The 72089-nt window shown below is 38.8% G+C and overlaps 1 protein-coding gene across 1 annotated transcript; it reads right to left on the bottom strand.

The window, feature by feature from the left end:
* Positions 1–52827: 52827 nt before the first annotated feature.
* Positions 52828–67917, bottom strand: LOC309401293 (vomeronasal type-2 receptor 26-like; the record flags this gene model as incomplete). The annotated part of the gene is made up of 7 exons (XM_081970361.1): positions 52828–53729; positions 55226–55244; positions 58050–58901; positions 60027–60296; positions 63441–63682; positions 66534–66830; positions 67758–67917. 7 exons carry the CDS (start codon positions 67915–67917, stop codon positions 52828–52830), a joined length of 2742 nt encoding a protein of 913 aa, XP_081826487.1.
* Between the last annotated feature and the right edge of the window lie 4172 nt (positions 67918–72089).

Genomic DNA, 72089 nt, shown 5'->3' with positions numbered 1-72089 from the left:
CCCTTACCGCTAGTTCTTGACTTGCTTACAGTTCATTTAGTGACCATTTAAAAACACAACAGCACTGAAAAGGATGATTTGATAACATTTTTTCACACTTATGACCATTGCAGCATCCCCATGGTCATATGGTTTACATTTGGATGCTTGACAACTGACTCACATTTATGATGGTTGCAGTGTCATGTGATAGCAAAAGCTGTTGTGGCTCATCAGTAGCCAGGAGAGTTGGCAGCAGATTCGGAAAGTGAGGAGGTTGGGGAGGAACATAATCATAACAGCAGAATTTTCTCCCTTCATCCTTCCTTTTCTGATAACCAGGATGACAATATTCATTGCACAGAGAGATGGGAAGCACCTAGTTATCAGAAAGTAAAGATTTATTGTTTTGAAGAAATTTCAGTTCTTACACTACGAATGAAATGTGCATCACATTTCCCATAAAAAGGTCCTATCAAAATAGGCCTCGAAGGATCATGAGCTAAATGGGATTTGAGAATTTTCAGTTCACTCTTGGAAGAAGTGTAATAAATATTGTTCACAATACAGTTTGTTTTCAACAATTAAAGTGGAAAAATGTCATTTCTTTTTAATCTGTTTAATTCTCTTGAGTTGCCTAGAAGAAGAGCAGTAAAATTCCAAGCCAAATGAATCCATATGAGAACAGTCACACAAACTCTCCTGGAAACCATACCTGGTTAAATGATCTGTGCAAAACAATCATGTTCTTATTAATGACTAATTCCTTTCCATTTGGAGCATCTAGTTCCACTTTCCCAACCTTTCATCTCTGGAAAGTAGAATTGGGAAAAGTGACTATGTTTATGATATCAAATCTACCTTCAATGTTCATATGCTCATAAAAAGACAATGTCTCTCCAAGTGAATTATTGAACATCATGCCTTTAAGAAATTGGTGGCAGTAACAGAAGCCAGAAGCCACTCATTAATCTGGACCACATGGGGTGATGAAGCTGCCCTGCCCACATCACCTCACCTACCCACCAGCCCCCACCCACCTTCTGGAGACCAAGAATGGGACCATTTGGGGGGGGTGCAGAATGCTACTGAAGGCTTGGGAGATCAAAAACATGAGGTGTGGAGGCCTCAGGAGGCCAAAAATTGGCCCATTTTTGGCATCCCTGGCCAAGCGATAAAGGGGAGAAGGAGAGAGGGAAGGACACACACACACACACACACAAACAAACAGAAGTCCCTCATATGCACCCCAAGGCAGCCACATCCCTTCACTAACCTGCTTTCCACCACACAAATTTAATTTGTGTGCATTGTTTGGACTGTTAAATTGGCCATGCCCACCCAGTCACATGACCACCTAACCATGCCCACCAAGCCAGTCCACCCCCCAAAAAAAAGTCTGAGGGACCATGAATTGGTCCCCTGTTTAAAAAGTTTGAGGATAGCTATTTAGATTAAATAGGATTCACATATTATTTTCAATAATAGGTGAAATGTCTAAAAACTATAGGAATTTAAAAATTAGGACCTGAATCTTAGTTAACACTTGGTTCCTGAAGATGTTCAAGGAGTAAAATGGAAAACATATTATATTGATAGAAATAAAGTGATAAAGATTAGGCATTTTTTTGAAAAGACAAGATATTTTATTCCGTTTTCATGCTTCTATCCTATTTAATTCGTACAGCATAACTTTGTATTCACTGTTACCCTGCACAAAATATTTCTGTCAAACAAATTATCTGTCATGGTTTTGCATTTTCATATTTTGGTGATTTATGCCTCAATAAACCCCTGTGATTAGATTGAAGTAAGAAGAGAGTATGTAAAGCTTGAGCAAATACATAGCATTATAGATACTAAAGCTGTGCCCAGTCAACTGCACCTCAAAAATAGACCCAGGAATGTCTTCCAGCTTTTCCTCTCCTGTACAAATGTTGTTATCCACTACAGTTGAATGAGAAGATGGCAATGAACAATCAAACACTTGTTTCCAGAAAAGTGGGGGAAAACCATCTTCTTGAATCCAAGGAGGTTTTATAAACTTTAGGATTTCATTGTATGCTGAAATTTGCTTTGAGGGAATTGTAAAGAAAATGGCACCATCAAAGAACTGTTGATCCCATTTTCTTTGTATTCCTGTTAATAAATAATCAACCTGGGCAGTCATGATCCATACCTTTGCCAAGGAACTCTGCTCAAATCCAGGGCAAAATAAAAATATGATACTAGTTACCCAGGCAATTGTCAAAGAGTCTCCAGAGACAATAAATGTATTGATCTTCTCATCAGCTATACTGTTATAAAATATGTTTATATTTTTCCTATCATTTGCAATAACATCTCATAAGGAGATTAAACATTTCAGTTTACTTGTAGGCCTGATGTTATATAAGAGCCCATGATATTTCTTTCTAGTATATATTGGTAGAATTTGGTTAGTACCCTGTACATAAAATGATTTCACTCTTTCAGAAGTTAACTTTAAAGAAGATTTTACATCTGAACTATTGTAATTGCTATAACTGAATTAAATATACCAATAATCTCCTGTGTGTGTGTGTGTGTGTGTGTGTGTGTGTGTGTGTGTGTGTGTGTAAGATAGAGCTATTCTATTTCAGTTGAGAACTCTGCCAGAATGAAATATTTTTTTGTGACTGACATGGTCGTAAAATGAGTCAAAATATTGCCACTTCACACAAACAAAAATGTCCTGCCCTGTTTCCCCAAAAATAAAACCTCCCTGGATAATAAGCCCAATTAGACTTTTGAACACATGCACTAAAATATGCCTCGCTGAAAAATAAGCCCTCCCCAAAAATATTGGAACACAGCAGCAGCCACGACGTGACCACGCTCGCCGCCTCCTGCACTTCAAAAATAATGAGACCTCCCTGAAAATAAGGCCAAGTGCCATGTTTGGGAAAACATGAGTACTATTTCAAAAAATAAAATTTATCTTCATTCTTTCCTTTTCAACTTACAGTAAGATTGTATAATGAAACCATGAGTTGCACTTTTCTTGTAGGTTTGATGTTATAGAACAGTCCATGATATTTCTCACTAGCATCCCTATAAATTGGGTTTACCTGGTTTAATTTTGCACATCTAGCAGACAGAATTTACATCCAGAGATATAAAAAGAACCTCAGAGAGAAAGAGAGTTATCATGATGCAAGAAAGCAATCCACCTTTCCCTCTTTCCCTGCATCCATGAAATTTTCCTAACTGCTACAGAGGAGCAAGATAGAAAATCCATACTCTGGAAATTCAAATAACTCTTGAGAAGGATGTTTCTGAAATGAACCTTCATTAAAATGGTAACTTATCGTAGAAAATATCTCACCGAGAATGATTTCTCCGACCCGATGCCACTCATATTGAGTAGTTATGGGATCCCCCGTATACATGCTAGTCTATTCACTCTGGCTATTGGGATTACAAAAAGAAGAAGAAACATCTGGGCAGCAGAAAGTCTTCCTAAATATGGATGAGTCTGATTTCACTTTAATCAGATTTCTGCATTAACAAATATTAGCCAGGCTAAATACACCGCTTGAGAGCTTTGCTATTACTCCTTAGGTATAACAATAATATAGATCCAGCCATGACATTTATTCAGACTGCCAAAATCCAACTAACATTGTGCTCAAATGATGGCACCTTGGTACTATGACAAATCACAGTTTGAAATGAAAAAAAAAAGTAGACTCTGCTCTTTCTGATTGTTACTCTTATTTCCAACTCTCTATGGGACAAAACTTTTAGATGTTTTTTCTCCCTTCTCACTAATAGTTTTGATGTTTCTGCTTCAGATGTTTACATCTTAAACCAAGTGAACAAATTAGTCACTAGAATAATTCTAGCAGAGAGATCATCAATTTTGCTCTGCATGTTGTTAGATATTAGCAACTGTCATAATGGTTTCCATCAAGGTCCTCTGTTCTCGCCTTTCAATCTCATTGGTCGATGAGTCTGACAGCTCCCTATAAAAGGGCTACTGTCAGACTGAACCTTCGCTGGATTGTACATAGTTGTTCTGTTACAATAAAGAGCTGCTGTTGCCTAAGCCTGAGTGTGCCTTTCCTTTACCCAATGTAAGACTGGTGACGAAGGTGGGATTGGAAGGAAACTAGGCTAATCAAAAAGAGGGTAGCAATCCAGCAAATAAATCCAGCCCGGAGCCAGTGGCATAGCGTGGGGGGTGCAGGGGGGGCCGGCCGCACCGGGCACAACATCTGGGGGGGCGCGCTCGCACTCGCAGCTCTCTGCTGTTGACTTGCATGTATTTCAAGGCTGAATTTGAATTGAATGAAGCCGAGGAACGCTTCCCACGTTTAATACAAAAGAGACGCGAGCAGGTCTTCCCCGGGGTCGAGAGCACGAAAGAGGGCCAAAGTTTTCTTCTGCAGATCTGGGTCTCTTGAAGACTGCTGGGCAGGGTGAGGGACGTTAATAACGTGATACGTTTAAATTAGAGCAAGTGAAGACCTCGGGCGGCTTTCCTTTTCCTATTTTTCCAGAACCGAGGGAAGAAAATGATTCTGCTTCGGGCCTATAGAGGGCGCTGCGAGCTTTGCTAAGGAGGATGGCTGCTTCAGAGCTCCCTTCATGTCCCGAGTCCAGTGGCGTAGCGTGGATTGCCACGGGTTAGGGGGCGCAAATTACTTGCCTTGCCCCGGGTGCTGACAACCCACGCTACGCCACTGCCCGGAGCTCAGCGTGGCTTCGAACAGCCATTTTTGAGCGGCAAAGTCAAAACGCCCTCAGAACACAAAATGGCCATGCACGCCCCACCGACTCTGTATGACCCAGTCACCGAGCTCTGGGAATCATGTATGATGAGGTTCAATTATTTCCTTGAAGCCAACGACCTCATGGGCCTTTCTGAAGACTGCAAGAAGAACATGTTCCTGGGTTACTGTGGACGGGAAGTGTTCAAAACAGCCAAAGACCTATCTGAGGCAATGCTGCTCCAATTGGTCGCTTGGTTGGTGCTCCAACAGAGGTTGAGGACACACTTCATTCCCAAGTCATCTAAGCACATCCGCTGGCATGAATTCAATATTCGCAATCAAAAGGAAAGCAAATTGATCAATGATTACATTGCGGCGATAAGAAAGGCCGCAGCACACTGTGAGTTCAGAGACCTAGATGAACTTATACTTGACCACATCATATGCAGTGTGTGGGACATTAATTTAAAGAGGAGGTTACATGCCAAATCTAATCTCACTCCACAAATTGCCTTAGATGATGCCAGGGCATCCGAATCTGCTGTCAGGTCTACAGAAACCCTGCAGCGCCAAAGCACTCCACAAGACGTGTGAAAGAGCGCACACATACATAGTGAGGCTACAGAGGCTGAGGGCTCAGAAAGTGAAGATGATAGCTGCCGCATGCACAGTAGCCGCACTAAGCAAGCGCGAAAATTTGAACTGCGTTTCACGCCTTGTGCAAGCTGCAGAGGAGACCATGCCAGATCGTCTTACCATTTCTGCAATGCCACATGCCAACGTTGCGAGTGAAAGCAGCACATTGCCAAGGTTTGCAGAAGCGAGCACCCCACAATGACCTGGAAGCCCAGAAGCTGATGTAACCACCAGCAGAGGACCAACCAAGGGGCATGGCAGCTGCCACCACTGCGCTCAGAGGGCAACACCAGAATCACCTATCACACCTTAATCGGCCAAGTCCACACAAGGCAGCCAAAAAAACTGAAGGTCACAGTCCTCTTTGAGGGCTCTCCATGTGAGATGGAGATTGACACGGGGTCATCATTGACCATCATGCATGGTCTACACTCAAGCAATCTATCCCTAGCCTGAAGAAGCAGCATCTACGCATTCCTGACATCTGCCTTCACGATTACCAAGGGAACCGAGTCCCCATTGTGGGCTAGGGCACCTTCCAGGTACAATTCAAAAACTTCAGTGGCCAGCTTCAATTGACTGTGGTTAGTGGTGACCTGCAGAGGCTCTGGTGGCTTGACTGGTTTGAAGCCCTGGGCCTAGAAGTAACTGGTATCAATGCCTTGAAAGACGGGAGCACTGAATAATTATTTAAGGAGTTTGAGGACATCTTTGGCACCGGTCTAGGTAAGTATGTGGGGACCCCAATCTCTTTTAATTTGGAACCCCACATAGCCCCCATCAGACTAAAACCCAGGAGAGTATCTTTCACTCTCCACCCTAAAATTGATCTGGAAATCGACAAGCTCAAAGGCCAGGGAATCCTAGAACCGTTTGATCACGTATGCTGGGAGACCCCTATAGTGACACCTGTCAAATCTGATGGGTCTATCTGCATCTGTGCGGACTACAAGTGCACAATCAACAAAGCCCTTACCCTGTACCCATTGTACAGCATTTATTACATTCCTTAGGCCCTGGCAAAGTGTTCGCTAAATTAAACATGGCACAGGCATACCAACAATTGCCTGTAGATGGCGCTATGGCAGAGGCCCAAACCATTGTGATGCACAGGGGTGCATTCAAATGTAACTGTCTGCAATTTGGTGTTAGTATCGCCTCTGGACTGTTCCAAAGCATCATGGAATCGCTTTTGCAGGGGATTCCAGGAGCTGTCCCCTATTTTGACGACATATTGGTATCACCTGCAAATGAGGAACAAATTTTAAAATGTTTAAGAACTGTTTTGACCAGAATTAGAGACAAGGGCCTCCATCTCAAAAAATTAGAAAGACAAATTAACGTGCCAAGTGTTGAATTATTAGGGTACCTCATTGACGACCACTAAAGGAATTAAAGCAATCCAGGACAACTCTACACCTTGCAATCACATTGAGCTGCAGGCATTCCTTGGGATCCTTAACTTCTACAGCATCTTTCTTAAACAGAAAGCCACCGTTTTTGAGCCCTTACATCATCTCCTGCCAAAGAACGCAAAGTGGTCCTGGGGCCAAAGCAGCCGCATTTGTCGTCGTGAAGAGACTACTGTCTACTGACTACTGTCAGCAGCCACGTTCCTGGTTCAGTAAAGCCAGACCCTGCCACTTGTTTTAACTTGCAACGCTTCTCCATTTGGCATCGGAGCTGTCCTCAGTCACTGCATGCCCAATGGAACCGAGGCACTCATAGCCTATTACTCAAGGACCTTGTCCACTGCCGAATGGTGATACAGCCAGCTGGACTGTGAGGCTTTGGATGCAGTGGCCAGTGTAAAAAGGTTCCTTGAGTACCTCTACGGCCATGATTTTGAACTCATCACAGATCACAAACCACTACTGGGCTTGCTGGCTGGGGACCGGCCTACTCCTGTGTCATTGTCACCGCAAATGACCAGATGAACTATTTTCCTCGTGCCTACACATATCGCCTCATCCATGAACCAGGCTCAACCTTGGGGCATGCCAACGCTTTGAGTCGCTGCCCGCTTCCAGAGCTACTTGCAAACCCTATCCCTGAGATGCCAGTCCTTCTCATTGACTGCTTAGAGACTGGTCCTGTCTCATCAAGTGACGTTGCCTGCCACTCTGCAAGAGACTCCACAATCAAATGTATTATTGTAAAAGAGATGAATTATCTGTTATTAATGGCTGTTTGCTGTGGGAGGACTGAGTCGTTGTTCCACCCAAACTGCGCATTCCAGTGTTAAAGGCTTTACATGTAGGGCATCCTGGAATTGTCAGGATCTTTGGCTAGGAGTTAGGTGTGGTGACCTAACATGGACAGGGAGATTGAAGAATGGGTGGCTACCTGCACACGTTGCCAGGAGTCCACACCAGATCCCTGAGAGGTGCCCACTAAGGAGTGGGAGCAACCTCAAGTACCATGGTCTTGGGTGCACATAGACTTTGCTGGCTCAGTTCATGGCCAGACACTCTTAGTAGTTGTGGACGCCTACTCGAAATGGCTAGAGTTAGTCCTCATGACCTCTACCATGGCAGAAGTGGTCATCTAGGTACTATGGACACTTTTCTCCACACACGGCCCTCCTGAGGTCCTGGTCTCTGACAACGAGCCCCAATTCACGGCCATGCAATTCAAGACCTCCTTAGCAGCACAGGGAATCAGACATGCCCTGGTCGCACCATTCAATACAGACTCCAATGGTCAGGCAGAGAGAATGGTGAGATCTGCAAAAGAGGAACTATCAAGGATGGCCCTGGGAGATTGGCAAACATGGGTTGATCACTATCTCCTAATTCAACACATCACGCCAAGTACTACCATAGGGAGAATCCCTTCTGAGCTTCTCATGGGTCGCCGGCTAAGGTCCCACTTAGACCAGCTATACCCAAACTATTCTACCTCATCGCCCCCAAACTCAACAAGCAAAATTTGGAATTTTAGTGTAGGAGATTCAGTTTTCACCCACAACTACGCCAGAGGAACTCTGTGGATTCCTGTCACATTGATAGGCATCACCGGGCCTCGTTCTTATCTCATAGAGCTCGAGGATGATCGGAATTAGAGAAGGCACGTTAACCAACTCCGTGGCCACCTCTCCAACTTTACTCTTAGGAAGCCAGAGGTAACTCCTGCATGAGTTAGTCAAAACCCTACCAAAAAGGAGCACGAAGTTCCACAGCCAACTCAAACCCGAAGACACTGGGATACTCATCTATTTGTGTTGCAGGCCTGCAGTGAGCTCTGAGCGAACCGGCTCTAGAAGCTCCAGCTGCAGCCTGTGCAGGAGGCTTCCAGGAGCTTCCACCAGGCGAAGCTGCAGAGCCAACAGGTCCATCCGACCTGTCTGAAGAACACCCTCCAACTGAACTGCACAGGTCTGGCAGAGCCACCAAAAAACTCTCCTACCTGTGAGACTTGTCACAAGTCGGTTGATTCTATCTAAGAGGGAAGGGATGTTAGATATTAGCAACTGTCATAATGGTTTCCACCAAGGTCCTCTGTTCCGGCGGGAACAGAGGTTCAATCTCATTGGTCAAAGGGTCTGACAGCTCTCTATAAAAGGGCTGCTGTAAGACTGAACCTTCTCTGGATTGTACATAGCTGTTCTGTTACAATAAAGAGCTGTTTTTGCCTAAGCCTGAGTGTGCCTTTACTTTACCCAATCTAACACCTTCAGTCTCTCTCCCTCTTTCTTCTTCTTGGATTCACTCCGAAGTTTTTAAAATCCCCACACCTGTTCACACACACTCCTTCAGTCTCTCTCCCACTCCCCTCTTCCTGGATTCACTATGAAGTTTTTAAAATTCCCCACCTGTGAATGCACACACCCTGGTTCCTCCTTCTCTTCACTAAACTAGCCATGCCCAGTTCCTGTAATCATTCATCATCTGTTTTAGTCTCCAGTCCCCTAATCATCCTGGTTGCTCTGCTCTGCACTTTTTCTACAGTCTCAACATCTTTTTTATAATGTGGTCACCAAAACCAGGTGCAGTACTTTAGATGTGGTGTTACTAATGCTTTATAGAATGGCATTAGTACCTCACTTGATCTTGATTGTATCCCCCTGTTAATGCAATTTAGGATTGCATTGGCCACCGTACACTGTTGCCTCATATTTAGCTGGTTTTCCACTGAGACTACAAGATCCCTCTCACAGTCATTGCTATTAGGCTTGGCTTCACCCAGCCTATATGTGTACTTTTGGGGTTTTCTTGCCTAAGTGAAGGACTTTACATTGAATTTTATTTTGTTAGGTAGAACCTAGTGTTCAATCAGATGGATCTTGAGCCAATCTTTTACACATCATCTTTCTGTCAATTGTCAGAATGGAAATTTTTGCATATTATTGTAAAAAAAATCACCTGACTTTTAAAATTATTGGTTTTTTTTCAGAAAGAGGGGAAACACTTTGTCAAATTGACAAGTAACAAGTAAACACTTTTTTAAAGGCCAGCTAGGGGAAATATTTTAATAGATAATTAAGTCTTCCTGGGATTGGTGTATATTATGTCATGTGCCATATTATATCAAAGCTCCAGAGATTTTTTGTAAAGCAGTGAAAAGTAGAAAGCAAATTTGAAACAGGTTATAAACTAATCCCAGTTCCATGGAGATCTTGGGGTGGAGGGAAGAATCCAACAGGGCTATTGGGTTCATTTCCTCCAGCATTTGTTCTTTCTTTGATCAGACCAATTTCAAATCTGAGTTGTAGAAATCTCGGTCATTATTCAAGCACATGTCTGTATAGCCATCAAAATGGAAAGTTTAGATTGATGCTTTGGTCTTTCGACGTGTGTTGTGAAGATCCAATATGCTAGGTCAGATCCATTGGTGTGGATTGATATTTTGGAGACCTCTTTGGGATGATGTTTTGGCTGCTGATGTATTATTCATTCTGATGTTACCAGTGATCAAAGTGAATGCACTCAAGTGCCCAGAGGTTGATCCTGTCCCAATTCCACATGAATGGTACCAACCAGGTGATCTCCTCATTGGAGGGATGGCTTCACAGAACCTCTATGCCTTCAGCGAGCATTCATTTTATGAAGATCCACTTCAGGACCTATTTCAATTTTCAGAGTAAGGAAATTCCACTCTTTTCTTCATGTAATGATTCCTTGGTTTTTTTTCCCCTCAGTTATTCATGTCTTTATTTTTTTTTTTAAAGGTCCATAAAGTAAACAGGTGTAAGCTTTATCTGATCCAGTAAATGCTTCAGTTTCTGAGAGTTTCTGACTGTAGGTTAAATGAGACTTTGCCATTAATTTTATTTTAAATAAAATGTTATGTAGGCTAAACATGAAAGGGGATTTAATAAAATGAATTTTTTAAAAAAAAATATTGTCCCATTATTATTATTAAATAAAAGAATAGAATTAATTTATTTTTTTCCAGAAAGAGAAATCTATCCATAAGAAGGACTATTAACATCCAATTTAGATAGACTTATTTGAAAGATAGGCAGGTGATGACTCACTGGCTAAGATGCTGAGCTTGTCAATCAGAATTCCTAGTGCCACGTAACGGAGTGAGCTCCCGTTACTTGTCCCAGATTCTGACAACCTAGCAGTTCGAAAACACGTAAAGTAGAAAAATAGGGACCACGTTTGGTGGGAAGGTAACAGCCTTCCATGCGCCTTTGGCATTTAGTCATGCCGACCACAGAGATTTCTTCAGATAGGGCTGGCTCTTCATCCTTGAAATGGAGATGAGCAGCACGCACACACACACCCCAGAGTGGGGAATGACTAGCACATACGGTATGTGCAAGAGGAACCTTTACTTTCACCTTATTTGAAAGATAAAATTAGAAATTTATCCTAAGAAAAGATTGTAACTGAGGAAATTTAGAAAACAAATCTGCATAAAACATGGTGCTAAAAAAAAATGTTATCTGAATCTGATTTTTTTTCTTAAAGTGTTTGAAGCAATGAAAAAAGACAGAATTTTTTTGTCCACCTGAGTAGAAATAATTAAAAATTCTTAAGCAATTCATCATTGCCTTAAATGTTTTAGGAATAACTTCCCAGGTGTTATATAAATTATGATAGAATTTCCTGTCTTAAGTAATAGATCAATTTTAGCTGAATGAAATGAAAAGAATGAAAGATTATTATAGCAGTATCAAGAAATATTAATCTGTCCTTTACAGCCTAGGGAGAAAATTGGGATTTTTCATTCTTAGCTAAGTCACCCACTGAAGAATAATTTTCTCAAAGATTCTGGAGAATTTCCCACTGCATTCTAAAATGTTGGTCTCCCTCACAGATTCCTGTTCTTTCCCAAGCCAACTTCAGAAACCATATGTTCTCTATGTTCCACTGATTAATTGTTCTCACTGTCAGGAAATTCCTCCTTAGTTTTAGGTTGGAAGTCTCATTGATTAGTTTCCATCCATTGCATCTTGTCCTGCTTTCAGGTACTTTGGAGACTAGGTTGGCCCATTAACCCATTTCTTTCATGAATTTTCTGAAAACTTTTCACTTCATACTAAATGTGAAAGCTGTTATTCCACTAAGATATCATAATATTTGGAAGGGGAAGAAATGATGAGATTTTGGATTGTTACAGAATAGCAAGACACCTAGGAAATGATGGATGAAGATTCATACAATGAAAAAAAAACTTTTTTTGGTGAAAGACTGAAAATGAATCAAAAATAGGACAAGCATCTAAATTTAGTCTACCTTTCTTTGAAATATAGAATTGCAAATATATTTAGGGAGTTCAAGGCAGAGTTAGCTCATGGTAAGATGGATAGCCAATAAATGTGATAAATTTAAATAAATGAATGAATGTACAAATGAATGAATGAATGAATGAATGAATGAATGAATGAATGAATATACTTCTCAATACTGTTCTATGAATTGTACAATTGTATCATGAAATACTTTTTTTTATTTGCAGTGTGATTACAAAATTCTACCAGCATGTCCTTTCCTTGGCCTTTGCTGTCAAGGAGATCAACGAGAACCCACAAATCTTGCCCAATGTTACCCTAGGATTCCACATCTATGACAGCTACAACAATCTTAAGATGACCTATCGGACCACTCTGGACTTACTTTTCAAATCAGATAGATTTCTCCCCAACTACAAATGTGGACTTCAGAAAATTCTTCTGGCCATCATTGGAGGACTTGGATCAGATACTTCATCCCACATGGCAGAAATTCTAGAGTTCTACAAAATTCCACAGGTGGGTCCAGGGATGAGGGGATTTATCTTGTTTCTGTTAATCGATTTAAAGAATTAATAAATTAAGTGTGCTCAATAGCATCCTTAAGTCTCCTTTCTCATACATCTCATCTAAGATTAAACAAGTGTTTCAAGAGAAAATATTTCTTGGTGCAGAATGGAACTACTCACTGTGGCCAACTCATCATGGTCAAGTCGCAGTGGGACAGCTCGCCACAGGACAATTCAAGAATTCAATTCCATTATTTTAAATAATTAAACATAATATCTTTTGTCATTCACATTTCATTTTGTGCCTCCTTTGTCATCCTTTCTTTAATGATTCTATTCCATCATTTTTTCCATAAGAATCTTTTCCTGAGATGAGTTAACCATGGTGAGTTGGCCTAAACTCTTCTTGGTGAATGCTGATGATATTTTAACACATTTGTTGGAAAAAAAACATCAATGATCAGGAATTTAACCATATTCTCAAAGTTTGTGAAATTATGGATCAGGTGTAAATTCTAATCTACCAAACCAATTTCTGAAGAGATCCATATAAATGCATGACCAAAACAAAAACCTCTCTTTAATTCCTCTATATCATGTCTTGATGTTTTCTTTTAGCTCACATATGGATCATTTCCCCTGGAAGAAATTGATAGCTGTCAATCATCTTCACTTTACTTTATGGCCCCCAATGAGGTTCCCCAATATATTGGTATTATCCGATTGCTTCAGCATTTTGGATGGAATTGGATTGGGCTCTTTGCTGCAGACACTGAGAGTGGAGAACATTTTTTGGAGAAATTGGAACCCTTGTTTTTCCAGCAAGGAATCTGCTCTGCTTTCATACAAAGGTTTCCAAAACTAATGCGTTTGGATGACTTGGGCAAATTAAGCGATATAATGTTTCATTTTCATACACATTTCGCAGACATTAAAACAAATACATACATCATCTATGGGGAATCTTTGACATTAGCTTGGCTGACAGCTCTCAAATTTTTATGGGATGCTGCAAATCGGGGAAAAGCATCATTAAGCAAAGTGTGGATCACCACCAGCCAAATTGATTTCATGCTACCAGGATCTCAGAGGGAATGGAACCTCCAATTTTATGATGGGGCCCTTGCCTTTCAAATCCATTCAAGTGAAAATCTGGAATTTGAGGAATTTTTTCAGTCCATAAGGCCATATTCAAACCATGGAGATGGATTTCGAAACCATTTTTGGGAACACGCATTTGACTGTTTCTTCCCTAATTCGGGATTGTCTTCGTTGGGAGGTCAAGAATGCACTGGGGAAGAAGGACTGGGAAATCTTCCCGAATCTCTGTTTCAGTTGCAGGTAACAGGTCACAGCTACAGCATCTATAATGGGGTTTATGCTGTGGCTCATTCTTTGCATAGCATGCTATCCAAGAGATCCAATCTGAGAAACATCTTGGCAGGTAAAATGACTAAATCTCCAGAACTGCAACCTTTTAAGGTAACATATCCTAGCAAACATTTTTCTTTTTTTAAATGAATAACATATGTATGTATGTATGTATGTATGTATGTATGTATGTATGTATGTATATAAGTATTGTGTCATATATATATGCATTGTAACTGAGAAAGGAGGAGAGCCTGTGGATTAGTGGCAAATCTGCCTAATGTGTAATACAGCCCAGGTTCAAATCCCAGTAAGGTTATGGCTAGCTGATAAGAGCTAAATAGCTTGAAATAGATCTATACTAGTCTCCCTTTATTTATTTATCAGCATAAATACAACACACACACACACAAACACACAGACGTCTCTGTGTTTGTGTGTTACAACCTTGGTATGCCCAAATATGGGAGGGAACTCACTGCTCCCCCTTTCTGATTTTCGGCTCACTGCAGGAGACCATCCAGGCAGAAAACCATATTGTTAATGTTGCCTTTGTTATATTTGTGTTGTATTTGTGCATACCAGAGGTTGTAACACAAATACATACCTATTTCCCTAGCTCAGCTGATAAGGAGAAGAGCCTGTGGCTTAGTGGCTAATACATCTGCCTCATATGTAATGCAGCCCAGGTTTCCCAGTAAGGATATGGCTAGCTAAGGAGAGCTAAATACCTTGAAAAAGATCTATACTAGTCTCCCTTTATTTATTTATCAGCACAAATACAACATACACAAACGCGCACACACACACAAACATACATATAACACCCATAAATGGTCAATGAACAAAGTATTTCCTGGGTCAATATATTTTACACAGAGTAGTAATAATAATAATATTGTTTAGATATACTTAATCATAATTTTTCAAAGTCTATGAGTACACATAGTAATTATAATGTATTCTATTCTATATTAATATACATCATACTATTTCCCCAATTTCTACCTTCTATCTCTGTTTTCTAACTTAATAAAATAACCCTATTTTGAAGTATTCTATATCTGTCCATCATCTCTCGCCCTTTTTAAAATGTCACCTCTTTTTGAGTTTTTGGTAAATCTTTCATGTTTCTCCCTTGGGATCTTCTAGCTCCTTATATCAGATTTATTAAATCTAAGTATTTCATCTCTTGTTCTTGGATCTCTAGAGTTCACATCCATGGTTCTTTCTTCATTTTTAAGAGAATTTTCTCTTTATTCTCTCCTATATTTTGAAGTCTTAGAGGATAGCTCCATTGTGGCTGCTGATGTATTCTGTATTCTGTCTTAAGGAATTCTCTATACGTTATTCACTGATAATACTTTGTAGGTTGACTTCTTGCTCTGTTGAGGAAAACTGGAAATATGAAATTCTTTGCAATCTATAGTCTTTGTTTTGTATTGGTATTTTGTCCAATGAAACTTCATAATGAGTTTGGGAACTAAAACATAGAACTTCTAAAGTGCTGAGCTCTCTTATCATTGTTAATTCAACTTCACTGTTTTTTTCTTCTCTCTCAAGTAGCTGCATCCATTTCTTCAAGGCATTTCTTTCAACAACTCAGCAGGAGAAGTAGTGTCATTTAATGAGAAAAGGGAAGTTGCAGGTGGATTTAGCATCGTCAATATGATTGCTTTTCCAAACAGGTCCATCCAAAGTGTGAAAATTGGAACTTTAGATCCTGATGCTTCTTATGGAAATGAATTGGACATTAATGAAAATCTGATAAAATGGCACAAAGGTTTTAATCGGGTATGGAATGTAAAGTGTTTTTTTTTTACAACTTCTTTAAATAATGGAACAGATTTCAATTAAAATGTCTCCAGATGATCTCTGCTGGTCATGCATTTCTTTATACTTGACTGTATTTTCAGCTGATGAAAAAGATGAATAACCTGGCAATTACCTGTGCAAACTTTTTCATGTTATGAGCAGGTTCTTCCAGTTTCTCTGTGCAATGAATACTGTCGCCCTGGATATTGGAAGAGAAAATCTGAAGACAAAATCTTCTGCTGCTATGATTGTGTTCCATGTCCACAAGGGAAGATCTCAAGCAAGAGAGGTCAGTTTTGAAACTACAAAAAATTTGAGAACATTGGGCAGTTAAGGAATTGTTTCATCAAATGTTACAATAAATTCATTTTTAATTAAAATTTGAAGTTTTCTAGCTCATAAAGCAAGGAATATGAGTAATGCCTACAAATCTCAGTTATTATTAATCTCAATTAGCAATAATCACCAAGGTTTTAAAATAATATATCCTCCATAATCCTGTAAACCACACAATGTCTCTGTCAATGTCTAAAGCGTTTCCATGACTACTATTAACTTTAGAAGGGAAAAGAATTCCATGCATCCCTTCCGTCTCATATTTCTACAATCTAGTTGGAGAATATGATTTATGATGCAGGACAGAAGAGGGGAGTTTGGAGGGTAAAGTTCAAATGCAATTAAGCAAAAGTCAGTTTAGGCTCCACAGAAGTAATGTTAAAATGTTGATCCTAATAAATGAAGGTGTTTTGTTTGAACTCTGTCTTGAGGCTCATAAACTAATTAGGTCATCTCTTGGGAATTTCACATGTTACAGCATTTTTGTGCCAGATATAAGAATATAAAAAGGAATAAAAACATGATTAATTTTTGGGAGATCCTACAGATGTCCTCTGTAGACCATGATTGCATCATATACCAACAATACCATATATTTTGGTCATCCAAATCTTCCAGTTTGCTTATAGGGTCATTTTTTGCCCTCCGGAATCTTCAGGGAAGCCTCCTGAAGCCTCCTATATGCTCTGGAGGACAAAACCGCCCCTATGAGCAAACCGGAAGTCCATTCTCGAACTTCTGATTTGTCGGTAGGGCCAGTTTTTCATGCTCCAGAGGCTTCAGGGAAGCTCCTGAAACCTCTAGAGGGCCTCTGGGGGAGGGCGGGAGGGGCTATTTTCGCCCTTCCCAGACTCATAGAAAGCCTTTGGAGTCTGGGAAGGGTGAAAATAGCACACTAAAAATGGGGGGAGCGCTGGACATGTGTGCATGCACGCTGGGGTCAAACACATAGCATTATGGGTGTGGCACACCTGTGCACAATCCCCCTGCGCTTCCCCCGCTTTTGGCACGTGACCAAAAAAGGTTTGCCATCAATGTATTATATTATATAATCAGTGTATATTAAATGAAATCCTTAAATATTTTTTTGATACTGTATACAAAAATGGTTTCATCAAAATTATTTATTATTAAGGGTGATTCTGTGGTGTGGGAAGTGCTGCTAAATAGTGCTAATCTTATTTACTAGTATTCGCCAAAATCTGAAAATATTATAGTAGCTTTTAAAATCTTGAGAGCACCATGTGAAATCTTGGATGTTTCAAATATTTCCTCCAAATTTCAGTAAACTACAAACTGGGATATTAAAATAAAGGACAGAAAATAATTATTTTTAAAACATTTTAGACAGGATTTTAATTTGAAACTTTATATGCATATATCCCACAGGAACGGGGGACTTTTTTGTTTATTTAGTTGTCTGTTTGTTAAATTTGTTTGCCACCCATGTTGCCATATGGTGACCCATGTTATATGGTAGTTATGGACAGAATTATGTGAAAATGTAAACTAGGACATTTAAGGAAGCATTTGAAATGCAGTTATGTTCCTTGTAGAAGTAAATGAAAAATAACACAGCAATCAATGTTATCTATAGATCACAGTCTATTAACTAATTAATTAAATAAACATATTTCTAGACTACACAACCCCCCAAAACTCTGGATAGTTTGATAAATATGAAATTATAATAGCAATAAAAATAGATAATCAGCAGAAAACAGCAACCAAAATTCTCCACCATTTAAATTTAAATTACTCATTGCAATGATTTTTTTTATAACTTCATATATTTTCATACCACACCTGAGCAAAAAATTGATTTTTGAAATAGTTGGTAAATAGTTTGGGATAACCTTGGAATATAGCTACACAGGGAAAAGATCACAAAATGAATTATAATTATTTAAACAGTACCATAAAACATTTGTTAAAAAGTGGTAAATAGGAAATAGGTGAGTTTTCTTTTATTCCATTATCCAGGTGCAGAAGATTGTTCCAAGTGTCCTAAAGATCAGTATCCAAGCAAGGAACAAGATCGATGCCTCAACAAAACAATGAGTTTCCTTTCCCTTAAAGAACCTCTAGGGATCAGTCTGGCCTCAGCTGCTTTTATCTTCTCCCTCATGACAACAAGCGTGCTTGGAATTTTCCTTAAGCGTAGAGATACCGCCATCGTTAAGGCTAACAACCGGGACCTCACTTACACACTACTCATTACCCTTCTGCTCTGTTTTTTCTGTTCCTTGTTATTCCTTAGTCAACCAGGGAAAATAATCTGCCTTTTCCGTCAACCAGCATTTGGCATCATCTTCTCAACTGCTGTTTCTTGTGTGTTAGCTAAAACTATTACTGTGGTTGTAGCTTTCATGGCTACTAAGCCAGGTTCTTCAGTGAGAAAATGGGTGGGGGAAAAATTGGCCCTTGCCATTATCATTTCTTGTTCTCTTCTTCAAGCAGGCCTTTGCATTCTGTGGTTGGCAACTTCTCCTCCATTCCCTGAGTTAGACATGAATTCCCTTACTGAAACCATGATTTTGCAATGTAATGAAGGCTCCATCTTCATGTTCTATTGTGTCCTGGGCTATCTGGGCTTCTTGGCTATTGCCAGCTTCATTGTGGCTTTTCTTGCCCGTAATTTACCTGATACCTTTAATGAAGCCAAATTCATCACTTTCAGCATGTTGGTCTTCTGCAGTGTATGGATCTCCTTTGTTCCAACTTATCTGAGCACCAAAGGAAAAGCCATGGTGGCTGTGGAGATCTTCTCCATCTTGTCTTCCAGTGTTGGCTTATTGGGATGTATCTTTTTCCCCAAATGTTTTATCATTGTGTTCAGGCCAGAACTTAATAGCAGGCACCAATTAATCAAACAGAAGAATTAAATTAGGTCTACATTTCTTATTACTTACAAGGAAAGAATATTAGCAAAGAAAAATAAATAATTGGTCTTTTCAATTTTCCTTCGTATCCTCCATTAAATATCGACATTTCTATTCTGTACTTATAATCTCTCCTCTGTTTCCTAAATTAGTTGTGCCCCTAGTTACGGAACCAACAAAAAAAGGAGAGAAGGAAGTTAAGGAAGGAAGGAAGGAAGGAAGGAAGGAAGGAAGGAAGGAAGGAAGGAAAGAAAATTTCTGAAATGTTTTTGTATCTGAAACCTAAGCCTTTTTGCTATTCTATTCTATTTCCATTCTATAAAATCAGATTCTATTACAAATAATAAAATGAAATACAACATTATTTTCTTTGTTTGTTTATTATTCTCGGATCTTTTTTGATGCCAATATTAATGTCTGCTAAAAAGGACAAAGTCTAGACATAGACTTTGAATTGGTAATGTTCCCTTGGTTTAAAATAAGTTACAAGGTGTGATTTATTTTTATTGTTTGCTTAAATTACTGGATTAAAAGAAATGGAAGCACTTGGAAATTTAGCAGGCTATGAAAAAAATGATAGACTATTCAGCCACTGCAGCCAAGAGTTTGAAACTAGTGGTAGTTAAGGGAAGAATAGTGGACATTAATGAAAACAAGGGATTTGATAGATCATCTCAATTTTATTTTCATTCATTCATTCATTCATTCATTCATTCATTCATTCATTCAAAAACAATTAATTTTTTAAAATGTTAAAATAATAAAAGCATCCATAAAATAAGTACACATTCCAGCGATGATGGTTAATCATCCACTAGTAGAGCTATGTCATGGGTTTCTTAACACCCCATTAAACTACTACCAGACCCTATCCCATGCTCCTTTCCACACAACTTTTATAACCCAGGAGAGGAATGGATCTAATACACAAGTGGCCGAACTAACAGCTTAGAGGATCTTGTCCTCCTCCTCAAGTTCCATTGGTTCCAGGTCACCTTGCAAGCCCTCACACCACAAAGATCTTGCTTTACAGTTGGAGTCCAAAATGTAGTTTATTTGAGTGGTATTGTCCAGCAGATGTGCAATGACCCTTTACGTATTACTCCCTCCAGGAAGGGACCAAGTCACCTAAAATATGTATTACTTGGACAAGGCTGAATCCAGAAAGATGGATGAAATTTTAGGATGAAACCAGTTTCAGGTGTGACATCAGTGTAAAACGTAAGACACAGGTGGCAGTATAGGAAAACGTTAAAATTTCCCCTAATGAAGATTTCAGAGCTACAAGTACATCAGAATGGTATAAAACAGGGGTCAGCTCTGTAGCCACATGTGGCTTTTTCATCCCTCTGCTGTGGCTCCCTGTCACTGGTCAGCTCCACAATTGATAGGGCTTTCTGTTAGGACAGAAAAAGGATGCCGCACTAGGAGTTGACTGTATGGTGAGGGAAGTGGACTTCCGGTCAGCTGCAGAATTGAATGGGGGGCTTCTGTTTAGGACCTTTGTGCCTCTTTCTGGGTTTAAGATTGCTGACCATTGGTATAAACCCTTTCAAATGGATAACTTAAAACTATTTTCTAATTTTGATGAATCTTACTCTTATTAAAAACATAACCAAAACAAAGAAGAACATAGTTAAACATGTCTTTTTATCAATTGTTCCTTGTTGTTTAAATCCGGTCTCAGAACAATAATGTAACATTTAGGGAAAAAGATGCATTCCAGGAGGACAGCAGTAGAGCACAAGATAGAGAAGATCTCCACAGCCACCATGGCTTTTCCCCTTGGGTGCACATAGACTTTGCTGGCCCAGTTCATGGCCAGACACTCTTAGTAGTTGTGGACGCCTACTCGAAATGGCTAGAGGTAGTCCTCATGGCCTCCACCATGGCAGAAGTGGTCATCAAGTTACTACGGAGACTTTTCTCCCCACATGGCCTGCCCGATGTCCTGGTCTCTGACAACGGGTCCCAATTCATGGCCATGCAACTCAAGACCTCCTTAGCAGCACAGGGAATTAGACATTCCCTGATCGCACCATTCCATACAGACCCTAATGGTCAGGCAGAGAGAATGGTGAGATCTGCAAAAGAGGCCCTATCAAGGATGGCCCTGGGAGATTGGCAAACATGAGTTGATCACTATCTCCTAATTCAACACATCACGCCAAGTACTACCACAGGGAGAAGCCCCTCTGAGCTTCTCATGGGTCGCCGGCAAATATCCCACTTAGATCAGCTAAACCCAAACTATTCTACCTCATTGCCCCCAGACTCAACAAGCAAAATTTTGAATTTTAGTGTAGGATATTCAGTTTATGCCCACAAGTATGCCAAAGGAACTCTGTGGATTCCTGCCACATTGATAGGCATCACCGGGCCTTGTTCTTATCTCATAGAACTTGAGGATGGTCGGAATTGGAGAAGGCATGTTAACCAACTCCATGGCTGCCTTTCCAACTCTACTCTTAGGCAGCCAGAGGTAACTCCTGCACAAGTTAGCCAAAGCCCTACCAAAAAGGAGCACAAAGTCACTCTTTCCACAGCCAACTCAAACCCGAAGACACTGGGATACTCATCTATTTGTGTTGCAGGCCTGCAGTGAGCTCTGAGCGAACCGGCTCTAGAAGCTCCAGCTGCAGCCTGTGAAAGGTTACAGGAGCTTCCACCAGGCAAAGCTGCAGAGCCAACAGGTCCATCCGACCTGTCCAAAGAACACCCTCCGACTGAACTGCGCAGGTCTGGCAGAGCCACCAAAACACCCTCTACCTGAGTGACTACGTCACAAATAAGTTGATTCCATCTAAGAGGGGAAGGATGTTAGATATTAGCAACTGTCATAATGGTTTCCAACAAGGTCTTCTGTTCTGACGGGAACAGAGGTTCAATCTCATTGGTTGAAGGGTCTGACAGCTCCCTATAAAAGGGCTGCTGTCAGACTGAACCTTCTCTAGATTGTACATAGCTGTTCTGTTACAATAAAGAGATGTTTTTGCCTAAGCCTGAGTGTGCCTTTACTTTACCCAATCTAACACCTTCAATCTCTCTCCCTCTTTCCTCTCCCTGGATTCACTCCGAAGTTTTTAAAATCCCCACACCTGTTCACACACACTCCTTCAGTCTCTCTCCCACTCCCCTCTTCCTGGATTCACTATGAAGTTTTTAAAATTCCCCACCTGTGAATGCACACACCCTGGTTCCTCCTTCTCTTCACTAAACTAGCCATGCCCAGTTCCTGTAATCATTCATCATCTGTTTTAGTCTCCAGTCCCCTAATCATCCTGGTTGCTCTGCTCGGCACTTTTTCTAGAGTCTCAACATCTTTTTTATAATGTGGTCACCAAAACCAGGTGCAGTACTTTAGATGTGGTGTTACTAATGCTTTATAGAATGGTATTAGTACCTCACTTGATCTTGATTGTATCCCTCTGTTAATGCAATTTAGGATTGCATTGGCCACCATACACTGTTGCCTCATATTTAGCTGGTTTTCCACTGAGACAACAAGATCCCTCTCACAGTCATTGTTATTAAGTTTGGTTTCACTAAGTCTATATGTGTACTTTTTGGGTTTTCTTGCCTAAGTGAAGGACTTTACATTGAATTTTATTTTGTTAGGTAGAACCTAGTGTTCAATCAGATGGATCTTGAGCCAATCTTTTACACATCATCTTTCTGTCAATTGTCAGAATGGAAATGTTTCCATATTATTGTAAAAAAATCATCTGACTTTTAAAATTATTATTTTTATTTCAGAAAGAGGGGAAACACTTTGTCAAATTGACAATTAACAAGTAGACGCTTTTTTAAAGGCCAGCTAGGGGAAATATTTTAATAGATAATTAAGTCTTCCTGGGATTGTTCCATATTATGTCATGTGCTTATTTACTCAAAGCTCCAGAGATTTTCTGTAAAGCAGTGAAAAGTAGAAAGCAAATTTGAAACAGGTTATAAACTAATCCCAGTTCCACGGAGATCTTGGGGTGGAGGCAAGAATCCAACAGGGCTATTGGGTTCATTTCCTCCAGCATTTGTTCTTTCTTTGATCAGACCAATTTCAAATCCGAGTTGTAGAAATCTCCGTCATTATTCAAGCACATGTCTGTATAGCCATCAAAATGAAAAGTTCAGATTGATGCTTTGGTCTTTCGACGTGTGTTGTGAAGATCCAATATGCTAGGTCAGATCCATTGGTGTGGATTGATATTTTGGAGACCTCTTTGGGATGATGTTTTGGCTGCTGATGTATTATTCATTCTGATGTTACCAGTGATCAAAGTGAATGCACTCAAGTGCCCTGAAGTTGATCCTGTCCCAATTCCACATGAATGGTACCAACCGGGTGATCTCCTCATTGGAGGGATGGCTTCACAGAACCTCTATGCCTTCAGCGAGCATTCATTTTATGAAGATCCACTTCAGGACCTATTTCAATTTTCAGAGTAAGGAAATTCCACTCTTTTCTTCATGTAATGATTCCTTAGTTATTTTTTTTTCTCAGTTATTCATGTCTTTATTAAAAAAAGGTCCATAAAGTAAGCAGGTGTAAGCTTTATCTGATCCATAAATGCTTCAGTTTCAGAGAGTTTCTGACTGTTGGTTAAATGAGATTTTGCCTTCCCATTAATTTTATTTTAAATAAAATGTTATGTAGGCTAAACATGAAAGGGGATTTAATAAAATGAATTTTTTTTTAAAAAAAAAATTGTCCCATTATTATTATTAAATAAAAGAATAGAATTAATTTATTTTTTCCAGAAAGAGAAATCTATCCATAAGAAGGACTATTAACATCCAATTTAGATAGGCTTATTTGAAAGATAGGCAGGTGATGACTCACTGGCTAAGATGCTGAGCTTGTCAATCAGAATTCCTAGTGCCACGTAACGGAGTGAGCTCCCGTTACTTGTCCCAGCTTCTGACAACCTAGCAGTTCGAAAACACGTAAAGTAGAAAAATAGGGACCACGTTTGGTGGGAAGGTAACAGCCTTCCATGCGCCTTTGGCATTTAGTCATGCCGACCACAGAGATTTCTTCAGATAGGGCTGGCTCTTCATCCTTGAAATGGAGATGAGCAGCACGCACACACACACCCCAGAGTGGGGAATGACTAGCACATACGGTATGTGCAAGAGGAACCTTTACTTTCACCTTATTTGAAAGATAAAATTAGAAATTTATCCTAAGAAAAGATTGTAACTGAGGAAATTTAGAAAACAAATCTGCATAAAACATGGTGCTAAAAAAAAATGTTATCTGAATCTGATTTTTTTTCTTAAAGTGTTTGAAGCAATGAAAAAAGACAGAATTTTTTTGTCCACCTGAGTAGAAATAATTAAAAATTCTTAAGCAATTCATCATTGCCTTAAATGTTTTAGGAATAACTTCCCAGGTGTTATATAAATTATGATAGAATTTCCTGTCTTAAGTAATAGATCAATTTTAGCTGAATGAAATGAAAAGAATGAAAGATTATTATAGCAGTATCAAGAAATATTAATCTGTCCTTTACAGCCTAGGGAGAAAATTGGGATTTTTCATTCTTAGCTAAGTCACCCACTGAAGAATAATTTTCTCAAAGATTCTGGAGAATTTCCCACTGCATTCTAAAATGTTGGTCTCCCTCACAGATTCCTGTTCTTTCCCAAGCCAACTTCAGAAACCATATGTTCTCTATGTTCCACTGATTAATTGTTCTCACTGTCAGGAAATTCCTCCTTAGTTTTAGGTTGGAAGTCTCATTGATTAGTTTCCATCCATTGCATCTTGTCCTGCTTTCAGGTACTTTGGAGACTAGGTTGGCCCATTAACCCATTTCTTTCATGAATTTTCTGAAAACTTTTCACTTCATACTAAATGTGAAAGCTGTTATTCCACTAAGATATCATAATATTTGGAAGGGGAAGAAATGATGAGATTTTGGATTGTTACAGAATAGCAAGACACCTAGGAAATGATGGATGAAGATTCATACAATGAAAAAAAACCTTTTTTTGGTGAAAGACTGAAAATGAATCAAAAATAGGACAAGCATCTAAATTTAGTCTACCTTTCTTTGAAATATAGAATTGCAAATATATTTAGGGAGTTCAAGGCAGAGTTAGCTCATGGTAAGATGGATAGCCAATAAATGTGATAAATTTAAATAAATGAATGAATGTACAAATGAATGAATGAATGAATGAATGAATGAATGAATGAATGAATGAATGAATATACTTCTCAATACTGTTCTATGAATTGTACAATTGTATCATGAAATACTTTTTTTTATTTGCAGTGTGATTACAAAATTCTACCAGCATGTCCTTTCCTTGGCCTTTGCTGTCAAGGAGATCAACGAGAACCCACAAATCTTGCCCAATGTTACCCTAGGATTCCACATCTATGACAGCTACAACAATCTTAAGATGACCTATCGGACCACTCTGGACTTACTTTTCAAATCAGATAGATTTCTCCCCAACTACAAATGTGGACTTCAGAAAATTCTTCTGGCCATCATTGGAGGACTTGGATCAGATACTTCATCCCACATGGCAGAAATTCTAGAGTTCTACAAAATTCCACAGGTGGGTCCAGGGATGAGGGGATTTATCTTGTTTCTGTTAATCGATTTAAAGAATTAATAAATTAAGTGTGCTCAATAGCATCCTTAAGTCTCCTTTCTCATACATCTCATCTAAGATTAAACAAGTGTTTCAAGAGAAAATATTTCTTGGTGCAGAATGGAACTACTCACTGTGGCCAACTCATCATGGTCAAGTCGCAGTGGGACAGCTCGCCACAGGACAATTCAAGAATTCAATTCCATTATTTTAAATAATTAAACATAATATCTTTTGTCATTCACATTTCATTTTGTGCCTCCTTTGTCATCCTTTCTTTAATGATTCTATTCCATCATTTTTTCCATAAGAATCTTTTCCTGAGATGAGTTAACCATGGTGAGTTGGCCTAAACTCTTCTTGGTGAATGCTGATGATATTTTAACACATTTGTTGGAAAAAAAACATCAATGATCAGGAATTTAACCATATTCTCAAAGTTTGTGAAATTATGGATCAGGTGTAAATTCTAATCTACCAAACCAATTTCTGAAGAGATCCATATAAATGCATGACCAAAACAAAAACCTCTCTTTAATTCCTCTATATCATGTCTTGATGTTTTCTTTTAGCTCACATATGGATCATTTCCCCTGGAAGAAATTGATAGCTGTCAATCATCTTCACTTTACTTTATGGCCCCCAATGAGGTTCCCCAATATATTGGTATTATCCGATTGCTTCAGCATTTTGGATGGAATTGGATTGGGCTCTTTGCTGCAGACACTGAGAGTGGAGAACATTTTTTGGAGAAATTGGAACCCTTGTTTTTCCAGCAAGGAATCTGCTCTGCTTTCATACAAAGGTTTCCAAAACTAATGCGTTTGGATGACTTGGGCAAATTAAGCGATATAATGTTTCATTTTCATACACATTTCGCAGACATTAAAACAAATACATACATCATCTATGGGGAATCTTTGACATTAGCTTGGCTGACAGCTCTCAAATTTTTATGGGATGCTGCAAATCGGGGAAAAGCATCATTAAGCAAAGTGTGGATCACCACCAGCCAAATTGATTTCATGCTACCAGGATCTCAGAGGGAATGGAACCTCCAATTTTATGATGGGGCCCTTGCCTTTCAAATCCATTCAAGTGAAAATCTGGAATTTGAGGAATTTTTTCAGTCCATAAGGCCATATTCAAACCATGGAGATGGATTTCGAAACCATTTTTGGGAACACGCATTTGACTGTTTCTTCCCTAATTCGGGATTGTCTTCGTTGGGAGGTCAAGAATGCACTGGGGAAGAAGGACTGGGAAATCTTCCCGAATCTCTGTTTCAGTTGCAGGTAACAGGTCACAGCTACAGCATCTATAATGGGGTTTATGCTGTGGCTCATTCTTTGCATAGCATGCTATCCAAGAGATCCAATCTGAGAAACATCTTGGCAGGTAAAATGACTAAATCTCCAGAACTGCAACCTTTTAAGGTAACATATCCTAGCAAACATTTTTCTTTTTTTAAATGAATAACATATGTATGTATGTATGTATGTATGTATGTATGTATGTATGTATGTATGTATATAAGTATTGTGTCATATATATATGCATTGTAACTGAGAAAGGAGGAGAGCCTGTGGATTAGTGGCAAATCTGCCTAATGTGTAATACAGCCCAGGTTCAAATCCCAGTAAGGTTATGGCTAGCTGATAAGAGCTAAATAGCTTGAAATAGATCTATACTAGTCTCCCTTTATTTATTTATCAGCATAAATACAACACACACACACACAAACACACAGACGTCTCTGTGTTTGTGTGTTACAACCTTGGTATGCCCAAATATGGGAGGGAACTCACTGCTCCCCCTTTCTGATTTTCGGCTCACTGCAGGAGACCATCCAGGCAGAAAACCATATTGTTAATGTTGCCTTTGTTATATTTGTGTTGTATTTGTGCATACCAGAGGTTGTAACACAAATACATACCTATTTCCCTAGCTCAGCTGATAAGGAGAAGAGCCTGTGGCTTAGTGGCTAATACATCTGCCTCATATGTAATGCAGCCCAGGTTTCCCAGTAAGGATATGGCTAGCTAAGGAGAGCTAAATACCTTGAAAAAGATCTATACTAGTCTCCCTTTATTTATTTATCAGCACAAATACAACATACACAAACGCGCACACACACACAAACATACATATAACACCCATAAATGGTCAATGAACAAAGTATTTCCTGGGTCAATATATTTTACACAGAGTAGTAATAATAATAATATTGTTTAGATATACTTAATCATAATTTTTCAAAGTCTATGAGTACACATAGTAATTATAATGTATTCTATTCTATATTAATATACATCATACTATTTCCCCAATTTCTACCTTCTATCTCTGTTTTCTAACTTAATAAAATAACCCTATTTTGAAGTATTCTATATCTGTCCATCATCTCTCGCCCTTTTTAAAATGTCACCTCTTTTTGAGTTTTTGGTAAATCTTTCATGTTTCTCCCTTGGGATCTTCTAGCTCCTTATATCAGATTTATTAAATCTAAGTATTTCATCTCTTGTTCTTGGATCTCTAGAGTTCACATCCATGGTTCTTTCTTCATTTTTAAGAGAATTTTCTCTTTATTCTCTCCTATATTTTGAAGTCTTAGAGGATAGCTCCATTGTGGCTGCTGATGTATTCTGTATTCTGTCTTAAGGAATTCTCTATACGTTATTCACTGATAATACTTTGTAGGTTGACTTCTTGCTCTGTTGAGGAAAACTGGAAATATGAAATTCTTTGCAATCTATAGTCTTTGTTTTGTATTGGTATTTTGTCCAATGAAACTTCATAATGAGTTTGGGAACTAAAACATAGAACTTCTAAAGTGCTGAGCTCTCTTATCATTGTTAATTCAACTTCACTGTTTTTTTCTTCTCTCTCAAGTAGCTGCATCCATTTCTTCAAGGCATTTCTTTCAACAACTCAGCAGGAGAAGTAGTGTCATTTAATGAGAAAAGGGAAGTTGCAGGTGGATTTAGCATCGTCAATATGATTGCTTTTCCAAACAGGTCCATCCAAAGTGTGAAAATTGGAACTTTAGATCCTGATGCTTCTTATGGAAATGAATTGGACATTAATGAAAATCTGATAAAATGGCACAAAGGTTTTAATCGGGTATGGAATGTAAAGTGTTTTTTTTTTACAACTTCTTTAAATAATGGAACAGATTTCAATTAAAATGTCTCCAGATGATCTCTGCTGGTCATGCATTTCTTTATACTTGACTGTATTTTCAGCTGATGAAAAAGATGAATAACCTGGCAATTACCTGTGCAAACTTTTTCATGTTATGAGCAGGTTCTTCCAGTTTCTCTGTGCAATGAATACTGTCGCCCTGGATATTGGAAGAGAAAATCTGAAGACAAAATCTTCTGCTGCTATGATTGTGTTCCATGTCCACAAGGGAAGATCTCAAGCAAGAGAGGTCAGTTTTGAAACTACAAAAAATTTGAGAACATTGGGCAGTTAAGGAATTGTTTCATCAAATGTTACAATAAATTCATTTTTAATTAAAATTTGAAGTTTTCTAGCTCATAAAGCAAGGAATATGGGTAATGCCTACAAATCTCAGTTATTATTAATCTCAATTAGCAATAATCACCAAGGTTTTAAAATAATATATCCTCCATAATCCTGTAAACCACACAATGTCTCTGTCAATGTCTAAAGCGTTTCCATGACTACTATTAACTTTAGAAGGGAAAAGAATTCCATGCATCCCTTCCGTCTCATATTTCTACAATCTAGTTGGAGAATATGATTTATGATGCAGGACAGAAGAGGGGAGTTTGGAGGGTAAAGTTCAAATGCAATTAAGCAAAAGTCAGTTTAGGCTCCACAGAAGTAATGTTAAAATGTTGATCCTAATAAATGAAGGTGTTTTGTTTGAACTCTGTCTTGAGGCTCATAAACTAATTAGGTCATCTCTTGGGAATTTCACATGTTACAGCATTTTTGTGCCAGATATAAGAATATAAAAAGGAATAAAAACATGATTAATTTTTGGGAGATCCTACAGATGTCCTCTGTAGACCATGATTGCATCATATACCAACAATACCATATATTTTGGTCATCCAAATCTTCCAGTTTGCTTATAGGGTCATTTTTTGCCCTCCGGAATCTTCAGGGAAGCCTCCTGAAGCCTCCTATATGCTCTGGAGGACAAAACCGCCCCTATGAGCAAACCGGAAGTCCATTCTCGAACTTCTGATTTGTCGGTAGGGCCAGTTTTTCATGCTCCAGAGGCTTCAGGGAAGCTCCTGAAACCTCTAGAGGGCCTCTGGGGGAGGGCGGGAGGGGCTATTTTCGCCCTTCCCAGACTCATAGAAAGCCTTTGGAGTCTGGGAAGGGTGAAAATAGCACACTAAAAATGGGGGGAGCGCTGGACATGTGTGCATGCACGCTGGGGTCAAACACATAGCATTATGGGTGTGGCACACCTGTGCACAATCCCCCTGCGCTTCCCCCGCTTTTGGCACGTGACCAAAAAAGGTTTGCCATCAATGTATTATATTATATAATCAGTGTATATTAAATGAAATCCTTAAATATTTTTTTGATACTGTATACAAAAATGGTTTCATCAAAATTATTTATTATTAAGGGTGATTCTGTGGTGTGGGAAGTGCTGCTAAATAGTGCTAATCTTATTTACTAGTATTCGCCAAAATCTGAAAATATTATAGTAGCTTTTAAAATCTTGAGAGCACCATGTGAAATCTTGGATGTTTCAAATATTTCCTCCAAATTTCAGTAAACTACAAACTGGGATATTAAAATAAAGGACAGAAAATAATTATTTTTAAAACATTTTAGACAGGATTTTAATTTGAAACTTTATATGCATATATCCCACAGGAACGGGGGACTTTTTTGTTTATTTAGTTGTCTGTTTGTTAAATTTGTTTGCCACCCATGTTGCCATATGGTGACCCATGTTATATGGTAGTTATGGACAGAATTATGTGAAAATGTAAACTAGGACATTTAAGGAAGCATTTGAAATGCAGTTATGTTCCTTGTAGAAGTAAATGAAAAATAACACAGCAATCAATGTTATCTATAGATCACAGTCTATTAACTAATTAATTAAATAAACATATTTCTAGACTACACAACCCCCCAAAACTCTGGATAGTTTGATAAATATGAAATTATAATAGCAATAAAAATAGATAATCAGCAGAAAACAGCAACCAAAATTCTCCACCATTTAAATTTAAATTACTCATTGCAATGATTTTTTTTATAACTTCATATATTTTCATACCACACCTGAGCAAAAAATTGATTTTTGAAATAGTTGGTAAATAGTTTGGGATAACCTTGGAATATAGCTACACAGGGAAAAGATCACAAAATGAATTATAATTATTTAAACAGTACCATAAAACATTTGTTAAAAAGTGGTAAATAGGAAATAGGTGAGTTTTCTTTTATTCCATTATCCAGGTGCAGAAGATTGTTCCAAGTGTCCTAAAGATCAGTATCCAAGCAAGGAACAAGATCGATGCCTCAACAAAACAATGAGTTTCCTTTCCCTTAAAGAACCTCTAGGGATCAGTCTGGCCTCAGCTGCTTTTATCTTCTCCCTCATGACAACAAGCGTGCTTGGAATTTTCCTTAAGCGTAGAGATACCGCCATCGTTAAGGCTAACAACCGGGACCTCACTTACACACTACTCATTACCCTTCTGCTCTGTTTTTTCTGTTCCTTGTTATTCCTTAGTCAACCAGGGAAAATAATCTGCCTTTTCCGTCAACCAGCATTTGGCATCATCTTCTCAACTGCTGTTTCTTGTGTGTTAGCTAAAACTATTACTGTGGTTGTAGCTTTCATGGCTACTAAGCCAGGTTCTTCAGTGAGAAAATGGGTGGGGGAAAAATTGGCCCTTGCCATTATCATTTCTTGTTCTCTTCTTCAAGCAGGCCTTTGCATTCTGTGGTTGGCAACTTCTCCTCCATTCCCTGAGTTAGACATGAATTCCCTTACTGAAACCATGATTTTGCAATGTAATGAAGGCTCCATCTTCATGTTCTATTGTGTCCTGGGCTATCTGGGCTTCTTGGCTATTGCCAGCTTCATTGTGGCTTTTCTTGCCCGTAATTTACCTGATACCTTTAATGAAGCCAAATTCATCACTTTCAGCATGTTGGTCTTCTGCAGTGTATGGATCTCCTTTGTTCCAACTTATCTGAGCACCAAAGGAAAAGCCATGGTGGCTGTGGAGATCTTCTCCATCTTGTCTTCCAGTGTTGGCTTATTGGGATGTATCTTTTTCCCCAAATGTTTTATCATTGTGTTCAGGCCAGAACTTAATAGCAGGCACCAATTAATCAAACAGAAGAATTAAATTAGGTCTACATTTCTTATTACTTACAAGGAAAGAATATTAGCAAAGAAAAATAAATAATTGGTCTTTTCAATTTTCCTTCGTATCCTCCATTAAATATCGACATTTCTATTCTGTACTTATAATCTCTCCTCTGTTTCCTAAATTAGTTGTGCCCCTAGTTACGGAACCAACAAAAAAAGGAGAGAAGGAAGTTAAGGAAGGAAGGAAGGAAGGAAGGAAGGAAGGAAGGAAGGAAGGAAAGAAAATTTCTGAAATGTTTTTGTATCTGAAACCTAAGCCTTTTTGCTATTCTATTCTATTTCCATTCTATAAAATCAGATTCTATTACAAATAATAAAATGAAATACAACATTATTTTCTTTGTTTGTTTATTATTCTCGGATCTTTTTTGATGCCAATATTAATGTCTGCTAAAAAGGACAAAGTCTAGACATAGACTTTGAATTGGTAATGTTCCCTTGGTTTAAAATAAGTTACAAGGTGTGATTTATTTTTATTGTTTGCTTAAATTACTGGATTAAAAGAAATGGAAGCACTTGGAAATTTAGCAGGCTATGAAAAAAATGATAGACTATTCAGCCACTGCAGCCAAGAGTTTGAAACTAGTGGTAGTTAAGGGAAGAATAGTGGACATTAATGAAAACAAGGGATTTGATAGATCATCTCAATTTTATTTTCATTCATTCATTCATTCATTCATTCATTCATTCATTCAAAAACAATTAATTTTTTAAAATGTTAAAATAATAAAAGCATCCATAAAATAAGTACACATTCCAGCGATGATGGTTAATCATCCACTAGTAGAGCTATGTCATGGGTTTCTTAACACCCCATTAAACTACTACCAGACCCTATCCCATGCTCCTTTCCACACAACTTTTATAACCCAGGAGAGGAATGGATCTAATACACAAGTGGCCGAACTAACAGCTTAGAGGATCTTGTCCTCCTCCTCAAGTTCCATTGGTTCCAGGTCACCTTGCAAGCCCTCACACCACAAAGATCTTGCTTTACAGTTGGAGTCCAAAATGTAGTTTATTTGAGTGGTATTGTCCAGCAGATGTGCAATGACCCTTTACGTATTACTCCCTCCAGGAAGGGACCAAGTCACCTAAAATATGTATTACTTGGACAAGGCTGAATCCAGAAAGATGGATGAAATTTTAGGATGAAACCAGTTTCAGGTGTGACATCAGTGTAAAACGTAAGACACAGGTGGCAGTATAGGAAAACGTTAAAATTTCCCCTAATGAAGATTTCAGAGCTACAAGTACATCAGAATGGTATAAAACAGGGGTCAGCTCTGTAGCCACATGTGGCTTTTTCATCCCTCTGCTGTGGCTCCCTGTCACTGGTCAGCTCCACAATTGATAGGGCTTTCTGTTAGGACAGAAAAAGGATGCCGCACTAGGAGTTGACTGTATGGTGAGGGAAGTGGACTTCCGGTCAGCTGCAGAATTGAATGGGGGGCTTCTGTTTAGGACCTTTGTGCCTCTTTCTGGGTTTAAGATTGCTGACCATTGGTATAAACCCTTTCAAATGGATAACTTAAAACTATTTTCTAATTTTGATGAATCTTACTCTTATTAAAAACATAACCAAAACAAAGAAGAACATAGTTAAACATGTCTTTTTATCAATTGTTCCTTGTTGTTTAAATCCGGTCTCAGAACAATAATGTAACATTTAGGGAAAAAGATGCATTCCAGGAGGACAGCAGTAGAGCACAAGATAGAGAAGATCTCCACAGCCACCATGGCTTTTCCCCTTGGGTGCACATAGACTTTGCTGGCCCAGTTCATGGCCAGACACTCTTAGTAGTTGTGGACGCCTACTCGAAATGGCTAGAGGTAGTCCTCATGGCCTCCACCATGGCAGAAGTGGTCATCAAGTTACTACGGAGACTTTTCTCCCCACATGGCCTGCCCGATGTCCTGGTCTCTGACAACGGGTCCCAATTCATGGCCATGCAACTCAAGACCTCCTTAGCAGCACAGGGAATTAGACATTCCCTGATCGCACCATTCCATACAGACCCTAATGGTCAGGCAGAGAGAATGGTGAGATCTGCAAAAGAGGCCCTATCAAGGATGGCCCTGGGAGATTGGCAAACATGAGTTGATCACTATCTCCTAATTCAACACATCACGCCAAGTACTACCACAGGGAGAAGCCCCTCTGAGCTTCTCATGGGTCGCCGGCAAATATCCCACTTAGATCAGCTAAACCCAAACTATTCTACCTCATTGCCCCCAGACTCAACAAGCAAAATTTTGAATTTTAGTGTAGGATATTCAGTTTATGCCCACAAGTATGCCAAAGGAACTCTGTGGATTCCTGCCACATTGATAGGCATCACCGGGCCTTGTTCTTATCTCATAGAACTTGAGGATGGTCGGAATTGGAGAAGGCATGTTAACCAACTCCATGGCTGCCTTTCCAACTCTACTCTTAGGCAGCCAGAGGTAACTCCTGCACAAGTTAGCCAAAGCCCTACCAAAAAGGAGCACAAAGTCACTCTTTCCACAGCCAACTCAAACCCGAAGACACTGGGATACTCATCTATTTGTGTTGCAGGCCTGCAGTGAGCTCTGAGCGAACCGGCTCTAGAAGCTCCAGCTGCAGCCTGTGAAAGGTTACAGGAGCTTCCACCAGGCAAAGCTGCAGAGCCAACAGGTCCATCCGACCTGTCCAAAGAACACCCTCCGACTGAACTGCGCAGGTCTGGCAGAGCCACCAAAACACCCTCTACCTGAGTGACTACGTCACAAATAAGTTGATTCCATCTAAGAGGGGAAGGATGTTAGATATTAGCAACTGTCATAATGGTTTCCAACAAGGTCTTCTGTTCTGACGGGAACAGAGGTTCAATCTCATTGGTTGAAGGGTCTGACAGCTCCCTATAAAAGGGCTGCTGTCAGACTGAACCTTCTCTAGATTGTACATAGCTGTTCTGTTACAATAAAGAGATGTTTTTGCCTAAGCCTGAGTGTGCCTTTACTTTACCCAATCTAACACCTTCAATCTCTCTCCCTCTTTCCTCTCCCTGGATTCACTCCGAAGTTTTTAAAATCCCCACACCTGTTCACACACACTCCTTCAGTCTCTCTCCCACTCCCCTCTTCCTGGATTCACTATGAAGTTTTTAAAATTCCCCACCTGTGAATGCACACACCCTGGTTCCTCCTTCTCTTCACTAAACTAGCCATGCCCAGTTCCTGTAATCATTCATCATCTGTTTTAGTCTCCAGTCCCCTAATCATCCTGGTTGCTCTGCTCGGCACTTTTTCTAGAGTCTCAACATCTTTTTTATAATGTGGTCACCAAAACCAGGTGCAGTACTTTAGATGTGGTGTTACTAATGCTTTATAGAATGGTATTAGTACCTCACTTGATCTTGATTGTATCCCTCTGTTAATGCAATTTAGGATTGCATTGGCCACCATACACTGTTGCCTCATATTTAGCTGGTTTTCCACTGAGACAACAAGATCCCTCTCACAGTCATTGTTATTAAGTTTGGTTTCACTAAGTCTATATGTGTACTTTTTGGGTTTTCTTGCCTAAGTGAAGGACTTTACATTGAATTTTATTTTGTTAGGTAGAACCTAGTGTTCAATCAGATGGATCTTGAGCCAATCTTTTACACATCATCTTTCTGTCAATTGTCAGAATGGAAATGTTTCCATATTATTGTAAAAAAATCATCTGACTTTTAAAATTATTATTTTTATTTCAGAAAGAGGGGAAACACTTTGTCAAATTGACAATTAACAAGTAGACGCTTTTTTAAAGGCCAGCTAGGGGAAATATTTTAATAGATAATTAAGTCTTCCTGGGATTGTTCCATATTATGTCATGTGCTTATTTACTCAAAGCTCCAGAGATTTTCTGTAAAGCAGTGAAAAGTAGAAAGCAAATTTGAAACAGGTTATAAACTAATCCCAGTTCCACGGAGATCTTGGGGTGGAGGCAAGAATCCAACAGGGCTATTGGGTTCATTTCCTCCAGCATTTGTTCTTTCTTTGATCAGACCAATTTCAAATCCGAGTTGTAGAAATCTCCGTCATTATTCAAGCACATGTCTGTATAGCCATCAAAATGAAAAGTTCAGATTGATGCTTTGGTCTTTCGACGTGTGTTGTGAAGATCCAATATGCTAGGTCAGATCCATTGGTGTGGATTGATATTTTGGAGACCTCTTTGGGATGATGTTTTGGCTGCTGATGTATTATTCATTCTGATGTTACCAGTGATCAAAGTGAATGCACTCAAGTGCCCTGAAGTTGATCCTGTCCCAATTCCACATGAATGGTACCAACCGGGTGATCTCCTCATTGGAGGGATGGCTTCACAGAACCTCTATGCCTTCAGCGAGCATTCATTTTATGAAGATCCACTTCAGGACCTATTTCAATTTTCAGAGTAAGGAAATTCCACTCTTTTCTTCATGTAATGATTCCTTGGTTATTTTTTTTTCTCAGTTATTCATGTCTTTATTAAAAAAAGGTCCATAAAGTAAGCAGGTGTAAGCTTTATCTGATCCATAAATGCTTCAGTTTCAGAGAGTTTCTGACTGTTGGTTAAATGAGATTTTGCCTTCCCATTAATTTTATTTTAAATAAAATGTTATGTAGGCTAAACATGAAAGGGGATTTAATAAAATGAATTTTTTTTAAAAAAAAAATTGTCCCATTATTATTATTAAATAAAAGAATAGAATTAATTTATTTTTTCCAGAAAGAGAAATCTATCCATAAGAAGGACTATTAACATCCAATTTAGATAGGCTTATTTGAAAGATAGGCAGGTGATGACTCACTGGCTAAGATGCTGAGCTTGTCAATCAGAATTCCTAGTGCCACGTAACGGAGTGAGCTCCCGTTACTTGTCCCAGCTTCTGACAACCTAGCAGTTCGAAAACACGTAAAGTAGAAAAATAGGGACCACGTTTGGTGGGAAGGTAACAGCCTTCCATGCGCCTTTGGCATTTAGTCATGCCGACCACAGAGATTTCTTCAGATAGGGCTGGCTCTTCATCCTTGAAATGGAGATGAGCAGCACGCACACACACACCCCAGAGTGGGGAATGACTAGCACATACGGTATGTGCAAGAGGAACCTTTACTTTCACCTTATTTGAAAGATAAAATTAGAAATTTATCCTAAGAAAATATTGTAACTGAGGAAATTTAGAAAACAAATCTGCATAAAACATGGTGCTAAAAAATGTTATCTGAATCTGATTTTTTTTCCTTAAAATGTTTGAAGCAATGAAAAAAGACAGAATATTTTTGTCCACCTGAGTAAAAATAATTAAAAATTCTTAAGCAATTCATCATTGCCTTAAATGTTTTAGGAGTAACTTCCCAAGTGTTATATAAATTATGATAGAATTTCCTGTCTTAAGTAATGAAATTAGCTGAATGAAATGAAAAGAATGAAAGATTATTATAGCAGTATCAAGAAATATTAATCTGTCTTTTACAGCCTAGGGAGAAAATGGGATTTTTCATTCTTAGCTAAGTCACCCACTGAAGAATAATTTTCTCAAAGATTCTGGAGAATTTCCCACTGCATTCTAAAATGTTGGTCTCCCTCACAGATTCCTGTTCTTTCCCAAGCCAACTTCAGAAACCATATGTTCTCTATGTTCCACTGATTAATTGTTCTCACTGTCAGGAAATTCCTCCTTAGTTCTAGGTTGGAAGTCTCATCGATTCGTTTCCATCCATTGCATCTTGTCCTGCTTTCAGGTACTTTGGAGACTAGGTTGGCCCATTAACCCATTTCTTTCATGAATTTTCTGAACACTCTTCACTCCATACTAAATGTGAAAGCTGTTATTCCACTAAGATAACATAATATTTGGAAGCGGAAGAAATGATGAGATTATGGATTGTTACAGAATAGCAAGACACCTAGGAAATGATGGATGAAGATTCATACAATGAAAAAAAAAACTTTTTTTTGTGAAAGAGTGAAAACGAATCAAAAATAGGACAAGCATCTAAGTTTAGTCTACCTTTCTTTGAAATATAGAATTACAAATATATTTAGGGAGTTCAAGGCATAGTTAGTTCATGGTAAGATTGATAGCCAATAAATGTGATAAATTTAAATAAATAAATGAATGTACGAATGAATGAATGAATAAATAAATATACTTCTCAATACTGTTCTATGAATTGTACAATTGTTTCATGAAATACTTTTTTTATTTGCAGTGTGATTACAAAATTCTACCAGCATGTCCTTTCCTTGGCCTTTGCTGTCAAGGAGATCAATGAGAACCCACAAATCTTGCCCAATGTTACCCTAGGATTCCACATCTATGACAGCTACAACAATCCTAAGATGACCTATCGGACCACTCTGGACTTACTTTTCAAATCAGATAGATTTCTCCCCAACTACAAATGTGGACTTCAGAAAATTCTTCTGGCCATCATTGGAGGACTTGGATCAGATACTTCATCCCACATGGCAGAAATTCTAGAGTTCTACAAAATTCCACAGGTGGGTCCAGGGATGAGGGGATTTATCTTGTTTCTGTTAATCGGTTTAAAGAATTAATAAATTAAATGTGCTCAATAGCACCCTTAAGTCTTCTTTCTCATACATCTCATCTAAGATTAAACAAGTGTTTAATCTGAAAAGATTTTTTGGTGCAGAATGGAACTACTCACTGTGGCCAACTCATCATGGTCAAGTCGCAGTGGGACAGCTCGCCACAGGACAATTCAAGAATTCAATTCCATTATTTTAAATAATTAAACATAATAACTTTTGTCATTCACATTTCATTTTGTGCCTCTTTTGTCATCCTTTCTTTAATGATTCTATTGCATCATTTTTTCCATAAGAATCTTTTCCTGAGATGAGTTAACCATGGTGAGTTGGCCTAAACTCTTCTTGGTGAATGCTGATGATATTTTAACACATTTGTTGGAAAAAAAACATCAATGATCAGGAATTTAACCATATTCTCAAAGTTTGTGAAATTATGGATCAGGTGTAAATTCTAATCTGTCAAACCAATTTCTGAAGAGATCCATATAAATGCATGACCAAAACAAAAACCTCTCTTTAATTCCTCTATACCAGTGGTGGGCAACCTTTTTTTTTCAACTGAGCCAAATCTCGCCAAAACCACGATTGAAATTTATTTGGAGAGCCGCATTTTTAAAACCGAAAATACATAGGATGGTACACTGTTTTTAGTTTCAATAAGTTTTTATTGAGAATATTCTGCATGCAAGTATCCACATAGGTCGGGAGGATACAAATAACACAACTAATAAAACAAAAACTTTAGAACGATATTATTTATTGATAACGTTAAATTCCGTAAAATTTGCCTTACAATGTAGAGAAAATTACATCCTGACAATGACTGACAAAGTCACAACCACTAATGTGAACATTGGCCTTGCATTTCCTTGGATAGTTTGAGTAAGTCAGGTTTGTATGTTGTTGTTTTTAATTTCATCTCTCTCTCCCACTTTCTTTCTTTTTTTCTCTCTCTCTCTCTCTCTCTCTCTCTCTCTCTCTCTGGCTCTTTGACTCTCTCTCCCTCCCTCCCTCTCTGTCTCCCTCTGTCATTTTCTCTGGGTGTCTATTTGTCTCTCTCTCTCTCTCTCTGTATCTCTCTCTCTCTCTCTCTCCTCCTTCCCCCATCTCTGTCACTCTGTGTGTGTGTGTGTGTCTGTCTCTCACTCACTCTGTGTGTGTGTGTGTGTGTCTGTCTCTCCCTCTGTCTCTCTCCCCTCCCTTCCTCTCTCTCTGTCACTCTGTGTATGTGGGTGTGTCTGTCTCTCACTCATGCACCTAATCACTCACTCTGTGTGTGTGTCTCTCTCTGTCTGTCTATCTTTCTCTCCCTCCCTCCCCCTCTCTGTCTCTCTGTGTGTGTGTGTGTCTGTCTGTCTGTCAGTCTCTCTCTGATTCCCTCCCTCACTCCCTCTCTCTGTTCCTCTCTCTGTCTGTCTGTCTCATTCACACACACACACACTCACACACACTGTGGTCACCTTGTTGAGTGTTCCAATCACATTTGAAACACTCAACAACTGGCTGAGTGTTTCAAATGTGATTGGAACACTCAACAAGGTGACGACAGTGTGTGTGTGTGTGTGTGTGTGTGTGTGAATGAGACAGACAGACAGAGAGAGGAACAGAGAGAGGGAGTGAGGGAGGGAATCAGAGAGAGACTGACAGAGACGAACCAGAGACATACTTTTAACTACCTGGCAGTGGCGTTTTGCCTTGGGAGGCTCCTCAGAACTTCCCAAGACTTCGGAGGGAAGTTTACAGCCCTCCCTCGGAACGCTTCAGAGGGAAGCTTCTGCAAAAGCCCGGGCGATTGATAACAAGTCTCCCAGGCTGTAATTTTCCGAGCTGTGCGCACGAGCCTGTTTTCCACGGCGTGGAGCAGCGGCGAGATTCTGCGCAGCGAGCGATGATTCCAGGGGCCATCTGGGAAGATGAGGAACATGAGGAGGGACCCTGCCCCCCCACTGATGGCCCCCGGAATCATCGCTCGCCACGCAGAATCTCGCCGCTGCTCTACGCCATGGAAAACAGGCGCGCGCATACAGCTCGGAAAATTACAGCCTGGGAGACTTCCTCCCCCCCCCCCGGGTTTTGCAGAAGCTTCCCTCCAAAGCCCGAGAGGAGGGAGGGGTGCGGGCGCCCGGCACACAGAAGAGCCGCATTAAAATGTGTAAAGAGCCGCATTTGGCTCACGAGCCACGGCTTGCCGACCACTGCTCTATACCATGTCTTGATGTTTTCTTTTAGCTCACATATGGATCATTTCCCCTGGAAGAAATTGATAGCTGTCAATCATCTTCACTTTACTTTATGGCCCCAAATGAGGTTCCCCAATATATTGGTATTATCCGATTGCTTCAGCGTTTTGGGTGGAATTGGATTGGGCTCTTTGCTGCAGACACTGAGAGTGGAGAACATTTTTTGGAGAAATTGGAACCCTTGTTTTTCCAGCAGGGAATCTGCTCTGCTTTCATACAAAGGTTTCCAAAACTATTGCGTTTGGATGACTTGGCCAAATTTAGCGATATAATGTTTCATTTTCATACACATTTCGCAGACATTAAAACAAATACATACATCATCTATGGAGAATCTTTGACATTAGCTTGGCTGACAGCTCTCAAATTTTTATGGGATGCTGCAAATCGGGGAAATGTATCATTAAGCAAAGTGTGGATCACCACCAGCCAAATTGATTTCATGCTACCAGGATCTCAGAGGGAATGGAACCTCCAATTTTATGATGGGGCCCTTGCCTTTCAAATCCATTCAAGAGAAAATCTGGAATTTGAGGATTTTTTTCAGTCCATAAGGCCATATTCAACCGATGGAGATGGATTTCGAAACCATTTTTGGGAACACGCATTTGACTGTTTCTTCCCTAATTCAGGATTGTCTTTGTTGGGAGGTCAAGAATGCACTGGGGAGGAAGGACTGGGAAATCTTCCCGAATCTCTGTTTCAGTTGCAGGTAACAGGTCACAGCTACAGCATCTATAATGGAGTTTATGCTGTGGCTTATTCTTTGCATAGCATGCTATCCAAGGGATCCAATCTGAGAAATATCTTGGCAGCTAAAATGGCTAAATCTCCAGAACTGCAACCTTTTAAGGTAACATATCCTAGCAAACATTTTCTTTTTTAAAATGAAAAACATGTATGTATGTATGTATGTATGTATGTATGTATGTATGTATGTATGTATTGTGTCATATATATGTATTGTAGCTGATAAAGGAGGAGAGCCTGTGGCTTAGTGGCAAATACATCTGCCTAATATGTAATACAGCTCAGGTTCAAATCCCAGTAAGGGTATGGCTAGATGATGAGAGCTAAATAGCTTGAAATAGATGTATACTAGTCTCCCTTTATTTATTTATCAGCATGTTACAACCCCTGGTATGCCCTAATATGGGAGGGAACTCATTGCTCCCCCTTTCTGTCTTTTGGCTCACTGCAGGAGACCATACAGGCAGAAAACTATATTGTTAATGTTGCCTTTGTTATATTTGTGTTGCATTTGTGCATACCAGGGGTTGTAACACAAATGCATACCTATTTCCCTGGCTCAGCTGATAAGGAGGAGAGCCTGTGGCTTAGTGGCTAATACATCTGCCTAATATGTAATGCAGCCCAGGTTTGAATCCCAGTAATGGTATGGCTAGCTGATGAGAGCTAAATAGCTTGAAATAGATCTATACTAGTCTCCCTTTATTTATTTATCAGCACAAATACAACTCTCTCTCTCTCTCTCTCTCTCTCTCACACACACACACACACACACACAGACACACAGACACAGACACACACACACACACACACACACACACAACCCATAAGTGGTCAATGAACAAAGTATTACCTGGCTAGCTGCTGAGAGCTAAATAGCTTGAAATAGATCTATACTAGTTTCCCTTTATTTATTTATCAGCACAAATAAAACACACACACGCACATACACACACATATAACAGCCATAAGTGGTCAATGAACAAAGTATTTCCTGGGTCAATATATTTTACACAGAGTAGTAATAATAATAATATTGTTTAGATATACTTAATCATAATTTTTCAAAGTCTATGAGTACACATAGTAATTATAATGTATTCTATTCTATATTAATATACATAATACTGTTTCCTCAATTTCTACCTTCTATCTTTGTTTTCTAACTTAATAAAATAACCCTATTTTGAAGTATTCTACATCTATCCATCATCTCTTGCCCTTTTTAAAATTTCAATTCTTTTTGAGTTTTTGGTAAATTTTTCATGTTTCTCCCTTGGGATCTTGTAGCTTCTTATATCAGATTTATTAAATCTAAGTATTTCATCTCTTGTTCTTGGATCTCTAGAGTTCACATCCATGGTTCTTTCTTCATTTTTAAGAGAATTTTCTCTTTATTCTCTCCTATATTTTGAAGTCTTAGAGGATAGCTCCATTGTGGCTGCTGATGTATTCTGTATTCTGTCTTAAGGAATTCTCTATACGTTATTCACTGATAATACTTTGTAGGTTGACTTCTTGCTCTGTTGAGGAAAACTGGAAATATGAAATTCTTTGCAATCTATAGTCTTTGTTTTGTATTGGTATTTTGTCCAATGAAACTTCATAATGAGTTTGGGAACTAAAACATAGAACTTCTAAAGTGCTGAGCTCTCTTATCATTGTTAATTCAGCTTCATTGTTTTCTTCTTCTCTCTCAAGTAGCTGCACCCATTTCTTCAAGGCATTTCTTTCAACAACTCAGCAGGAGAAGTAGTGTCATTTAATGAGAAAAGGGAAGTTGCAGGTGGATTTAGCATCGTCAATATGATCGCTTTTCCAAATAGGTCCATCCAAAGTGTGAAAATTGGAACTTTAGATCCTGATGCTTCTTATGGAAATGAATTGGTCATTAATGAAAATCTGATAGAATGGCACAAAGGTTTTAATCGGGTATGGAATGTAAAGTTTTTTTTAACAACTTCTTTAAATAATGGAACAGATTTTAAATGTCTCCAGATGATCTCTGCTGGTCATGCATTTCTTTATACTTGATTGTATTTTCAGCTGATGAAAAAGCTGAATAACCTGGCAATTACCTGTGCAAACTTTTTCATATTATGAGCAGGTTCTCCCAGTTTCTCTCTGCAATGAATACTGTCGCCCTGGATATTGGAGGAGAAAATCTGAAGACAAAATCTTCTGCTGCTATGATTGTGTTCCATGTCCACAAGGGAAGATTTCTAGCAAGAGAGGTCAGTTTTGAAGCTACAAAAAATTTGAGAACATTAGGCAGTTAAGGAATTGTTTCATCAAATGTAACAATAAATTCATTTTTAATTAAAATTTGAAGTTTTCTAGCCCATAAAGCAAGGAATATGGGTAATGCCTACAAATCTCAGTTATTATTAATCTAAATTAGCAATAATCACCCAGGTTTTAAAATAATATATCCTCAATAATCCTGTAAACCACACAATGTCTCTTCCAATGCCTAAAGCGTTTCCATGACTATTATCAACTTTAGAAGGGAGGAGAAATCCATGCATACCTTCAGTCTCACATTTCTACAATCTAGTTGGAGAATATGATTTATGATACAGGACAGAAGGGGGGAGTTTGGAGGTTAAAGTTCAAACGCAATTAAGCGAAAGTCAGTTTAGGCTCCACAGAAGTAATGCTAAGATGTCAATCCTAATAAATGAAGGGGTTTTGTTTGAACTTTGTCTCGAGGCTCGTAAATTAATTAGTTCATCTCTTGAGAACTTCACAGAGAACCTAAACTGACTTTTTAAAAAATCTATCAAGATTTCTGGGTTTCCTTAATCCCGGGCTCTCCGAGCACTCCCCCAATATTTGCGGTACTTGGGGGGAAAATCAGGCAACCATGGCAGAAGGTGAATTATCGGGAGAAAGACTGATTTCAACTGGAGGAAGTCGGCCAGCCCCCCCCTCCAATCAGAGCTCCACACTTCCACACTGTGATTTCTTCCCCAGCAGCAGAAATAAGAAAGGATAAGTACTTTTGGAAATTAACCACTAAAGCAGCAGAGGTAGAGTTCCCTTATCCCAATTCCCAGATACATGGAATGGTCTAAAACGAGCTGGCAAGGGTGGACTGGAGGTGCGACTGGAAACAAGCCAGGCTCCCAAAGCTCCAGATGGAATCCCTAGGGAGTTCAAAAGAGCAACTGAGGGAGGATTTTGACTGAGCCATCCTTCATGTTGAGGGGCCATCATGTTGCCCAAAAGAGAGGGGAGGGACATCTGATCCTGTTGAAGGGAGGAGATGCAGACTGGAGTTCATCCCTCTCCCCCTTGCTAATAGAAGGAGAAGAAGCCCAAAACTGCAACCAGTTTCTCTCCCACACAGCAGACAGGCTGAAAAGAGCAAGCAACCCCTTCCCTATCTCTGAACTAGGGGTGAAAAAGATGACCAGCCTCGGCCGCGCCCGCCCTGGCGGCGGCGGCGATGCCTGACGGACTTCCCTTCGGCCAAACCCGTCCTGGTGGCGGCGGCAGCGGCAGCGATGTGAAGGCCGGGCGAGCGCGCAGAGGCTGGGTGGAGCGGCGCAAGGGATCGAGGCGGCTGTGCGGCCATCAGGCCTCGGCTGCGCCGCCCTCACCTCCTCCTCCTCCTCCTCTAGCCACGCCATGCCAGGCAGGCTGCGCAGCCGCCTCGATCCCGGCCTTAGGCGGCACCGCGCCACGCTGGTGAGTGCGCAGAGGCTGGGTGGAGCGGTACAAGGACGCCGGGCCCGAGGCGCTGCGCGGTGGAGGCGATCCGAGCCCGGGCAATCGAGACGCACGTCTCGTGCCTGTTCAGGGACCATCCCGAGGCTTCCCTGAAGCCTTCAGAGATCTTAAAACGACCATCCGAGCAACCCGGAAGTCACTTCCGGGTTGCTCGGAGGGTGGTTTTAAGTGTTCCGAAGGCTTCAGGGAAGCCTCTGGATGTTTCCTGAAGCCTCCGGAGGGCCTCCGGGGGCCGGGGGAGGCTCTTTTCACCCTCCCCAGGCTCCTATAAAGCCTCTGAAGCCTGGGGAGGGCGAAAAAAGCATGCAAAAGTGGGCGTGTTGTGCCCGCATGCGCACTGGGGGGCGTGTTGCATTATGGGTGCAGCACACCTACACACAACCCCCCCCGCGCTCCCCCCGACTTATGGCACTCGAGCCAAAAAAGGTTCGCCATCGCTGGTCTAGAGGGAGAAGCAAGGGAATGGCTAGCAGCCCTCCACAAGAGGAGAGCCCCCCAACTGCAAGACATAGATGACTTCCTGAAACTGCTAGAGGCCAGATTTGAGGAGATAGAGGAGGACCCATATGTGGAAGAGGAACTCAGCAACCTAAAGCAGAGGAGCTGCCCCATCAAAGAGAACATCCGTGAATTCAGGAGGGTCATAGGAAGGCTAGCCCCTTTAGAAGAGCGGCTGCTGGTGCATTTTTTCAGAACAAATCTAGGCAAGCAAATTGCCCAAGTAACTGCATACTGCGACATCCCAAATCAGCTCTCTGAGTGGTTCTGAATACCAACAAAAGTCGTCAGTGGGCTATGCGCCAACAATATGACCAAGCAACTGCACACACAAGAGAGGGGTCAACCTGACCTGAAACCACAACATCACAGCAGGCTCTGAGACCAGCCCTCCTTTGAAGTCTGATGAAATGCTACAGATGTGGGGGGATGGGCCACATGGCAGCTACATGCCCAACCCCAGCCCCAAAACCAAGGCCAGACCCACCACCCAGGGCACAACCAGAATGAGGGCCCAAAAGGACCACCCATACTTCTGGGAAAGCCCTCCAGGTTCCAGAGGTCCCCTTCCCCCTCAGTTGAAAGTGGTGGAACCTTAGGCAATGACAACCAGTCGCCTGAATCATATGACAGTGAGGATGAAGGAGAAAATGACCCAATGGTGAGTTAATAAATTCACCCTTTCCTTTTTCCAATATGCCTCACAGCCCCAAAGAAAGGAAACAGGGGGATTTTCAAGGCCTAATAGACTCAGTCTGTATAAGGTGCTTGATCAACCTAACCACAAACCTGAAACTGGGGATCAGAGCAAATAGACTTGCCCACCCAATCCAGTTCGAGCAGGTCAATGGGTCCCTAATGGGAGGAGCCTATGCCACCCACCTAACTGAACAAGTGAGGCTAGAACTAATGGATCACTGCGAAGTAATTTGATTCATAATAGCCCCAAAATGACAGACACAGTCATACTGGGACTTTCCTGGCTAGACAAGTGGGGATCGACCATCTGGTGGAAAGGGGGTACCTGCAGATCTAGGATATTAAGGGGTCCCCAAACCTTCCCATACCAGCAAGCACCCACGCTGGAAACCCTCAAAAGAGTCCACAAGAAGAACTGGCAACCACATCCGACAAAACCCCAGATGCCAAACTTATTCTTATGGAATATCAGGACCTCATAGAAGTATTCAGTGAGGCTGAGTGCCATGTCCTGCCTCCCCACCAGGAGACAGACTGTGCCATCAAAATCATTCCCCGGGGCAAAACTACCCAAGCCCAAACTGTACACCTGACACCCTGGGAAATGCAAGAGATGCGCAAATACATAGAAAAAAACCTAGCAAGGGGGTTCATCGAGCCAGCCAAGCCACAGGTTGCGGCACCAGTCCTCTTCAAAGAAATAAAAAAGATGGAACTATGAGGTTGTGTGTGGACTTTCAAGGGATAAATGGGGTGTCCGTACACAACCTATATCCCCCCCCCCCTCATGAAGGACATGCTATATCATCTAGCCAAGGGAAAAGTCTTCACCAAAGTAGACCTCTGAGAAGCATACTACCGAGTACATATCAGAGAGGGAGATGAGTGGAAAACAGCATTCAACTGCCTCCTAGGGAGCTTTCTATTGAAAGTGATGCCTTTAGGACTTCAGGGGCCCCCAGCGGTATTCATGCAGTTAACAAATGAGGGGGTCCTCGTCTACCTAGATCACATCTTTATCTACACTGAGACCATGGACGACCACATACCCCTGGTCCTCCAAGTACTGGAAAAACTTCTGGCAGCCAAGCTGTATGTCAAGGTATCAAAATGCGAATTCCACCATGCATGGTTAGAGTATCTGGATTACCGAGTGTAAAATGAGGGAATAGAGATGGACCCAGCCAAAGTGCAAGCCGTCCTAAGTTGGCAACCCCTCGCACCCGCTTCCTAGAGTTCACAAACTTCTACAGGCAATTCAACCCCTCCTTTGAGAAGATTGCCAAATCCCTGACAGACCTCCTAAAGACAGGGAGCCCAGCTCAAAACAACCAACACATCTGGACGAAAAGAGATGACCTTGCATGGAAGAGGATAAAACTCTATGTCCCAGAGTCCCTATGTACCCTAGTTCTCCAGAGGAGTTACGACGCCAAACCAGCAGGCCATTTTGGGTTCCTAAAGTGACTTTACACATAGCCCAGAGGCAGTTCTGCTGGCGTGGCATAAAGAAAGATGTGGATAGTTATGTTAAAAGTTGCACCATCTGTGCCACAATGAAGAGATGACCGGAACCCTCCCCCCCCCCCCCGCCGGACTGCTGCAAACAGTAGCAGAGGCAACGAGGCCATGGGAGAAGATCGCAATGGACTTTATAGTAGAATTACCAAAAAATGGGGGAAACGCTGTGATTTGGACTGTAATAGATCTGAAAGCAACCTGGGAAAATGTCAAAAGGCTAAAGCGGCACAAACCTATAAGAAACAGGCAGATAAACACTGGGCTACCCAACGGCCATTTTGGGTGGGAGAGAAGGTTTACATCTCCACAAAATATCTGAGATTAAAACTGCCTTGCAAGAAACTGGGCCAAAATTTATGGGACCACTCCCCATAGTAAAGATCATCAACCCAGTCACAGTGCAATTGAAACTCCCTCGATTGTTGGGGAAGATACACTCAGGGTTTCATAGTAGCCTCTTGAAACCTGTGGTTGGATCCACTCTGAGACCGCTATCCCAGGAGCCCATGCAGAAAATCCAGGCAAGCCTGGGAGAGGGACACATCCCTAAGTTATATACCTGTACTCAAATTGCTTTGTTTTACTCAGGTCGCTTTCAGGAAGTGAGGGGGGCTGGATGTCAACATCTAAAGCATTTCCATGACTACTATCAACTTTAGAAGGGAGGAGAATTCCATGAATACCTTTGGTCTCATATTTCTACAATCTAGTTGGAGAATATGATTTATGATGCAGGATAGAAGAGGGGAGTTTGGAGGGTAAAGTTCAAATGCGATTAAGCGAAAGTCAGTTTAGGCTCCACAGAAGTAATGTTAAAATGTTGATCCTAATAAATGAAGGGGTTTTGTTTGAACTCTGTCTTGAGGCTCATAAACTAATTAGGTGATCTCTTGGGAATTTCACATGTTACAGCATTTTTGTGCCAGATATAAGAATATGAAAAGGAATAAAAACATGATCAATTTTTGGGAGATCCTACAGATGTCCTCTGTAGACCATGACTGCATCATATACCAACAATACCATATATTTTGGTCATCCAAATCTTCCGGTTTGCTTATAGGGTCATTTTTTGCCCTCCGGAACCTTCAGGGAAGCCTCCTGAAGCCTCCTATATGCTCTGGAGGACAAAACCGCCCCTATGAGCAAACCGGAAGTCCATTCTCGAACTTCTGATTTGTCGGTAGGGCCCGTTTTCATGCTCCAGAGGCTTCAGGGAAGCTCCTGAAACCTCCAGAGGGCCTCTGGGGGAGGGCGGGAGGGGCTATTTTCGCCCTTCCCAGACTCATAGAAAGCCTTTGGAGTCTGGGAAGGGACATGTGTGCATGCATGCTGGGGTCAAGCACAAAGCATTATGGGTGTGGCATGCCTTGCACAATCCCCCTGCGCTCCCCCCGCTTTTGGCACGTGAGCCAAAAAAGGTTTGCCATCAATGTATTATATTATATAATCAGTGTATATTAAATGAAATCCTTAAATATTTTGTGATACTGTCTACAAAAATGGTTTCATCAAAATTATTTATTATTGAGGGTGATTCTGTGGTGTGGGAAGTGCTGCTAAATAGTGCTAATCTTATTTAGTAGTATTTGCCAAAATCTGAAAATATCATAGTAGCTTTCAAAATCTTGAGAGCACCATGTGAAATCTTGGATGTTTCAAATATTTCCTCCAAATTTCAGTAAACTACAAACTGGGATATTAAAATAAAGGAAAGAAAATAATTATTTTTAATACATTTTAGACAGGATTTTCATTTGAAACTTTATATGCATATATCCCACAGGAATGGGGGACGTTTTTTTTAATTTATTTGTCTGTTTGTTAAATTTGTTTGCCACCCATGTTGCCATATGGTGACCCATGTTATATGGTAGTTATGGACAGAATTATGTGGAAATGTAAACTAGGACATTTAAGGAAGCATTTGAAATGAAGTTATGTTCCTTGTAGAAGTAAATGAAAAATAACACAGCAATCAATGTTATCTATAGATCACAGTCTATTAACTAATTAATTAAATAAACATATTTCTAGACTATACAACCCCCAAAAACTCTGGATAGTTTGATAAATATGAAATTATAATAGCAATAAAAATAGATAATCTGCAGAAAACAGCAACCAAAATTCTCCACAATTTAAATTTAAATTATTCATTGCAATGATTTTTTTATAACTTCATATATTTTCATACCACACCTGAGCAAATAATTGATTTTTGAAATAGTTGGTAAATAGTTTGGGATAACCTTGGAATATAGCTACACAGGGAAAAGATCACAAAATGAATTATCATTATTCAAACAGTACCAAAAAACATTTGTTAAAAAGTGGTAAGTAGGAAATAGGTGAGTTTTCTTTTATTCCATTATCCAGGTGCAGAAGATTGTTCCAAGTGTCCTGAAGATCAGTATCCAAGCAAGGAACAAGATCTATGCCTCAACAAAACAATGAGTTTCCTTTCCCTTAAAGAACCTTTAGGGATCAGTCTGGCCTCAGCTGCTTTTATCTTCTCCCTCATGACAACAAGCGTGCTTGGAATTTTTCTTAAGCGTAGAGATACCGCCATCGTCAAGGCTAACAACCGGGACCTCACTTACACATTACTCATTACCCTTCTGCTCTGTTTTTTCTGTTCCTTGTTATTCCTTAGTCAACCAGGGAAAATAATCTGCCTTTTCCGTCAACCAGCATTTGGCATCATCTTCTCAACTGCTGTTTCTTGTGTGTTAGCTAAAACTATTACTGTGGTTGTAGCTTTCATGGCTACTAAGCCAGGTTCTTCAGTGAGAAAATGGGTGGGGAAAAAATTGGCCCTTGCCATTATCATTTCTTGTTCTCTTCTTCAAGCAGGCCTTTGCATTCTGTGGTTGGCAACATCTCCTCCATTCCTTGAGTTAGACATGAATTCCCTTACAGAAACCATGATTTTGCAATGTAATGAAGGCTCCATCTTCATGTTCTATTGTGTCCTGGGCTATCTGGGCTTCTTGGCTATTGCCAGCTTCATTGTGGCTTTTCTTGCCCGTAATTTACCTGATACCTTTAATGAAGCCAAATTCATCACTTTCAGCATGTTGGTCTTCTGCAGTGTATGGATCTCCTTTGTTCCAACTTATCTGAGCACCAAAGGAAAAGCCATGGTGGCTGTGGAGATCTTCTCCATCTTGTCTTCCAGTGTTGGCTTATTGGGATGTATCTTTTTCCCCAAATGTTTTATCATTGTGTTCAGGCCAGAACTTAATAGCAGGCACCAATTAATCAAACAGAAGAATTAAATTAGGTATACATTTCTTATCACTTACAAGGAAAGAATATTAGCAAAGAAAAATGAAGGATTGGTCTTTTCAATTTTTCTTTTTATCCTCCATTAAATATCGACATTTCTATTCTGTACTTATAATCTCTCCTCTGTTTCCTAAATTAGTTGTGCCCCTAGTTACGGAAGCAACAAAAAAAGGAGAGAAGGAAGGAAGGAAGGAAGGAAGGAAGGAAGGAAGGAAAGAAAATTTCTGAAATGTTTTTGTGTCTGAAACCTAAGCCTTTTTGCTATGCTATTCTATTTCCATTCTATAAAATCAGATTCTATTACAAATAATAAAATGAAATACAACATTATTTTCTTTGTTTGTTTATTATTCTCTGATCTTTTTTGATGCCAATATTAATGTCTGCTAAAAAGGACAAAGTCTAGACATAGACTTTGAATTGGTAATGTTCCCTTGGTTTAAAACAAGTTACAAGGTGTGATTTATTTTTATTGTTTGCTTAAATTACTGGGTTAAAAGAAATGGAAGCACTTGGAAATTTAGCAGGCTATGAAAAAAATGATAGACTATTCAGCCACTGCAGCCAAGAGTTTGAAACTAGTGGTAGTTAAGGGAAGAATAGTGGACATTAATGAAAACAAGTGATTTGATAGATCATCTCAATTTTATTTTCATTCGTTCATTCATTCATTCATTCATTCAAAAACAATTAATTTTTTAAAATGTTAAAATAATAAAAGCATCCACAAAATAAGTACATATTCCAGCGATGATGGTTAATCATCCACTAGTAAAGCTATGTCATGGGTTTCTTAACACCCCATTAAACTACTACCAGACCCTATCCCATGCTCCTTTCCACACAACTTTAATAATCCAGGAGAGGAATGGATCTAATACACAAGTGGCTGAACTAACAGCTTAGAGGATCTTATTCTCCTCCTCAAGTTCCATTGGTTCCAGGTCACCTTGCAAGCCCCCACACCACACAGATCTTGCTTTACAGTTGGAGTCCAAAATGTAGTTTATTTGAATGGTATTGTCCAGCAGATGTGCAATGATCCTTTATGTATTACTCCCTCCAGGAAGGGACCAAGTCACCTAAAATATGTATTACTTGGACAAGGCTGAATCCAGAAAGATGGATGAAATTTTAGGATGAAATCAGTTTCAGGTGTGACATCAGTGGAAAACCTAAGACACAGGTGGTAGTATAGGAAAACCATAAAATTTCCCCCAATGAAGATTTCAGAGCTATAAGTACATCAGAATGGTATAAAACAGGGGTCAGCTCTGTAGCCACATGTGGCTTTTTCATCTTTCTGCTGTGGCTCCAAGTCACTGGTCAGCTCCACAATTGATAGGGCTTTCTGTTAGGACAGAAAAAGGATGCCGCACTAGGAGTTGACTGTATGGTGGGGGAACTGGACTTCTGGTCAGCTGCAGAATTGAATGGGGGCCTTCTGTTTAGGACCTTTGTGCCTCTTTCTGGGTTTAAGATTGCTGACCACAGGTATAAACCCTTTCAAATGGATAACTTAAAAATATTTTCTAATTTTGATGAATCTTACTCTTATTAAAAAAAATAACCAAAACAAAGAAGAACATGGTTAAGCATGTCTTTTTATCAATTGTTCCTTGTTGTTTAAATCCGGTCTCAGAACAATAATGTAACATTTAGGGAAAAAGATGCATCCAAGGAGGACAGCAGTAGAGCACAAGATAGAGAAGATCTCCACAGCCACCATGGCTTTTCCTCTAGTGCTCAGGTAGGTTGGAACAAAGGAGACCCATACACTGCAGAAAGCCAGCATGCTGAAGGTGATAAACTTAGCTTCATTAAAGCTGTCAGGTAATTTACGAGCAAGAAAAGCCACAATAAAGCTGGCAATAGCTAAGATACCCATGTAGCCCAAAACACAGTAGAAGAAGAAAGCTGAACCCTCATTGCATTGTAAAATAATTTCTTGGGACTCTGATTGCATGTCCAACTCAGGAAATGGGGAAGATGTCGACAACCAAACAATACAAATACATACTTGTAAGAGAGAGCATGAGAAGACAATAGAAAAGGCCAATCTTTTCCCCACCCATTTCCTCATCTGAGATCCTGGTTTCGTGGCCATGAAAGCCACAACCACAGTAACAGTTTTGGCCAGGACACTAGAAATGGCCACTGAGAAAGTGATGCCAAAAGCTGATTGTCGGAGAAGGCATGTCACTTTGCCAGGATGGCTGAGAAAGAACAAAGAGGAGAGAAAACAGAGCAGAAGAGAGACAAGCAAGGTGTAGGTGAGAGACCTGTTGTTGGCTTTGACAATGGGAGTATCCTTGTGCTTAATAAATGTTCCAAGTACCCAAGATGTCAAGAAGAAGAAACAAAAAGCCATTGAGGTTAACCCAATTCCTAGGGTTTCTTCAATATTTAGAAAGACCACTGGTTTCACAATGCATTCTATCTTTTCCTTATTTGGATAGTGATCTTTTGAACATTCAAAACAGTCATCCATATCTGAAAAAAAAAGTCAAGGAATTTGTCATTTAGGCATTTCCAAGTTTTATTTTTGAGTGGGGGGGAACCATATGTTATTCTTTTTGAGTTGTTTCCAATAGTTCTCAGTTTGATCGTGTTTCTATGTAAGCACAATTTTAATTCTATTTTATCATTTACGATTGGCATAAAATGGAGTGCAATTAATCTTAAAACGCAGTATTTCTAACATTTTTGAAAATTACTAAAATAGGGACAATTTCAAAAAATGGAGAAGAAGACTCTGATGATGGATGTAAGATTTGAATAAAAGAAGCAGATGGAGAAGCATTTAGAGTCATTGCAATATAATTCATTTAAACCCTCTAGCTTTTCTCTTTCCTGAAGAGTGAGTAAACTAGGAAATATCAGTATTTTTATTTTGTGGAAAAAAGTATTGTTTGATGAGAAAATACCATTGATTTACTTTCGATATTGCTGTTGTTCAGTTGCTAAGTGATGTCTAATTCTTTGCTATCTCATGGTCCATAGCAAACTATTTCCCCCATCCTCCATTGTCTCCCTGAGTCTGCCCAAACTCATGCCCGCTGTGTCAATGACACTATCTACGTATCTTATGCTCTTCCGTCTCCTTCTCCTTTTGCCTACAATCTTTCCAGTGAGTCCTCTCTTCTCATTTGGTGGACAAAATATTTGAGGTTCAGCTTCCATACCTGTCCTTCCAAAGAAACGTCAGGATTTATTTATTTTAGGGTTGAACTTTTAATATAGGAAAAAGTATATTACTGTGTTCCAATGAATTGTGTCCTGACCTTTGTGATGCTTCTATGTTATATGAGATAACATTAATAGGTTCTTCAGGCAGCCTCCTTATATCAATATTTGATCTATTCACAAATCTTCTTTTTTCAAATGAAGCTTTTTTTCATTTTCCTTATTTTCATGCTTTCATGAAAAATGGAAAACAGCAGAAGAAGTGACAGTTCATTGACAGCTAAACTGACCTGAACCGATTCAAACATTTGTTAGTTGTATTTTACAATTTTAACCTCAGTCATTTTTTATTTTAATTTAATTTATTCTCCTTATTTTGTAAACAAACTTTGCACTGGAATTGATTTAAATTGCAACAAGAAGTTTAAATGTAACTAGATTCTTATTTCTCTGCCCTGTTTAAAAATGGAACATGATGGCTCTCAAAAACTCTATGGCTCAATGCATCTCTAGCTTGTGTTCGTATAGCAAACACGACCTGCAAGCCTCTCAATGGCAAATTGTGTTTGATCCACAGGTAAAGAAATGAATGTTTGCAATAAGGTATTCATGAATCTAATAATTGTATACATCCTAAATGTGATACAGTTTGCTTAAGAATGTCTAATGAAAACTTCCTGGAATGTCTAACCTACCCATTTGATTTGAAATCTTCCCTTCTGGACATTGAATACAGTCATAACAACAGAATTTTTTTTCTTCATCTCCTTTCTTCCAAAATCCAGGGAAACAATGATCATTACATTGAGAAAGTGGAAGAATCTGTTGATAAACATAAAAAGTTTTGAAAAGGGAGATCGGTTTCACATTTTTCCCCCTTTATCGAAACAGATAATATGTTACTTCCCAGTGGGCTGCTGAATTTTATCATCTTGGATTTACAACTGTGCATTAAAGAAGGTGTTGAATTTACAAGGATGTGTAAGAGGACTTGAAAAGGGGAAAGAAATTATATAAATTTGCACAATGGCAATATTATGGAATGATATGATTCTTATAATTTTAAATCGAATTGTAACCCACATATGCAAACTTGGTTTTAAAATCATACTACCAATCTGTCAATTTAGTAAATGAAACTTTGCACAGGACATGACTTCCACCCCATTCAACAACAGAAATCAGATTTGGAAAATCACTATCTTAATATGGTTTAACAGACAATGATCAACAGATCATAATGGATCAAAATGCAATTTCTGCAGACTGTAGAATTGAATAGAATAGAATAGAATAGAATAGAATAGAATAGAATAGAATAGAACTCTTTATTGGCCAAGTGTGATTGGACACACAACGAATTTGTCTTTGGTGCATATGCTCCCAGTGTACATAAAAAGACAACATACATTCAGCAAGAATCATGAGGTGCAACACTTAATGATAGTCGTAGGGCAAAAATAAGCAATAAGGGGAAAAATCAATATCAATATAAATCACAAAAATACAAGCAACAAGTTACAGTCCAGCAGTCATAAGTGGGAGGAGATGGGTGATAGGAACGATGAGAATAATAATAGTAATGCAGCCTTAGTGAATAGTTTGACAGTGGTGAGGGAATTATTTGTTTAGCAGAGTGATGGCATTTGAGAAAAAAACTGTTCTTGTGTCTAGTTGTCTTGTTGTGCAGTACTCTATAGCATTGTTTTGAGGATAGGAGTACTGTGCACAATCATGATTACTTACCTGGTTAAATCCAGGGTGCCAAATAATTGTGTTCCTCTGAATGATGAATTCTTTTCCTTTTGGAACATTGGACCTAAATTCTCCAACTTTAACTCTCTGAAAAGATCTGTTCGGAAAAGTGATCATGTTGACAATGTCAAAACCACCTTGGCCTTCCCTTTTGTCTTTAAAGAAGACTCTCTCTCCAGCTGAGTTGTTAAAAGAAATCCCTTGAAGAAGTGTGTGAAGCTACTTGAAGAAGGATAAGGAAAGGGAAGTCCAAAAGAAAACAAATGATTAGAGCTAAAAAGATTAAAACTTCCCTTTATTTAACTCTCACTTTTCAGGAAATTGAAAAAAATGTCTTCCTAACTTGAAATACAGAAGAAGAAAATGTCAACCCAGAATGAATGGTCAATAAATGAGGTTTGGAACTTACTTTGATGCTATTAGTAAAGGATGACAGGTATTTTAAAGCAACAAGCACAACAATTTTCCTGGTAGTTTACTTTAAGTCCAAAAACTAACATAATTTAATGGAGTTTTAAGTTCCTGGGTGTTATCATAAAAGAGGACCTGACTGAGGCACTTGTATTTCAACACTAGTTAAAAGGGCTCAGCAGAGATTATAGTACCTGAGGCTTCTTGGGAAAAAACAACTGAAAGAAAAACTGCTGGTGACCTTCTACTACTGCACCATAGGAAATATTTAACTTGCTGCACCTGTGTATGGTTTGCCGATTGCACAGTGGCAGATACCACATCACTCCAGAAGGTCAACATCAATGCCCAGAGGATCATTGATTGCCCTTTCCCCTCTTTGGAAAAGCTTTATAGCTCCCATTGCCTTAAAAAACTTCAAACAGTTCTTAAAGATCTATCTCATCCTGGGTACCATTTTTTTGAACTATTACTATCTGGCAGACAGTACAGGACAATAAAAACAAGGATAAATAGGCTGAAAAACAGCTTCTATCCCAGAGCAGTAACTATATTGAATTCTAATGTATAGTGCAATATTAATACAATATCAGGAGTTTTCAATTCAATTGTATAGAATGTGAAGAATGCATGTTTTGTTTTATGTATAATGTACACTGAAAATGGCATTTAATTTTGTTGTATGAGTTGGAATGAAAATAAAGTAAACTAAAATAGTGCACGTCTACTGATTAAAAAAACAACAACCCAATTGTCATAGCCTCTAACTTCACAGTCTAACAACCCTGTCTGGAGTAAATTGCAAAATACTAATCAGAAAAAAGAAATGTCCACATTTTTAAAAAGTGTGCTGGGCACAAAGCAAAGAAACACTGCTTTCTGACCCTTCTTCATTACAATTTTATTGGAACTGTGCTGGATACATTTACAAGACAGGCCAATTCTATGTGAAATGAAGTGGTTATTTATGGAACCAAGGATGATACCCTGTTTCCCCGAAAATAAGACCTCCCCGGATAATAAGCCCAATCGGGCTTTTGAGCGCATGCGATAAAATAAGCCCTTCCCCGAAAATAAGCCCTTCCTGGAAATATTGCAATACAGCAGCAGCCATGAGGTAACCACCCTCGCCGCCTCCTGCACCTCAAAAATAATAAGACCTCCCCGAAAATAAGGCCAAGTGCTTTTTTCAGGGGTCAAAAGAAAAGAAGACCATGTCTTATTTTCGGGGAAACACGGTATATAAACCTCATTGAATAGACTGACATTTACAAAGGTATTGGTTATTTTCATCTTCTTGTATTCTGCAATTTAGAATAACCTCTTAAACCATCAGCCTTGTTGCCTCAATCTTTCTATTGATATGTGAATATAGGCCAGAGCAAACAAGCTACTCAGTAGTGGATGAGAATGACTATCCACTAAAACAAAAGGTAGACAAAACATCTTTGGAGATATTACCTGCCAAGGCTGAAGATCTGGAAATTCAAACCTTTGAATCACTCTCTGTTGGGATCTTGTTCTCACTGCCTCATGCAAAGAATGTGCCACTGCATAGACAGCATTGTAGATACTGTAGCTTTGGCCAGTCAGCTTCAACTCAAACAGAGGTGCAGGCAGATCCCCCAAATTCTCTTCTCCACTACAAATTTTATCGTACATTAAGGTTAATTCCTCATTTGGAAATGAACAGTCAAACAATTGCTCCCAAACATTTTGAAAAAATCCATTTTTATGGGTTGAAGGCTTGATGACTTGAAGAAATTCTTCAAAGCCTTGAACTTCCCTTGAGTGCACTGTGAAGGAAAGGGCCCCGTAGAACAACTGGAGATCCAAACCTCTTTGAAATGCTGTCAGTATGAAATCAATTGGGTCCATCAAGATCCAAACCTTTCTAAATAATGTGCTCTCTTCATCCTCTAGTTCACACAGAAACACAGCAATTCTGAGCCACAAAATTGTGAATGATTCTCCATAGACAAGAAAAGCATTTGTTTTCTGATCTATTAGTTTATTGCAGATATTTGAGTTTCCCTGAAGAAATTCAGACACATTTTCCAAATTAACTAATTTTAGAATCTTTTGTGAGAAAGCTGTGCAGATGCCATTCTGGGAAAACAATGACTGAAGTTTCTGGAAGAAACGTTCTCCTTTACTACTATCAATAGTGAAGACTCCAATCCATGTCCATCCAAAATGAAGAAGAAGTTGTATAACTCCACTGTACTGATGGTCCTCATTTGGGACCATGCAATAAAGCAAAGATAACTTAGTAGTCTGGAACTCTTCTTGAGCAAAAGAACCATAAGTCAACTAAACTAAAAAAAAAGGAAAGCCATTATTCATGAGAACCAAGGGGAATGTATTAGAAAATAATTCTGGATGTATATTGAATGAAGTTGTCCCTACACTGAAAATTTCTACAATTATATATAGATTATGGAAGATGAACAATATAAGCAATAAAGTCTCAAAATGAAATATTTTCTCACCATTATGAACCGTTATGAACCAAAATTAGCATCCTGATATAGAGTTCCAGAATGTTCATCCCCATAAACACCCCTAATATAGCTATACCTAAAGAGAAGCAACCAAGGAGAGAATCCACCTAGAACTAAGGAGAAATTTCCAAAATCAACTGATGGAGTAGCTTGCCTTCAAAAGTTGTGGGTGTTCCATCAATGAAGGCTTTTCAAAAGAGACTGGACAATCATTTGTCTGAAATAGTATAGGATCTCCTGCTCGAGCAGGACATTGGACTAGAAGACCTTCAAGGTCCTTTCCAACTCTATTATTCTATGTTCTTTAGAGCTAGACTTATTGAAGTACCTTCTGCTCTTCTTTGTAGCTGGCAGAATAAAATATTTAAGCATGAAATCCATGAGATTCTGGAGAAATGGAATCAGTTAAGAATGTTCTACCTTAGTGTTTTATGTACATACATGCATACATGCTTCTCTGCATGCATGCATGCATACAAACATGCTTCCCTGCATGCATGCATACATGCATGCATACATACATACATCTCCAAAAAGACCCAAGTGCACCAATCACCCAATCATTCCAGAAAAAGCAGTTGAGTTTTATACCAAACTATTTTTATCAGACCCCAATGAAGACAGAGCAAGGAGAGGTACCACCTATTGCCAGAAGGCAGTCAAAACACAATACCTGCCCACTTAAATAAGTTTAAGGTTTTTCTCTAATTTATGTTTTCCATTTTAATTTCCTGATCTGTGATCATGGTAAAAGATTTTGATTTTTGAATATTGCATTCCCTTGAGCCCAAACACTGCATTATGGAATCAAATTACAGAAGGATTGCAAAATGGACTTCAGTGAAGTTCTGCAGAAAGACATGGCAAACCTTTAATATCTAACATTCATCACAAAAGAAGGCAAAGTTTCTATCTCATCCCCTGCCCAAACTACCTGTGGAATTTTGTAGACATTTACACTTTCTGCCATATAAGATGATGTATCCGAGCCTAATCCTCCTATAATGGCCATGAGATTCTTCTGACTGTCACATTTGTAGTTAGGGACAAAGCCCTGGGATTTGAATAGCAGATCCAGAGTGGTGCGATAGGTCATCCTTGGATCATGGTAACTATCATGGATGTGGAACCCGAGAGTGATGTTAGGTAAGATCTGGGAGTCCTCATTGATCTCCTTCACAGCAAAGGCCAAGGCAAGGGTGTGCTGGTAGAATTTAGTTATTATACTGTAATAGATTAAATACACCCGTTGAAAAAATGATTCTATAATTCTTGTAAGGTGGCAAAATCTCTATAAGAAGAAGAAGCATTTCTGTCTCTTACTGAAGTAATAAATGACAGGTTTTCTAAAGCACTCAATAATTAGTGCACAATTTAAATATACTTTTTATACAATATTTCTATGATTTGAAACAGATGTATACCGTAACAATATAGTAGCTTTTTTCAAGCTACCACTTTTATTTTCTATCCACATAACACAAAACTAAATAAGAATAGATAATGGAGACTTTATTTTAAAAAGTATGTTAATCTCACTAAATGTTCCTCAAAAGACTTCTTGCAGCAGATGTTTCATACGTTTTACAAGAAAGACTTTAATATAATATAAAGGAAATTATTCCTTCTCCCACATCCAAAATTGAAAGGCAAACAGGGTTAGATAACATATAAAACCTAGCATTTATTTTCAGCTTTTACTTATAAGAAAGATTTGGAGGACTTGGTTAAGATTGGAAACTGCATGGAAAAAAAAAACCCTTACAGTGGTAAGCCATAACCTTTTAAAGATGGATGTTCCTTAAATATAATTTCATAAAAGTGGTAAACAATTTGAGACACCATCCCTCCAATGATAAGGCCACCCGGCTGGTACCACTCATGTGGAACAAGGAAAGCATCCTGTGCAGGGCAGCTCAGAGTAACTACTTTGTTCATCAAGAATACCAGAAGGAGCAACTTCATGACTTTCTGCTTATGGGGAAAATATCTGGGTCTATCATTCGAAGAGATGTTCTGGCAGATAAGACAGGAGGAAGAGACTGTGTGGAAGTGAAGCTCAGAGAATCAGCATTAACCTTTCCTTCCTCCTTCTGGCTCTTGAAATATTGATATGGATTGTTTCTCAATTCCTATTCCCTTATGCACAGAACCTTTGTTGTTTGGCCTACTAGAATAATGGTGTGATTTCAGTAATCCATAAGGGACATCATTACCATTCAACAACAGGCAACCTGGAAATTTTCTTTATTATAGCTGATCAACATTTTTCTTTTAGATGACATAATATATGATTGAGACCTGTTTTGGAAACACCTGGAGAAAGAGAATTGGACTCAAAGTGGGTTAAGGGTTGATGTACTTTGCATTTTTATATTATTCTGTCCATATATGCCTACTGGATTTGTAAACAATATTTTCCTTTGTATATAATATTAGATCACACTACATTATTAGTATGGGTGTCATAGTCTCCAGAAAAAATCCCTTACTGGTAGTTCTTGATTTACTTACAGTTCATTTAGTGACCGTTTAAAGACACAACAGCACTGAAAAGGGTGATTTGATAACATTTTTTCACACTTATGACCATTGCCGCTTCCCCATGGTTACATCGTTTACATTTGGATGCTTGACAACTGAGTCACATTTACGATGGTTGCAGTGTCATGTGATAGCAAAAGCTGTTGTGGCCCATCAGTTGCAGGAGAGCTGGCAGCAGATTCGGAAAGTGAGGAGGTTGGGGAGAAACATGGGCCAGTCCTGGAGTCTGGGGAAGGCTCTGATGAGGGCTCTGTGTCAGAGGCAGAGAGGGGACCAGAACCATATGCCAGTTATCAGCTGCCTTCAGAGTCAGACATCAGTGAGGCAGACAAACAGCTGGAGCCTGTTTTCAGTGTGCTCATCTACAGAATTGTCAAATGAAGATAACAGCTAAAGAACAGAGATCAACTTGTGAGTAAGGCCACAGGTGGATGATGAATGGCCGGTTCCAGAGGAAATAAAAGAGGAGCGAAAGGAGAGTGGAGTTTGTAGGAGACAATTATTTTGCTTAATTGGTTCTTGACTCTCCGAGACTCTGTGCCAAGTTTTGCAGATATCAGCCAATTAGCTCTCCAAGCCAGATAAGGTCTGTGACTATAAATCCTCCCTTCAAAGACTTTGCTGGATATGAATGAGCAGAATTCACAGTAAATTAATAAAAAGGGGGTTTTGTTGGGACAAGGAGTTGCTTCATGCTCTTGGGAAGCCTGAGTCAGAACAATAGCACTTGAACTTATATTCTGCTTCATAGAGCTTTACAGCCCTCTCTAAGCAGTTTTACAGAGTCAGCATATTGCCCACAACAATTTGGGTCCTCATTTTACCCACCTTGGAAAGGTGAGGGAAGGATGAGTCAACCTTGAGTCTGGTGAGATTCGATCTGCCAAACTGCTGGTAGCTAGTGATCAGCAGAAGTAGCCTGCAGTACTGCACGCTAACCACTGCACCACCGCGGCTCCTTTTGTAACCTTTGTCAGGCCTGCAAGCCATCTTTTATTTTGGACTCTAGGCCTACCACACTTTCTACTATTCATTTTCTATTGTGGGAAAGTGGGAGAAGGGATTATACGGAGTTGGGTGATATGTAGCCATAATAACATTATTTTCGAAACTCAAGGTCATCATTTGTCTCTGCACCTGAACTGGATGGGTGGACTCTGTCTTCTTGGCAGTGGAAGATTGGACTTATGATGAATTTGTGACTTTTGAGGCAGGATCTTGAGCTTTCAACTGGGTGGGAAAACTTGGGAACTTTCAGATTTAATAAATCACAACTTTTAGGAACTTCTAGAATTGGAGTGTTATTTGTTTGAGGATGCTATTTGGAACCCTGACAACCTTCCGATGAGCAAAGTCAATGGGGAAACAAAATTCCTTTAACAACTGTGTTACTAATTTAAGAACCAAAGTGATCCATTTAACAAATGTGGTGGAGAAAAGTCGCAAAATGGGGAAAAACTCACTTAACAAATGTTTCACTTAGCAACATAAATTTTGGGCTTAATTGTAGTCATAAGCTGCATTTGTGGAATTTCTGGCTATGTGTATGCCTGTATCAACTCTTTTCCTGACAATATCTTCAAAAGAACATTCAAAATAACTCTGAACAACAAATATTACACAATGGGTTAATTCCTCTTTATGAGTTGTTCCTTTTGGTTGAGGTCAGGCCGCAAAACAATGATGTAGCATTTGGGAAGCATTCCAGTAGTGCAGCACTGGAGGCCAAGATGGAGAAGACCTCTACAGCTATCATGGCTTTATCTTTTGTGTTCAAATAGGCTGGAAAGAAGGAGACCCATACACTGCAGAAGGCCAACAGGCTGAAGGTGATGAACTTGGCTTCATGAAAGCTGTCAGGTAGTTTACGGGCAAGAAAAGCCACAGCAAAGCTGACAATGGCCAAGATACCCATGTAGCCCAAGACACGGTAGAAAAAGGAAGCTGATCCTTTATTGCATTGTAATAACATTTCTTGAAGCTCTGAGTGCATGTCCAGTTCCAGGAATGGGGGAGATGTTGACAACCAAAGAATGCAAATACGTACTTAGACAAGAGAACAGGAAAGGATAATAGAAAAGGACAATTTTTTCCCCACCCATTTCCTCATCTGTGATCCCAGTTTAGTCGCCATGAAAGCCACAACCACAGTAATAGTTTTGGCCAGTGCACTAGAAATGGCCACTAAGAAGGTGATCCCAAAAGTTGGTTGTCAGAGAAGGCAGGTGACCTTGTCAGATTGGCTGAGGAGGAACAAAGAGGAGAAAAAACAGATCAGAAGAGAGACAAGGAGGATATAGGTTAATTATTGATTGTTGGCTTTGACAATGGGATTATCCCTTTACTTAATAAATGTTCCAAGTATCCAAGATGTCAAGAAGAAGAAACAAAGAGATGCTGAGGATAAGGCAATTCCTAAGATTTCTTCAAAAGTTAGAAAGACCAGCAGTTTCAGGATTGATCCTTTCTTTTTTTTTAAATTTTTAAATAATGATCTTCTGAACATTCAGAACAATCTTCCACATCTGGAAAGAAAATCAAGGCAGTTTTTTCATCTGGGCATTCCATATTGCTGAAAATTACCTTATTAATTTTATGCAACCCATAGGTTTATTAACGTTTGCTTAAGTCTAATGAAAAGTGGTAGAATGCCTAACTTACCATTTTGATTTGAAATCTTCCCTTATGGGAATGGAATACAGTCGTAGCAGCAGAACTGATTTCCTTCAATCCCTTTTTTCCAATATCCATGGAAACAAGGGTCATTGCATCAAGAAAGTGTAAGAATCTGATGATGAGGATAAAAGATTTTGAAACTGGGGATATTTAAAACAGTTTGTAATTTTTCTCCTTTATGGAGGAGAATTATTTTTGACTTCCCAAAGGATACTGACTTTATCAGAAAAGAATTGCACATGTGGATAAACACATGGAGTTATGAGAACTCTTGGAAATGCCAACCAAATATGCATACATGGCTTTTATACTGTAATTTCCATTTGTCAATTTGATGAGTGTTTGATCATCAACAGTATTTGAAAAGAATATGCCTTTGTTTCTTTTAAAAACGAGAAATCACATTTTGAAAGAGACTATGTTCAACATGGAATCATAATGGATTAAGGTGTGGGCGATTCATTGATTTGATACTTGGTTAAAAGTCAGATTCCAGACAATCACATCTTCAACAATGAATAATTTCTTCCCCTTTGGAGCCTGTGGATCCAGCTCAAACTCTCTGAAAGGATCTGTTTGGAAAAGTGATCAAGTTTGTGATATCGAATCCACCTGTTGCTTCTCCTTTCTCATTCAGGAACACTCTCTCCCCAGCTGAATTGTTAAAAGAAATGCCTTGTAGAAATGAATGGAGCTACTTGAAAGGGAATAAAGCAGAAAGGGGATTGAAAGTATAATAATGTAGAAGAGAATATCATATTCAATGTTTTCACCATTCTTTCCATTCCAATAACAATAATTAAGGTAAAGGTTCCCCTCACACATATGTGGTTAAGATGCTGAGCTTGTCAATTTGGTGGTTCAAATCCCTAGTGCTATGTAACGGAGTGAGCTCTTGTTACTTGTCCCAGCTACTGCCATCCTAGCAGTTCGAAAGCATATAAAAGTGGAAGTAGAAAAATAGAAACCACTTTTGGTGGGAAGGTAACAGCATTCCGTGTGCCTTCAGCATTTAGTCATGCCGGCCACATGACCATGGAGATATCTTCGGACAGTGTTGGCTCTTCAGCTTTGAAACAGAGATGAGCACCACCCCCTAGAGTTCAAAACGACTAGCACATATGTGTGAGGAGAATCTTTACCTTTACCTTAATTATTGCTATTGGAATGCAAAGAATGGTGAAAACATTGAATATGATATTCTCTTCTACATTTCTACAAATTTATAATTGATAGTTCATGGAAATATATAAGTCCACTCTATTATTAATTTTATATTATTTTAAGGAAAGGTAGGAATGCATTGAAGGTGAGTAAAAATTTGAAATTATGTAAATTTCTTCGATTACGATCAGGTTCCCTATTTAAACAACTAATTCTACATATTCTATATCATATCTAATCTGTCCTGATTGGTACAAAGGAGTTCAACAGTTTGAGATCTGACTAGTTTCCTTTAGCAATTTTTTTTAATCTGAGACTCAATGTTCTTTGATAGATAATTAGGGGTGGACATTATGGCAAACAAATTTGTTTCATACTATGGATTCAACATGTAAAACAGACCACTTTTATTTCATTCCTCTAAAATTCTAATACAGACAAAAAGTTCAGTTTTTCAGACAGGAAAATTTCATGAGCCACACAAAAAGTTCTTGGAGAGTTGATTATTTTGGGAGGAGACAATGAACAATAATCTAGATTATCACTTTAACTGTCTTTTATTGTGCAAGATCAAGTGATTTACTAAATAACTCCTGCCAACATATAACCCATAAATTATACAGTAGCTCCTTGATGATCAAAATAACAGAATAACAGAATAACAACAGAAACCATTTTTCTATATCTATTTTAGACAGAACAGTATAATAGGGTCAGAAGGCACATTGGAGGTCTTTTAGTCAAACACCCTACTCAAGAAGACACTATGCCATTTCAAACAAAAAGCTACCCTTCTCTTTATTAAAATCTACCATGTTGGATCATCCAAATTTCTGGAGACAAGTTGTTCCACTAATTAATTGTTAATTATTCTCACCATCAGGAATTTTTTTTGCTTATTTCTACTTTGTTTATTACACTTGTTTCCACATACAAAAAAACATTAAGAAATTCCACAAAGATATTTTACATCAAACTGCTCATTTAAAAAAGAAGAAATGTCCAATGAAGAGAAAATATCTGCCAAGACTGCAGATTTGGAAGATCATTTTTTTACGCATCGTAATTATCTTCCTATTGAACCCCGTCATGTATAGAGCCTGCAAATCATGAGCCACAGAATAAACAGCATTATAGATACTGTAGCTTTGGCCAGTCATTTCCATTTCAAACACAGGTGAAGAAAGATCCTCCAGCTTCATCTCCCCAGTGCACTGCCTACTGTGTGTTTCTTGTAACTCTGACTTTGGAAATGAACAATCAAAAGCTTGTTCCCAAACTTCCTGCAGAAACCCATCTCTGTAGTCTGAAAGTGGATTTATGGTCTGAAGAAATTCCTTGAAACCTTCAACTTCTGTTGAATGAACAGTGAAGGAAATAGCCCTATGGAACATCTGGAGGTCCCAGTTGATTTGACAATATGAAATCAATCTGTGCAGTCATGATCCACACCTTTCCAAATAATGCAATTTCTTTGCTGTCTGGATTTCCTGAAAACATTACAAATCTTAGCCACATAATTGTCAATGGTTCTCCATAAACAAGAACTGCATTGTCTTCTCTATTCATCAAATGAATGGAAATCCTTGAGATTGTTTGATAAATGTCTGGAAAGTCCTCCAAGTGGATCAGTCATGAAAGCCTTTCTATGAATGATGAGCAGATTCCATTCTCTGCAAGTAAGGGCTGCATTTTTTTGTAAGAATTTTTCTCCATTTTGTTATCCATGTTATCCAGTGCAAAAATCCCAATCCATGTCCATCTGAAATGACGAAGCAGTTGGATAATCCCAGTGTACTGATGGTCCTGTTTAGGGACCATGAAATAAAGTTGAGAGAGCTTACTGGTCTGAAATTCTTCTTGGGCTAAGGAGCTATATGTCAGCTGCAAGAAAGTGGAGTAGTATTCTCTTGAGTTGTTAGATCAAACATGAATGTCCTGTCTAGTTTCATATAAAATATATCCAATGAAGGAATTATTTTCCTGAAATTCTTCCAAATATGGAAATAAATTTCTTGGAATTATTTCAAACACATATAACTGATCAATTGTTTTCATAGAAGCAGAGAGTTCAAATCTTTCCTTTGGTATGAAATGTCCATGGATTCATACTGCCTGAATTTGGCATAGCAGTTTCAAAATTATGCTAATTAATAGACCTTAAGCCAGGAAGAATATCTTAACACAAACCTGAGACTAAATTTTAATGCTCCTTAATTATTCAGTAACAACAATGGTACCAGAATATAGGATTTTTCTGTTTAATCCTTTCATAACTTGCTTGTGGAATCTTGAAGAAACATAATTTCAGCAATATGAGATAATAATACAAAAGCCAGTCCCCCAATGATAGCCTTTAGATTCTTCTGGCTACTACATTTGCAGTTAGGGACAAATTCCTGGGATTTGAAAAGCAGGTCCAGAGTGGTGCGATAGGTCATCCTTGCGTTGAGGTAACTGTCATAGATGTGGAACCTGAGAGTGACATTAGGTAAAATCTGGGAGCCAGCATTGATCTGCTTCAGAGCAAAGGCCAAGGCAAGGACGTGTTGATGAACTTTGGTGAATACACTGCAAATAGCTTAAACCCCCCACTGAAAAAATAATAATAATTTTACAATCCTTTAAGGTGGCATTATTTCTATATGAATAATAAACTTTTTTTTCTCTGACAGTAGTAGGAAGATTATAGCTTTGGTACAATGCTTAATAATTCATACAGCATTTCCATGATTTCCAACAAATATGTACTGCAACAAATACAAGTATATATGTTTTGTGAGGAGAGATAGTGCCAAATCTTTGTAAAAATATCTTTACCTCAGTAAATGTTTAAATAGAGGCTTCTTTATTTATTTATTTATTTATTTTTCAACATATAAACACTTCATCTTTCCTTCAACAGGGTGTCATCTGGGTATAAATATCTCTGTGCAACAGCTTTCAGCCTTTACAACATCATTCACTTTAATATTAATTCTCTAATCTTAAAATTGCAATATATTAAGCAATTGAACATTATTAACCCAATCATTTTCCTCTTAACATATCTTTGAATAAATAAAAACAATACTAACATTAATCTTAATTATTTTCCTCATCATAATACTAACAATTATCATCTTGCTTACACCTCTATCTTAACATATTTTCTACTCTTCTTTAGTCTTCTTCCCTCATTTCCAATTCTCTTTTTTCCCTCTAACCATTGATAAAATACTTCCTATATCTTATAATAGTCAGTTTGTTCTTTCTCTTTAATTATTAATGTTAATCTATTCATTTCTTTACATTCTAATATTTTCCTGATCACCTTCTCAATAGGAATCTCTTCACTTTTCCAGTGTTGTGCAAATACAATTCCAGCTGCAATTAATACATGGATAATTGAATAAGTATTCTCTTTATTATAAGTTTCAGGTAAAATCCCCTGCAAAATTATTTCTGGCTTTACCTCATTATGTTGTTTTATCATATTCTCCAACCATGTTTTTATTTTTATCTAATTTTTTTTGCTTCTAAATATGTCCATCACATATCACCCATAAGATCCATGTATCTGGTAGCATTTCCAACATTTAGCTGACTTATCTTTAAACATCTCCACCAGTCTTGCTGGTGCCAGTTACCATCCGTAAAACATCTTATATAGCTCCTCTTTATATACAGTTGACATTATTAATTTATAATTCCTTTCCCACAATTTATGCCATTTATCTAATTCTATGATATAGCCATTTTTTTTTTGCCCCATGCTATCAGTCTCTTTTATTTGTTCCTCTTTCAGCTTTATACTCAATAAGTAACTATATAGTTTCTTTATCAATCTTTCTTCTGTTCCTGTTAATATTTTATCTAATTCTGTTAATTATTTATAAAAGCCATGTAATTTAGCATCTTTCTCAAATGTAGACTGTATCTGCACTTGTGAGCACTATGTTATATCGATCCCTTGCTCACACATTTCTTGTTTGCTTTTGAGCTCCCCCTTTCACTCAAGGTGTCTTTATATCTAACAATATTTCCCATATTGATGACATTTGGGTGAATCAATGCTTCCATTGTTGAAAACCAAACTGGTATCCTCAAATAATGTTGTTCTTTCATTTTCTCCCATACTAATATTAATGCATTCCTTATATAATGTCTCTGAAAGTATCCGTGTATTTTATTTTCCCCTTATCACAAAAAGGTATAGCAGCCCAATTGGAAGTTGTGTCCTTCTAAAGTCACTAATCTTGTATTACTCAATACAGTCCATTCTTTTATCCATGTTAATACAGCTGCCTACAATTCCCAATGTGGTAATCTGAAACCTCCTCTACTTCTTACATCTTGTAACATTTTAAAGATAATTCTTGCTTTTTCCCCTTGCCAAACATACTTATATATTATTTTATTAAGTTCTTCAATTTTTTTTCCAATTTATTGGAATTGTTTGAAATAAATACAATAATCTTGGCAATAGGGGGTTGCGATGGGATTGCGATGGGTCGGACATGACTTCGCAACTAACAACAACAATTCCTCTAGGATATAATTGTTTTATTTTGATGAGACAAATATAAACACAAATATAAAAAGGCAACATTAAAAATAAAAATATGGTTTTCTGCCTGCATGGTCTTCTGTGATAAGCCAAAGGACAGAAAGAGGGAGTAGTGACCTTCCTCCCATATTTAGTCATACCAGGGGTTGTAACACAAAATACATACCTATTTCCCTGGCTCAACTGATAAGGAAGTGAGCCCGTGGCTTAGTGGCTAAGACTCCTGCCTAAGATATATACAGCCCGGGTTCAAATCCCAGTAAGGGTATGGCTAGCTGATGAGAGCTAATTAGCTCGAAATAGATCTATACTAGTCTCCCTTTATTTATTTATCAGTACAAATACAACACACAAACACACACACACACACACACACACGATTGATTATATGAAATTTTATATAAATTGTAAGTGAGGACTATGGAGAGGATGTTTAAAAGCTTTGTTATAAAAGTTAAATCATTCTATATAGAATAGAATATAAAGATGTAATACTATTGGACAATTTCAGGATGATGTAAATGCCATAATATAAATTTATCTTAAATTTAGAATATTTTACATAAAAAGGATGTAATAATATCTATAGTCAAGTGAATGTTTAATAACCAAAACAATTGTATACATATATATTAGAATGATGATATGAGTCTTTATGTAAATTGCAAGTCAAGATTATTTTGAGAAAGCACAAAAGTTTTGTAACCAATCGAGACACTGTAAGTAATTGGAGAAGGATTTTTATTTTGTGTGTGTTTATTTTATGTTTGTCTAAAAATAAAAAAAAACTTTTTTCATAAAAAGACAGAAGCCATTTTCCTGCAAAATGTTAGATGAAATGGTTAAACATCAACTACCTGATACACATTAGCAGGTCTTGATTTGAATATCCTTTGGAAACGATATAAAAGTGAACATGAAATAGTAAATCATTGACACTACCCTTCCTTCCCAAAGGGGAAAAAGAAGAAACAAGAGTGGATAAGGGTATTTGAAAAAAATAAACTAAAACATGTTTTACATTTATCTTGTATGTGTTTTTTTTAACAAGAATGGAGAATACACACATACACACATACACACACACACACACACACACACAAAACTCATAGTTGTTCTGTCCTAAGACCTATACTTCTGGCCTGCTATCATTCATAGGACTTATTGAATTTAACAGATCAATAGGCTATATTTCTTGATTCTCAGAGCATGCTATGGAATGGAGGGGAGCTGTATGGATTTATCAGTCTAAGGTTCACATATTATCATTTAATGATCCAGGAATCAAATCCCAAATAACTTCAGTGTGAATTCATTTAACCTGTGTGGCATTGGTTTGAACTTAGAGTATGGTTTTTATTTTGAAATGTCTATTTTTTTATACTGGAAGATGCACTAAAAAAAAAAGACACAGGGCCTAAATTCTTGCAATATAGTCACAGAGAGGATATTTTCTTAAAAAGCAGAAAGACCTCACTAATTGCCTCATCAGAAAAGTTAGATATGAAGAAGAGGGAGATTAGGAGAACTACCAAGAGATCATTTCAGCTTTTCTTCCACAGCCGTTCTTCTGCGAAGGCTAATAACTCTATCATTAAGTGACCCTAAAGATGCTTTTTCAAGGGAGAGATTTTTCCTCATGGAAAAGCAAATCCAGTTGTCTTTTGAGAAAGCACTTTCAGGACAACTGTGACCTGGTTGACTGAGACTCTCCATAGACATCATTAAGTGATATTCTAGTGTGTTATTACAACACAGAAAGTCCAGCTGTATGATTGACACCAATCCTGCTAGGCTTGTGTTAATTCTTGGGTTGAATCAAAAACTAGGAATATGAATGTTTGTATCTGCTGGCCATAAGCAAGCCCTAGTAGGATAACTAATGCCCAATTCGACAGACATCTTATTATGTCATTGTTTATTTTTCAGGATAATGACTCTGCAATTTGATTTTAGATGTTTCCTCAGCCTCAGTGTTGAGAAGAAGACCACTTCCAGGCCTTTGAGAGTTACAGTCCTCAAGAGAGTTTCTCACAAACTAGCTCAGCTCTTTTCACAGATGAA

This window comes from Natrix helvetica (genome assembly GCF_964273705.1).
Source record: "Natrix helvetica genome assembly, chromosome: Z".
Taxonomy (NCBI): domain Eukaryota; kingdom Metazoa; phylum Chordata; class Lepidosauria; order Squamata; family Natricidae; genus Natrix; species Natrix helvetica.
The sequence above is the reverse complement of the archived record's forward strand: the minus strand, read 5'-3'. Positions and strand labels throughout refer to the sequence as shown.